The sequence below is a fragment of the Triticum aestivum genome, chromosome 2A, assembly GCF_018294505.1.
Source record: "Triticum aestivum cultivar Chinese Spring chromosome 2A, IWGSC CS RefSeq v2.1, whole genome shotgun sequence".
NCBI classification, from domain to species: Eukaryota; Viridiplantae; Streptophyta; class Magnoliopsida; order Poales; family Poaceae; genus Triticum; species Triticum aestivum.
The window spans coordinates 704,829,233-704,901,321 of NC_057797.1; the positions used below are offsets into that span (position 1 = coordinate 704,829,233).

The window sequence follows — 72,089 nt, forward strand, 5'->3', positions numbered from 1 at the left end:
AACACAGGAAGGCACTGAAAAGAGAGCTTGATGAGATCAAGAAGAGGAAAGCTGAGGAAGCCTTACACCGGTTCCCCCGCACATCAAGTGTGCCTTCATCCACGGGGCCATCATCTGAAAACTCGGAGATAGGATCTGGAACAGCAAGCACACAGACCCAGGTCAGGAACCCACCCCGTTCTATCACAAAGGGTCATCCAAGAGAGATAAGGTACAAGTCAGGATTGGAGATCCAAGCAAAACACAAGAAAACAAAGAAAGGGGCGGGCAATCCATGAGCAAAAATTGGGGCGATGTGACATGGTCCTTGTGGACATTTTGTTTTGTACCCTAGATGATGAGAATTTTTTTTAAAAAAAAATGGGAGAATGACTCTTGAGGGGCATCAGAAATGGAAGGAAAATTCATTGAATGGATAAATGCATTTGCCATGTTATGGGTACTTAATCTGCCATGTTATGTGTAGTTAATCTGCCATGTTATGTGTAGTTGGTCTGCCATGCTATTTTATACTAAATATGCCATGCTATTTTATACTAAATATGACATGCTATTTTATACTAAATATGATATGCTAGTTGTACTGGATCTGCCATTTTAGTTGTACTGTATCTGCCATGTTAATTATGCTGGATCTTCCATGTTGTTTGTACTGTATCTGCCATGTTAGCTGTACTGAAAATATGCCATGGTATTTGTAATGACTCTGCATGGCATATATTTCCATGACAATACGACGCGGTTTAGAGACACATAGTGTGTTGTGTGCAAATGTATGGGAAACAAGTTGGAAAAAGTGTAACGTGCATAAACCGCAGCAAAGGTTGTGGCTACATGATCAACCTACCCATGCTAGCCGGTGCAGTTAGCGATGAAAAAGAAGAAGCAAAACAGCCAAAATGAAAAACGACGATGACTTTCACTACCCATGTCTGATGAACTACATTTGCCATCTTTTTTAAAACATCATAGACGCATTCGAAACAGCAAATCGGTGCTAGAAACGATGAAACCATTGTAATAAGGATAAACATAAAAACATATCTGCTGTAACGCCTAAAATAGGTTCACGTCCACACATATATTACAGAAACTATTCAAATGTCGCTCACACACCACCACTACATAGTTAGGCTACGCGGGGTTGCAGTCATAACATAGCACACAAACATAGTTTTCAACGAGAAACAAAGAGATAGTACCTTACATTCCTCGGCAACAGAATGTAAGGTATGCGTCCGGTGTGTAACGCCACGTGATCACTAGTACTTCTTGATGACTTTCTTGACAGCTTCCTCCACGAACTCGCGTGCTCCGGACCGCGAAAGCCACAGTCCGTCCTGTACGAGGAAAAGAGTCAGGTGAACACGCAAAAAGGACAGTCATAACAAAGATAGACTTCAATTCAGATGTGACAACGAAAGAGGGGTTGGATTGATGTAAATGGCACATAAAGGAAGGAAGAAATTATGTGTTCCCTTGCTTCGCAGTCACCACATACTCGGTCGGGAAATGCCTGATCTGGACCTTTGGATGTTCGTAGTGACGGTTCCATGTCTCTTTGAGGTTGTTAATGAAGAATTCGACATGCGTAGTAAAGTCTGCATCAGCTTCCGAACGGATTGAATCAAGCACTTCAAAACGTTGGTTCTTCAGGTCAAGACAGATCGCATAGTGGTGACCACAGTTGTCGTGTAGGTCATGTGGTGCAAGCTCCTGGAACATGGGGAACATGACCTGCATTTAAAAGTGAAGAAATGAGAAGCAGAGTTCACATAAAGAACAGCAGAGGGACAAAAAAATTAGAATCACGTAGAATGTTTGGTTATGGGTGGGGGTAGTTGAAAGAAAGTTGCCGTCCATGTATAAACAAAATGTGTTGTGTATTTTACTATCAAGTTGCCACATAGTTTGCACGGGATGCAAAAATCAAGAAGTCAGTGTGCACGGCAGCTGTTGCCACATGAAAACATCTGCCACATAAACACAAGTGCAGATGATGGCAAAAAATCACACCATGTGAAAAAACATTGCAGACAGGGAAGGAGTACTCACATATTTCTTTAGTGTGAGCTTGAATTTACCGTGTTGAGCAAAATTCTTCCTCAGGATTTTGTGGTGGAAGTCACCATCCCATATTTTGCAGGTCACACTGTAATGCATGATTATCTTGTCGGCACACACATCGGTGTGATTGTTGATGTAGTCGATCTCGCATGCAACTACATTCGTCGATATTTTACCGTTTGGCCTCACGGACTTGGCAAGATCACCCAGCTCGACGTACGTCGCTCCGCATTGAATGACTTTGGTTCTGTCCAAACATAAGTTGTATGAAAATGATATGACATGGAATAATCATGCCTACTAAGTAAAAAAATATGAAAGAACTAAAACATAAGCGGATCATGTATAGAAAGTACGAAGAAGATGAATGGTAAAAAGGAGCAAAGCAAAATGAGAGATTATGGGGTGTGGTCATTTACGCTTTCAGCTCCTTCATGTGCTTGCTGCTGGCCCTCGCATTTCCAAACCGCTTGACGATATCGTACAGCTGGGTCTGTTCCTTAGTGGCCCTGAATTCGGGCTCGTAGTATTCCGCGGGAGGTGGGTGAAGTACCCTCTGCTGCCTCACAGAACCAGGAGTGGCACTCCTAATGGTATCCGCAGATACCGTATCTGCAGGCACGTTGGAACTTGATTGCCCTTGCCCTCGTGAGGACCTCCTCTGCAATGCTACCTCCTCAATCATGCGGTAAGCTTCGTCAAGTGACGGTGAAATCTCCTCAGGGGTGGCTGCAATGATAAAAAAGTGGGTTAGGATACCTAGAAAATCAAAAACAGATGGATTGTGAGAAGATAGGGTGCATGATGTGAGATGTAGGTAGAAAAAGTGGGGCAGTTGCCATGTGTGGTCCAACTACAGTGGCCATGTCATAGCAACTACAATTGCCATGTAGTTGCACTGTAGTTGCCATCTAGTTGGACTGTAGTTGCCATGTCACAGCAACTACATTTGCCATGTTGTGTCAACTCCACTTGCCATGTGATTGTCGTATGAAAAAATGCAGCATGGAAACAAAAAATGCAGGCGACATGGTGTGGCAAATCCAGTTGCCATGTGTAATGCACTATATCTGCCATGTGACAACAACTACAGTTGCCATGTTGAATCAATTTCAGTTGCCACGTGGTTGCCCAAATGTCAAATGCAGCATGGCAGCAAAAAAATATAGGTGACATGGTGCATCAAATCTAGTTGTCATGTCATCACATGTCAGTTGTCATCACAAGTGAGAACCCCCAAAATATATGATTGGGACAAAAGTCAAACTACAAAGATGTATACAAGAAAAATCATAAGGACATGACAAGTGTACCTTGCACAATCGGCTCTGCGAACTTGACAGCCTTCATGCCCTCGACCATTGGCTGCGCCATCATTGCGGGCATGCCTCCTGGGAAAGCAAAGGCAACTGGCATAGGATCTTGCACCACCGGTTGATCTTGACTGATGCCAAGGCTGAAGCTCGGTGGGGTAAAGGCCATTGGGTGCCTCTCATTCCTACTGGTCGGACCACGAATGACTTGCGGGGCAGAATCCAAGGGTGAAAGATCGACAAACATATCTGAATCGGCCGCTACAGAATGATCGGCCTTATTTGCAGGGCGGGGCGTGTTGTCAGCTGTATCAGCCGCAACTTTCATGACAATCTTCTTGTTTGGGCTGTAGGGGACACCGACATTGACTGGGAGCCTGGAAGTGCGCAGATTTATGCTGGGGATTTCCACTGCGGGTAAAGGCGCAGTCTGCTCCGGTTTTTCACCTGCGTCACTCGTGCCCGGCTTGACACCTGCATCAGTTGTGCTCCGGTCTTCCGGTTTCTCCATCACATTGCTTTTGGCAGGTGGCCGGAACAGTGTGGACGCAGGAACATAACCAGACTCGTCTCTCCTACTCCTAGCTACAGCCGGTGCGTTGGGTATGTCTGTTGGTTGCTTGCGGGGGCTACGACGCCTAGGTGGAAGACCAGCACGCGAAACAGTCGCCTTAGCAGTATCTGCACCGACAGGAGCTGGAGCTGTTGTGCCAGGACTCTCACCTGTAGATGGCATATCCTTGTGAACTGCCGCCTCAGCCGCTTCTGTCGTGGACACAGGAGTGCCACCACGCACGCGCTTGGAATCAGTGTCAGATGAGCGGGAATCTTCCTTGCTTAGGTTCGTCTCGGGAGCGTCCACTTCAACGCTTGCTGATGGGGTGGCATGGCTCACAGCAGCATCCTTCATTGCCAGAAGAGTTGGCAATATTTCAGCTGTCCTGGCAGATACCGACTCGTCACTCCCCGATGTACGGGTGCCTGTTGTTCTAGCCTGCACATCTGCAGCCAGCGGAGATGGTCGGCCACTTGCATTAGAGTTGGTGGGAGCGGTCAATGGTGCAGCAGCAGTATTGTCGCCTGGTGCCTCATGTACATCTGAGTTGCCCCCTGTTGACAACTTTGAATGCAGGCGTTCGAGCGGGTCCTTACTGATATGCTTGGCCCCGCGCGTAGTAGTCTTTTTCACCCTGCAAAAAAAATAAAGCACATGAAAAAGGTATTAAACATGAACAAAAATATGTTTGCCTTGGTAGAAATCTTAAAAAATGAAAAACAAGTGGAAAAGCTGGTAGTTGCCATGTAAGGGGAACGTGAGTTGCCATGTGTCATAATTAGCAGTTGCCATCCAGCAGCAGTTGCCATGTTAGCCAAATTGAAGAATGATAAAAATGTTTGATCTGTCATGAATGCAATTTCAAACCTAGGTGTGGGATGAGCTCACAAGCCAACGGTAAAGATGGCAGTTGCCATTAGGTACATTAAAGTTACCATTTAGCCTAGATTCCAGTTGCCATGTAAAAAACAATAGGAGTTGCCATACACTTAAAAAGGAAGGAAAATCATTTGGAGAACAGCAGTTGCCACGTGGGGGGTGATGACAGAAGACAACGTGACAAGCTAAATGGATGCATTGGAAAATCAAGAAAATATAGCGCTATGTCAATGAAAGCGGATGAAAAAACCTACTTCTTGACTGTCTTCCTCATGTCTGGCAACACGACAGGATCCCCGGTGTTGGTCGTCGTCGTGCGAGGATATGACCTGGTGGAAGGGGTGTCACCGGCAATGGGGGCGCCTTTGTTTAACCGAGCAGAAACACGAGTTGGCGTTGGCGCCTGTTTCTTCGTAATTGCTCGTCCACCAGCTGTCGGCTCGCTGCATGTATGAGATGGAGGAAAAAAAGGTGGCAATTGTCAGATAGCAAACTCGTTTCTGCGCTTGACAAAAACAAGTGCAAAAAAAAAGATGAGTCTGTTCAAAGAAAATAGACAAAGCAAAAAACTAAAATAAAAGTTGAACCTCTTCCTGGCAGCTACGGGGTCGGTCCTAGACCTCTTGCCAGCAGAACCCTGCCCAACACCCTCTGGAGCCCTCCCCCTCTTTGATGGCAAAACCCCCTCGCCTCTCGCAGTTGTGTGTTGTTTGACTTTCTCCGGTTGGGGGACATCTGTTGCATCCTTGCCCTTGTTACCACCTGCGCGAACTTCAGCATGATCATCATCATCGGTGTCCTCTTGCACATTCTCCATGACATCGTCGTCATCCTTGCTGAGACCAGCATCTCCACCTAGTTCATCTTGTGTGTCAGCAGGCTCTTGGGAACTGTTGTAGTCATACCGGCCACGGCAACCGGTTGGCCGGTGTGTATGTTCTGGGACAAATGAAGTGAACTGCCTCGCAATCGCGTCGCTGTCAGAGCCACTGAGGGACGTCCATCCCTCAACCAACTTCCCGAGCAAGCCGGTTATTCCAGATGCAAACTGCCCTATTAGATGCTCAACAGGTGCCCTCGCCTGTGCACGAAACAAAGAAGCATCAATGACCACCCGTATTACAATCACTTGCATGACATCAAAAAATACTCCACGGCAAACCATAGATGTAGATCTTTTGATTACCTCGGCAGGGCAAGACGGAGCTGAGTGCACATCCATCCACTTTCCAAAGTTTTGAGGCCCCCCAAACACGCTGTAGTCTATAGCATGCTTGGCCATCAGCTGGAAAGAACAAAAAAAGAAAAAAAAAGCTAGGACGTAAGAGAGAGAATGTAAGTTTAAGCACGAATGAAAAGAGTTGCCATGTGGAACGAGACATGGATACAGTACTCAGACAGCCATGGATAACAAAGGTAGTCATCTCTTATGACCCACAGACGGTTGCCTCATGCCAATTTGTAGGCATGCCGTGTGGGCAAAGAAACCAGAACTAACCTGCAGTTTTCCATATGTGGTGTCAGTAGCCTTGTCTGCGGCAAGCACAGCCTTGACAGTGTTGATAGTCCATGCAGAAATAGCAAACTTGTGCGCAGGCGGCGGGCCTCCTGTCCCAGTGAAATCCACGGTGGACAGGTCAAGACAGTCGACGTACATGAGCTGATGCAAAACAATTTTAAAAAGAAATAAATATCAGTTGCCATCATGGGTACTGTGTGGAGGAAAACAGGATAATATATGTTCCCATGATAATCAAGTTGAGGTGCATGAAAGAAGAGAAGAAAAAGAAGAAGATGCCATCTACATGTGCTAATTGCCATCATAGTGTGATAGCAGTTGCCATGTTGTTATGATGGCAGTTGCCATCATAGTATGATGACAGTTGCCATACTAATATGATGGGAGTTGCCATATTGTCATTATGCCAGTTGCCATATTGTCATTATGGCAGTTGCCATCTTGATATGATCAGGTTGCCATCTTGTTATGATCAGGTTGCCATGCATGAATAAAAGTGTGTTAAAAAAAACAGTGTTCATAGAAATACCATTAAATGCAGTCGACAACCCTTTTGGTACATCTTGCTTGAGAATGCATCGTGCAGGAAGTCGGCAATAAACTTACACCAATTCATGTTCTTCACATTTCCCAGATCCGCCTGCACCACAACAAATTTCAGGACAAAAAAAGGTTGCCACATCAGAAATCAAATGGAAAAAAACATCAGAAAACGCTGGCAGTCACTAGCTTTACACATGACATCGAAGCCAAAAAGATCAAAGGAAAATAAAGTACTAAAGATGGATCATTCACCAGGATGGGGAAGCATTTGTTGCTTGGGCGAAGAGAGGTGGTCGGCGCGAAAACAGCTGAGATGAGGTACATGAGTAGCTTCATCTTGAAAACATCTCCATGCATCGTCATGGCCTGTAGCGAATCTGCCATTGCAGACGTGTTCGGCATGGATTCAGACCCAGGAAACAAATGAGGGAACAGCGCTTCCTCGATCTCATTGTTGACCTCGTACGGGACTTTCATATGTACACGAGGCACACCCAAAGTGCAGAACACGGATTCCTCGTTCAACGGTAGTCTTCCACGTCCCGGAATCACGAATTCCTTGGAGGCGGGGTCATAGATCTCACCAAGCCAGTCGCATACAGGGTTGACAAGGTTCGTGCACCGGACATCCATCATAGACTGCATACCCATCTCAGCAGCAGCCCCCTTCCAATCGTCGGTGAATTTGTCAGTCAACGCAGTCAGTCGTTCTTGGGAGGCTCTGTTGCGAATACGTTTCTTCTTCTGCAAAAAACAGACAAAAAGTGATCAGTTGTTGCCATGTTTTTGCAAAAAATGATCAGTTGTTGCCATGTTTTGCAATGTCATGAAATTTTAGTTCGTGTCAGACGACTGCAAGCTCGAGGTGTCAACCAGTAACATAAAGCAGGAGGAATGGGGGTGTGTGAACATTTACCTCATCACCCTCTTTCTCCGTCCAGTTGCCTGATTACGCTGTGGTGGATCCATGAAATCATCATCATCATCTTGATGATCGCCACGAGCCATTCTGCTGAGATAGGAACAGACCAAATTGTCATGGTGGAAATGTAAATGCAAGAGGTAAGCAGTTGCCACCTAACAGAAAATGTCAACTAGTGAATGCAGAAAAAATAACATGAACACACACGCACCCCTCCTATGATTGTCGGAAACATAAACGTGGCAAGTAAGCACGTTGGTTGCATTATCAAGTAGAAAAAAATGTACATATGGTAAATGCACTTGAAAACAAAAAATGTTGAAGTTGCCATGTTAGCCCAAGATAGTACGATAGAAAGTCACAGAATCCTTCACATCAGAAAAACTAAGATGTGGCAGCTCACACACTATCCTAAAAATACACCAATCAAATGCCACTTGTTCAGCGGCAGAAATGTGCTAGGGTGAAATTGTCGTGATGAAATGCAACACATACTACAACAAATCGATGAAACTGTTGGAAATATGCCCTAGAGGCAATAATAAAAGCATTATTATTATATTTCCTTGTTCATGTTAATTGTATTTATTCATGCTATAATTGTGTTATTCGGAAATCGTAATACATGTGTGAATAATAGACACCAACATGTCCCTAGTAAGCCTCTAGTTGACTAGCTCATTGATCAACAGATAGTCATGGTTTCCTGACTATGGACATTGGATGTCATTGATAACGAGATCACATCATTAGGAGAATGATGTGATGGACAAGACCCAATCCTAAACATAGCATAAGATCGTATAGTTCGTTTGCTAGAGTTTTCCAATGTCAAGTATCTTTTCCTTAGACCATGAGATCGTGTAACTCCCGGATACCGTAGGAGTGCTTTGGGTATACCAAACGTCACAACGTAATTGGGTGACTATAAAGGTATACTACGGGTATCTCCGAAAGTGTCTGTTGGGTTGACACGGATCAAGACTGGGATTTGTCACTCCATATGACGGAGAGGTATCACTGGGCCCACTCGGTAATGCATCATCATAATGAGCTCAAAGTGACCAAGTGTCTGGTCACAGGATCATGCATTATGGTACGAGTAAAGTGACTTGCCGAACAAGGTATTGGGATACCGACGATCGGATCTCGGGCAAGTAACATACCGATTGACAAAGGGAATTGTATACGGGGTTGCTTGAATCCTCGACATCGTGGTTCATCCGATGAGATCATCGAGGAACATGTGGGAGCCAACATGGCTATCCAGATCCCACTGTTGGTTATTGGCCGGAGAGCGATCTCGGTCATGTCTACATGTCTCCCGAACCCGTAGGGTCTACACACTTAAGGTTCGGTGACGCTAGGGTTGTAGGGATATGTATATGCAGTAACCCGAATGTTGTTCGGAGTCCCGGATGAGATCCCGGACGTCACGAGGAGTTCCGGAATGGTCCGGAGGTAAAGAATTATATATAGGAAGTACTATTTCAGGCATCGGGACAAGTTTCGGGGTCACCGGTATTGTACCGGGACCACCGGAAGGGTCTCGGGGGTCCACCGGGTGGGGCCACCGGTCCCGGGGGGCCACATGGGCTGTAGGGGGTGCGCCTTGGCCTACATGGGCCAAGGGCACCAGCCCCAAGAGGCCCATGCGCCTAGGGTTTCAAGGAGGGAAGAGTCCTAGGAGGGGAAGGCACCTCCTAGGTGCCTTGGGGAGGAGGGATTCCTCCCCTTGGCCGCACCCCCCTAGGAGATTAGATATCCTAGGGTCGGCGCCCCCCCCCCCTTGGCCGTCCTATATATAGTGGGGGAGATGGAGGACTTCTTACCTTGATCTTTGGTGCCTCCCTCTCCCTCTCCAACACCTCCTACTCCTCCATAGTGCTTGGCGAAGCCCTGCCGGAGTACTGCAGCTCCATCATCACCACGCCATCGTGCTGCTGTTGGAGCCATCTCCCTCAACCTCTCCTTTCCCCTTGCTTGATCAAGAAGGAGGAGACGTGGCTGTTCCGTACGTGTGTTGAACGCGGAGGTGCCGTCCGTTCGGTGCTAGGATCTTCGGTGATTCGAATCACGTCGAGTACGACTCCCTCATCCCTGTTCTTTGAACGCTTCCGCTTGCGATCTACAAGGTATGTAGATGCATCTAATCACTCTTTGCTAGATGAACTCCTAGATGGATCTTGGTGAAACCGTAGGAAAATTCTTGTTTTCTGCAACGTTCTCCAACAGTGGCATCATGAGCTAGGTCTATGCGTAGTTCTTCTTGCGTGAGTAGAACACAATTTGTTGTGGGCATAGATGTTGTCAACTTTCTTGCCGCTACTAGTCTTATCTTGCTTCAACGGTATTGTGGGATGAAGCGGCCCGGACCAACCTTACACGTACGCTTACGTGAGACCGGTTCCACCGACTAACATGCACAAGTTGCATAAGGTGGCTGGCAGGTGTCTGTCTCTCCTACTTTAGTTGGAGCGGATTCGATGAAAAGGGTCCTTATGAAGGGTAAATAGAAGTTGACAAATCACGTTGTGGCTTTCACGTAGGTAAGAAATCGTTCTTGCTAGAACCCTACTTCAGCCATGTAAAACTTGCAACAAACAATTAGAGGATGTCTAACTTGTTTTTGCAGCAAGTGCTTTGTGATATGATATGGCCAAAGTTGTGATGAATGATGAATGATCTATATGTAATGTATGAGATGTTCATGATATTGTAATAGGAATCACGACTTGCATGTCGATGAGTATGACAACCGGCAGGAGCCATAGGAGTTGTCTTTATTTTTGTATGACCTGCGTGTCATTGAGAAACGCCATGTAAATTAATTTACTTTATTGCTAAACGCGTTAGCCATAGTAGTAGAAGTAATAGTTGGCGAGCAACTTCATGGAGACACAATGATGGAGATCATGATGATGGAGATCATGGTGTCATGCCGGTGACAAGATGATCATGGAGCCCCAAGATGGATATCAAAGGAGCTATGTGATATTGGCCATATCATGTCACTATTATTATTTGATTGCATGTGATGTTTATCATATTTTTCATCTTGTTTGCTTAGAACGACGGTAGTAAATAAGATGATCCCTCATAATAATTTCAAGAAAGTGTTCCCCCTAACTGTGCACCGTTGCGACAGTTCGTTGTTTCGAAGCACCACGTGATGATCGGGTGTGATAGATTCTAACATTCACATACAACGGGTGTAAGACAGATTTACACATGCAAACACTTAGGTTGACTTGACGAGCCTAGCATGTGTACAGACATGGCCTTGGAACACAGAAGACCGAAAGGTCGAGCATGAGTCATATAGAAGATACGATCAACATGAAGATGTTCACCGACGTTGACTAGTCCGTCTCACGTGATGATCGGACACGGACTAGTTAACTCGGATCATGTTATACTTAGATGACAGGAGGGATGTCTATCTAAGTGGGAGTTCATTGAATAATTTGATTAGATGAACTTAATTATCATGAACTTAGTCTAAATATTTTACAATATGTCTTGTAGATCAAATGGCCAACGTAGTCCTCAACTTCAACGCGTTCCTAGAGAAAACCAAGCTGAAAGACGATGGCAGCAACTACACGGACTGGGTCCAGAACCTGAGGATCATCCTCATAGCTGCCAAGAAAGATTATGTCCTACAAGCACCGCTAGGTGACGCACCGATTCTCCCTGCAGAACAAGACGTTATGAACGCTTGGCAGGCACGTACCGATGACTACTCCCTCGTTCAGTGCGGCATGCTTTACAGCTTAGAGCCGGGGCTTCAAAAGCGTTTTGAGAGACATGGAGCATATGAGATGTTCAAAGAGCTGAAAATGGTTTTTCAAGCTCATGCCCGGGTCGAGAGATATGAAGTCTCCGACAAGTTCTTCAGTTGTAAGATGGAGGAAAACAGTTCTGTCAGTGAGCACATACTCACTATGTCTGGGTTACATAACCGCTTGACTCAGCTGGGAGTTAATCTCCCGGATGACGCGGTCATTGACAGAATCCTTCAGTCGCTTCCACCGAGCTACAAGAGCTTTGTGATGAACTTCAATATGCAGGGGATGGAAAAGACCATTCCTGAAGTATTTGCAATGCTGAAATCAGCAGAGGTAGAAGTCAAGAAGGAACATCAAGTGTTGATGGTGAATAAAACCACTAAGTTCAAGAAGGGAAAGGGTAAGAAAGCCTTCAAGAAGGACGGCAAGGGAGTTGCCGCGCCCGGCAAGCAAGCTACCGGGAAGAAGCCAAAGAATGGACCCAAGCCCGAGACTGAGTGCTTTTATTGCAAGGAAAGTGGTCACTGGAAGCGGAACTGCCCCAAATACTTAGCGGACAAGAAGGCCGGCAAAACGAAAGGTATATGTGATATACATGTAATTGATGTGTACCTTACCAGTACTCGTAGTAGCTCCTGGGTATTTGATACCGGTGCAGTTGCTCACATTTGTAACTCAAAGCGGGAGCTGCGGAATAAGCAAAGACTGGCGAAGGACAAGGTGACGATGCACGTCGGGAATGGTTCCAAGGTCGATGTGATCGCCGTCGACACGCTACCTCTACATTTACCTACGGGATTAGTTTTGAACCTCAATAATTGTTACTTAGTGCCAAGTTTGAGCATGAACATTGTATCAGGATCTTATTTAATACGAGATGGCTACTCATTTAAATCTGAGAATAATGGTTGTTCTATTTATATGAGAGATATGTTTTATGGTCATGCTCCGATGGTGAATGGTTTATTCTTAATGAATCTCGAGCGTAATGCTACACATATTCATAGTGTGAATACCAAAAGATGTAAGATTGATAATGATAGTCCCACATACTTGTGGCACTGCCGCCTTGGTCACATAGGTGTCAAACGCATGAAGAAGCTCCATGCAGATGGACTTTTAGAGTCTCTTGATTACGAATCATTTGACACGTGCGAACCATGCCTCATGGGTAAAATGACCAAGACTCCGTTCTCAGGAACAATGGAGCGAGCAACCAACTTATTGGAAATCATACATACTGATGTGTGCGGTCCAATGAGCGTTGAGGCTCGCGGTGGCTATCGTTATGTTCTCACCCTCACTGATGACTTGAGTAGGTATGGGTATGTCTACATAATGAAACACAAGTCTGAGACCTTTGAAAAGTTCAAGGAATTTCAAAGTGAGGTTGAGAATCAACGTGACAGGAAAATCAAGTTCCTACGATCAGATCGTGGAGGAGAATACTTGAGTCACGAGTTTGGCACACACTTAAGAAAATGTGGAATAGTTTCACAACTCATGCCGCCTGGAACACCTCAGCGTAATGGTGTGTCTGAATGTCGTAATCGCACTCTATTAGATATGGTGCGATCTATGATGTCTCTTGCCGATTTACCGCTATCTTTTTGGGGGTATGCTTTAGAGACTGTCGCATTCACTTTAAATAGGGCTCCGTCGAAATCCGTTGAGACGACACCGTTTGAATTATCGTTTGGGAAGAAACCTAAGCTGTCATTTCTAAAAGTTTGGGGATGCGATGCTTATGTCAAGAAACTTCAACCTGAAAAGCTCGAACCCAAATCGGAAAAATGCGTCTTCATAGGATACCCTAAAGAAACTATTGGGTATACCTTCTACCTCAGATCCGAAGGCAAGATCTTTGTTGCCAAGAATGGATCCTTTCTAGAGAAGGAGTTTCTCTCGAAATAAGTAAGTGGGAGGAAAGTAGAACTTGATGAAGTATTACCTCTTGAACCGGAAAATGGCGCAGCTTAAGAAAATGTTCCTGAGGTGCCTGCACCGACTAGAGAGGAAGTTAATGATGATGATCAAGATACTTCTGATCAAGCTCCTACTGAAATTCGAAGGTCCACAAGGACACGTTCCGCACCAGAGTGGTACGGCAACCCTGTCTTGGAAATCATGTTGTTAGACAACGGTGAACCTTCGAACTATGAAGAAGCGATGGCGGGCCCGGATTCCGACAAATGGCTAGAAGCGATGAAATCTGAGATAGGATCCATGTATGAAAACGAAGTATGGACTTTGACTGACTTGCCCGTTGAGCGGCGAGCCATAGAAAATAAATGGATCTTTAAGAAGAAGACAGACGCGGATGGTAATGTGACTATCTATAAAGCTCGCCTTGTCGCTAAGGGTTATCGACAAGTTTAAGGGGTTGACTACGATGAGACTTTCTCACCAGTAGCGAAGCTGAAGTCCGTCTGAATCATGTTAGCAATTGCCGCATTTTATGATTATGAAATATGGCAGATGGACGTCAAAACTGCATTCCTTAATGGTTTCCTTAAGGAAGAATTGTATATGATGCAGCCGGAAGGTTTTGTCGATCCTAAGAATGCTGACAAGGTGTGCAAGCTCCAACGCTCGATTTATGGGCTGGTGCAAGCATCTCGGAGTTGGAACATTCGCTTTGATGAGATGATCAAAGCGTTTGGGTTTACACAGACTTATGGAGAAGCCTGTGTTTACAAGAAAGTGAGTGGGAGCTCTATAGCATTTCTCATATTGTATGTAGATGACATACTTTTGATGGGAAATGATATAGAACTCTTGGACAGCATTAAGGCCTACTTGAATAAAAGTTTTTCAATGAAGGACCTTGGAGAAGCTGCTTATATATTAGGCATCAAGATCTACAGAGATAGATCAAGACACCTCATAGGTCTTTCACAGAGCACATACCTTGATAAGATATTGAAGAAGTTCAATATGGATCAGTCTAAGAAGGGGTTCTTGCCTGTGTTGCAAGGTGTGAAATTGAGCTCAGCTCAATGTCCGACCACGGCAGAAGATATAGAAGAGATGAGTGTCATCCCCTATGCCTCAGCCATAGGTTCTATTATGTATGCCATGCTGTGTACCAGACCTGATGTAAACCTTGCCGTAAGTTTGGTAGGAAGGTACCAAAGTAATCCCGGCAAGGAACACTGGACAGCGGTCAAGAATATCCTGAAGTACCTGAAAAGGACTAAGGAAATGTTTCTCGTTTATGGAGGTGACGAAGAGCTCGTCGTAAAGGGTTACGTCGATGCTAGCTTCGACACAGATCTGGATGACTCAAAGTCACAAACCGGATACGTGTATATTTTGAATGGTGGGGCAGTAAGCTGGTGCAGTTGCAAGCAGAGCGTCGTGGCGGGATCTACATGTGAAGCGGAGTACATGGCAGCCTCGGAGGCAGCACATGAAGCAATTTGGGTGAAGGAGTTCATCACCGACCTAGGAGTCATACCCAATGCGTCGGGGCCAATCAAACTCTTCTGTGACAACACTGGAGCTATTGCACTTGCCAAGGAGCCCAGGTTTCACAAGAAGACAAGGCACATCAAACGTCGCTTCAACTCCATTCGTGAAAATGTTCAAGATGGAGACATAGATATTTGTAAAGTACATACGGACCTGAATGTAGCAGGTCCGTTGACTAAACCTCTCCCTAGAGCAAAACATGATCAACACCAGAATTCCATGGGTGTTCGATTCATCACAATGTAACTAGATTATTGACTCTAGTGCAAGTGGGAGACTGTTGGAAATATGCCCTAGAGGCAATAATAAAAGCATTATTATTATATTTCCTTGTTCATGTTAATTGTCTTTATTCATGCTATAATTGTGTTATCCGGAAATCGTAATACATGTGTGAATAATAGACACCAACATATCCCTAGTAAGCCTCTAGTTGACTAGCTCGTTGATCAACAGATAGTCATGGTTTCCTGACTATGGACATTGGATGTCATTGATAACGAGATCACATCATTAGGAGAATGATGTGATGGACAAGACCCAATCCTAAACATAGCATAAGATCGTATAGTTCGTTTGCTAGAGTTTTCCAATGTCAAGTATCTTTTCCTTAGACCATGAGATCGTGTAACTCCCGGATACCGTAGGAGTGCTTTGGGTATACCAAACGTCACAACGTAACTGGGTGACTATAAAGGTATACTACGGGTATCTCCGAAAGTGTCTGTTGGGTTGACACGGATCAAGACTGGGATTTGTCACTCCATATGACGGAGAGGTATCACTGGGCCCACTCAGTAATGCATCATCATAATGAGCTCAAAGTGACCAAGTGTCTGGTCACGGGATCATGCATTATGGTACGAGTAAAGTGACTTGCCGGTAACAAGATTGAACGAGGTATTGGGATACCGACGATCGGATCTCGGGCAAGTAACATACCGATTGACAAAGGGAATTGTATACGGGGTTGCTTGAATCCTCGACATCGTGGTTCATCCGATGAGATCATCGAGGAACATGTGGGAGCCAACATGGGTATCCAGATCCCGCTGTTGGTTATTGGCCGGAGAGCGATCTCGGTCATGTCTACATGTCTCCCGAACCCGTAGGGTCTACACACTTAAGGTTCGGTGACGCTAGGGTTGTAGGGATATGTATTTGCAGTAACCCGAATGTTGTTCGGAGTCCCGGATGAGATCCCGGATGTCGCGAGGAGTTCCGGAATGGTCCGGAGGTAAAGAATTATATATAGGAAGTACTATTTCGGGCATCGGGACAAGTTTCGGGGTCACCGGTATTGTACCGGGACCACCGGAAGGGTCCCGGGGGTCCACCGGGTGGGGCCACCTGTACCGGGGGGGCACATGGGCTGTAGGGGGTGCGCCTTGGCCTACATGGGCCAAGGGCACCAGCCCCAAGAGGCCCATGCGCCTAGGGTTTCAAGGAGGGAAGAGTCCTAGGAGGGGAAGGCGCCTCCTAGGTGCCTTGGGGAGGAGGGATTCCTCCCCTTGGCCGCACCCCCCTAGGAGATTAGATCTCCTAGGGCCGGCGCCCCCCCCCCCTTGGCCCTCCTATATATAGTGGGGGAGATGGAGGACTTCTTACCTTGATCTTTGGTGCCTCCCTCTCCCTCTCCAACACCTCCTACTCCTCCATAGTGCTTGGCGAAGCCCTGCCGGAGTACTGCAGCTCCATCATCACCACGCCGTCGTGCTGCTGCTGGAGCCATCTCCCTCAACCTCTCCTTTCCCCTTGCTGGATCAAGAAGGAGGAGACGTGGCTGTTCCGTACGTGTGTTGAACGCGGAGGTGCCGTCCGTTCGGTGCTAGGATCTTCGATGATTCGAATCACGTCGAGTACGACTCCCTCATCCCTGTTCTTTGAACGCTTCCACTCGCGATCTACAACGTACGTAGATGCATCTAATCACTCGTTGCTAGATGAACTCCTAGATGGATCTTGGTGAAACCGTAGGAAAATTCTTGTTTTCTGCAACGTTCTCCAACAGAAACCACATCTAATTCAAGAACCTGAAAAATTGCCACAGTGTGATCAGATATCACAAAGTCGTTGTGGCAAAACAAAAAAATGCACCTACAGTACAATGAATTTGCCATATTGTACTGACTGCGGCATGGCAACAGACATGATGTGGTCAGCCAAAAACTTGCCACATGCAAAGCATATGTATGGCATCTGACACAATTGATATGCAAATTTGGTTGCCACATTATGCAGCCAATTTGCCACACTGTCTTATCTGCAGAATGGCAACAGATAGTATGTTCACATTCTATTCGCCACATGAATATACTATCCAAGTGGCAACAGGCACACTTGATGTGCACATTAGTTGCCGTCCAGTGCAGTTGGCTCCTGAAACTGCATTGACTACCGATTTTGGCAACTATCACAGTGTGGTAACTATCACAAATCATTCAGAAAAATTAGATGCCACAATGAAAAAGCATGTTTGTGGCTACTATCACAGTAATTCAGCAAATTTAGTTGCCACATGGAAGAGCGTGTGTGTGGCAACTATCACAGTCATTCAATAAAAATAGTTGCCCCATGCGAAAGCTTATATGTGGCAACTAACACAGTCATTTCAGTAATTTGTTGCCGCAAGGGGAAACACATTTGTGGCAACTATCACATTTGTTCAGGGAGTTAGTTGCCACACAATCATGATAGTTAATGAAACTATCAAGTTCGCCTCATACTACAGTTTCAAAACCCAACTAACTAGATCTAGGGTTCAATGGCAACTACCGCGACTTCAAATTCACCCTCAAAATTCTCCCATGAACTGACTGCAAACACAAATTCGAACCAATGCGCATCAAACAAACCGGGAGACACCTGTCTAATCCATAGGCAAGACTAGTGCGTGCCTCCGAACAGGCATAACCACACCAACGATGCCGCCGCCGCGGCCGCGACGAAACTGCCCAGTGCCACCAAAAACGGCTAGCATACGACTTCGGCGCCAGCGGGAACGCCGACGCATCGCCGAATCGCCTGAATCTCTATGAATCTCGATCGAGGAATCGAACAGGGAGGGAAGGGGGGAAAATGCAGGAAGGGATTGCGAGAGTTGTAGCGAGCATTACCTTCAACCTGCAGGCGCTCTGGCGAAGCCGCTCCGTTCCGGTGAGCCCCACCGACGGTCGCGAACACCGTCAATTCTTCCGCCTCCGTCGTCGCCTTCTCCCCTCGCCTTCTCCTCCAATGGTTTGAAATGCGAGTGGGTTGTGCCAGTAACTGCGGTGCGGGTGAGTAAATGGAACCATGAGGGAGAGGGGGCAGAGGTGTGCGACGTGTTTGACGTCAACCGCGATCGGAGCGTGGCGTGCGGGCGCATAGCAGTTCCACCGCACGCCTCCGAGTGGCAACTGCTGACCGCGGGATGGCAACCAACGTGCGGGCGAACTGACTCGCACACCGCACACGCGCCTCGTCCTACGTGGCGCAGAAAACCGGCCGGTTTGTTCCAAGATTCGTGCACAAAGTTGCCAACGGAGATGCTTGCGTGTGGTCGGGATGGTGAACGCCCACACGTGTGGGCGTTAACATTTCCGTATCAAAAAAATCTACGGTGAGTGAAAATATTGAAATGCGAGAGTAGTTGATATTTAAATATTACAATCTAACTAAAATTTTAAAATAAAATCAAACTTGAATTCAGCTCACACATATGTTCTAGTTATCTTCTTTAACCGCACACATATGTTCAATCAAATCTTTCTTTAGCTGCTCATGAGTTGCTCGATGTCGAATTTGTTAATGCGTTTGGACAAACTCCTCAAACGTGGCTGGATTTTGATGTGGAAGTTGGATAGGATCATCCATGTTTTCAAATTTCATATCTCCATCAGAATCTTCATCCTCATCCTCCATGGTCATGTTGTGCATGATCACACAACATGGCATCACTTCCCACAAGGTCTCTGGCTCTCATATTTTTATAGGTCCTCGAACAACTCCAAAATAGCTTGAAGCACTTCAAATGCCCTCTTCACAACCTTTCTAGCTCCTTCTTGTCTTTAGGCAAAGTGATATCTTTTCTAACCAATTGCCTTAGAGATGGTTTCGACGAAGGTCGCCAACAGAGGATATATATATACCGTCAATCAGATAATAGCCCATGTTGTACTCATGCACATTAACGGTATAATTGCACGGAGGAGCTTGTCCAGTCAACCTAGCAAACAATGGAGACTGCTGCAGCACATTGATGTCATAGTGAGACGTGGTCATGCCAAATAAAGTGTGCCAAATCCAATGGTCATATGACGCAACTGATTCAGAAATGATAGTAGACTTCTTAACATGGCTCTGATATTGTCATTGTGGAGTTTTTGGGCAGTTCTTCCATCTCCAGTGCATGCAGTCAAGAGATCCGAGCATACCTAGCCATCCTCTTACTTCCGAGAGTGACATGAGACTTTCTGTGTTTGCTGTAGTTAGTTCTATCAAGTACTGAGGTCAAAATACCTCGACCATCACAGTAGCAAATCTGACCATGGCGTCTCCGCATGTGCTCACAATATCCAGAGGTGCTCATCCCACGAATCCATGGTCATGTTTGTAAGAGGGGAGCTGAAGACTTGCGACACCTCATGTTTACATGTGTCCGAGCTAAAGAAGTGTGGAAAGCTTTGGATCTTCAGGAAACGATTGCCCAAGCCCTTGTTTCAGACAGGTCTGGTAGTGTCATGCTTGAGAATATCCTCAGAGATCAAAGGTGTAATTCCACCACACTGCAATATCTCGGCTTCCAAGAGTCTATCTTGGTTGGAGCTTGGTACATTTGGTGGCGAAGAAGGGAAGTTGTGAAGGGCGAAGGTGTGGCCATTCCTTCCAAAACAGCACTCGCCATACATGCGATAACGGCCAATTTTGCTGGCTCTAGGAGTGCGATCAGTGTATCTGATGTTAAATGGTCTAAACCTGCTCAAAATCTTTATAAAGTGAACGTGGATGCATGCTTCATGGAAGATGGAAGCGGAGCCACATCGGCGATTCTTCGAAACCACTAGGGTGAGGCTCTTACTGGATCAACAACTCTCTTTATGCATGTGCTTGATGCCGCTGCAGCGGAAGCTTTGGCATTGAAGAATGGCACGGACCAGTGGGGATGCTCAAATGTGGTCTTTGAATCTGATTGTCTTGAGATTATCCAGGCATGCAAGGGGGAAGTTGATATCCTGAGTCCTTATTCTGCTACTCTGAATGAGTGTTTTCATTTAGCTCGAAGTATTTGTTTAGTCTTGTGCCCTCACTATCCAAGGGGAGGATACAAGGTGGCACACAAGCTTGCTAGGAGTTCCTATGATTCTAATTCTGCAATTTCTTGGGAGGGTGATCATCCACAGATTATCCTAGCTGAACTTGTTAGTGATGTAACAATTATTTGATTTGAATAAAGTTTGCCACAAGTTCAAAAGAAAAATCCTTGTGTAGTTACTAGGTTACTATGCTATCCTAGTAACAGCTACGGTCATTCGATGACAGTCACAAGATTATCGATGTTAGTTGTCACACGGTTGCTGCGCCGATTGACTCACCCAGCTTGCTCTCAGCAGTTGACAGCGACAGCAACAAAAAAGTTCACTCTAAAATATAAGTAGGCAAGATCCACCAAGCTCGGCAGCTCAGACCGAATTATATTGAATAACCATTTCAGAAGAGTAGAAAACTTTGGACGTATTTCATCAGTTGGATACACAAAATGCGCAATGAACAGGTTGCTGCTAAAAATTTACATCCTGCGCTTGACGAGTTTATCAGTTACATGCACAAAAAACTACTGCTACTACCATCTTCTACACGGGAACCAGAGTGACATGGTCTGGCTTCTACACGCCAAAGCAAATATATACAGCATATATACGGCTTTGGCCTCAAAACTCAAAAGTTTATCTACCGCACGACCTACTATTGCACATTCAATTGGGAATTCCGGAGCTCTGGAATAGAGTGTACATCCTTATTTGTCAGGTCTAATTGCCCGCCGCCCTCAGCTACCTTCTCTAGGAGAAGCCTCAGCAATGGGATCGTCGAAAGAGTTCCAGCAGACCCAACCATGATGAGCTTCTTCTGCATTATGTTCACCAGAACAAGTTCAAAAATACAATAGCGGAAACGGAATTGTATAAATATGATAGCTGGGTTTACCACGGCAGGGTGACAGTTACGTTCTCTTTTTTGCAAGAAGCAACCATCTAAATAGGTCAAAACAGGGTGTCTACATGTTTTCTTTGTGTTGTGTGGTGTGCCACTTCTACAAAAGCCTATTCAAGATCATTATGTTTCTTCGAATGGTAATCCAAGATCATTATAGTCCAGGTAATATTGTTGACGATGACAATCACTTAAGTACAAGAGAATGATGATCCCAATGGGAAAGTAGAGTACATTCACTGCCACTGACCTTCGCACGTGTCAAGACAACATTGATCCTGTGCCAATCGCCAAGCAAAGAAGAACCACTAGCCCTTGAGTTCCCACTGGATCGTACAAATGATACGATAATACAATCTTTATCCCTCCCCTGTAAAAAGTAGATTTGTTCAGCACTAAAAGACCACAGTACTGATGATTTGTCAGAAAAGTCCCAACCAAAACCAATGAATCAGCAAAAACAAAACAATTGTAACGCAATAATTGTAACATTTTCCGGGATGACGGTAATGCTCTATTGTCCCAGTGAGAAACTGAGCATGAGCACTAAATCCAAGAGTAAGCATGCAACTGATTACTTCAAAATGTTACACATAAGAAACAACTAAAGAGAGATAAGAGTCATAACACAGCCACCATAATGAAATTGATTATTGAAAGATCATTACGGCTGAAGGAATACAGGAGTCAATGACTTGCTCGTGCAAAACAGTATTTTTTTTTTACCTGGTATTTGTCAATTGTATGAACCTCAACCAAAGGATCAACCTGCTGCCGAATGAGATTCACTTGGGCATTATATGGGGTTATTATACCAATCTCGTCTTGAGCTACACCTCTCTTTAGCAATTGTTTCGTTATCTACAGAAAAGACAAGTTTTCACTTTAAAAAAATGCGAGAATAAAAATGACTTTGTATCAGCAGTCTGGATATGCAGCAAAGATAACTTGCTCAAAGTGCATCATATGTCCAACAGTTACATGAAAACAGTTAGATTTCACCCAATGCATTGGTGTTCTTCATAGGTTGAACTTGACTATTGGGCCATTTGCAACACTAAGCATAAAGTTCAAGTTTGTGGACTAGAGCAGTTGCATCTGGTCATTCACCTAGCTTAAAATGTACTTAACTAGATAAATACAAGCATACGTATTCATTCTCAGTGCGGCACATAGACAAGACAACAATAAATTAAAGCAAGACCAAGATATTGGGTATTACTAAATATTCAACATGACACAACACATGTTGTGCCCATGCGCACACAGGCACTCAACTGAAAGCAAATACATGGCAAATGTGCAACATCTCAACTGGTAGCTATAGAGGTCAGTGATTACTTGCTAAAACACAAGAGAAAGGCATGAAATATGGCCCATGGCCATCGCCGTAGACCAGGACATACCCATGAAACAATGTATGCTTCTGTAGGATTGTTCACGGTTCTATGTTCCTTGGCCTCAAGTGCCGGTACTTGATCTGTGTGAATTGGTCACATAGTTAGCACTGAAGGCAGAGTATCACAACGATGTAACTAGTTGAATTTATTGAAAAAACCTGTGTTCGCAAAGATAACAGCCCTATCGGGATTCAAAATCTGCAATTAAAAGAATAGGGCACACCGATTAAAAGGAGGTTGAGAAAGATGATACATGGCAGTGTGACAAACCAAGGTAAGCAAATCCAAGCTTTCAATAACAAGATGTTTCCATATTGAGAATTGAAATTTTCAAGCAGAAGGCAGTGTTACCTCCTTGAACTTGAAGTGAGCCTGTTGTTTGCCAGAAAACTTGAGTTTCGCATTTGCGATTTCTAACGAACCACAACATAACCTATTGCCATAAATCAATGAATTTGAGAGCTCCATAATACCAGATGACATTCGGTACTGCAGGAATGTAGTTTCCAAACATGAGTTTACTGGAACAAAGGAGATCTTAACTAAAAAGAAAATATGTGGCATTGGCAGTAAGAGATAATAGTGAAAAAAGCAGGAGTTCAAACCGACTAACCTGGCACCTTAGTGCTGAAATTGCTTGAGGATGTGCCTCTGACAACCTCCAAAATAAGCTAATGCCCATCCCACTCTCTCGAGCTTCAAAGCTCTGTATGTACAAAATTGCTAGAGTTAATGAAAGGAGTGGCATAAAAAAGCATTATGTAAAAAGGAAAACTGAAGGATTAGTAACCTGAACAAGTGGAGGAAGTTGATAATGATCTCCTACTAGCACAAACTTCGTTGCAAGCATCAGAGGTCCCAGTGAAACCTAGCAAGTAAGATGTGTGTGAGAAGGATGTAACCTCTTCAGTAATCATTTTTACAAGAATATACTGGTTTATCAGCTTGACCGGCTACTATATACAGTTACGAAGTTAGATGAGCATCGTTTTGTGGTTTTTCCTTTTATGGTATTTCCTTGGAGACTAAATTACCAAGCAATCCTGAATTGGGGCCTACCGGTAATGTGATTTGTCCAGCTTCATCCATGATACATGTGTCGAACTTCTTATGTGCTAGTAAGGGATGGTATACTCCCAAACAAGTAACTCCAACAACTTGCACTTGCTCCATTCTTGTTTTGATTGCATCTACTGACTGTACCTCTGTTGCTGTTCCACACACACACACACAAATCAGAGCATGTTTTCTTCAAAAATTTAAAATGCATGTGCACTGACAAATGATATATTCTGACTTGATAAGCAATTGGCTCTGACATCAGGGTGTACAGCTTCATGCCTCCCGATTCGAATAAAATCTACACCCTGCAGAAAGACAATAATCAGAATAAAGCATGTGCGTGTTTTGCTTCATTAAACTCAAATACTTGAGGCAGCATGTAAAAGTTTGCTCGCTGAAACAAATGAGGGTTTTACAATCGAATGGTGCTACATTAATGAAGCTTCAGAACACAAACCTCGGCCTTCAACTTCATAAGCAAATTATCAATAGCTGAATTAGTATATGAAGTTAGCAAAATAGATTCTCCTCTCATCAATAAGGACTTCACAGCATGCACCATTGTATATGTTTTGCCTGTTCCAGGCATTCCTAGAATAAGAGCATAATCTTTTGCTGCTAGAATCTGAAAACAAAATCTGCATTAGTCTTCTATTGAAATCTTGAATATTCACAAAAAGAAACATGAACTAAAAGAGCAAAGATTTACTTTATGCAGTGATCTCTGTTGGTCATTGTTCAAACTCGTTAGTGATTGTATGTATGATAATGCCAGGTCTTGGCTGAACAATCCTCCACTATCAAACCTGGGAGCCTATTAACATCCGAGTTAGGAAATTCCAGACAACAAAGACAATATGGGAAACATGCTATAACATAAAAGTGCTAGTGCCAAACAGACCTCAAGATCAACTACCAACTTCCGTAGTTTAGTGTTTTGCGGCTTCTGAGAAAACAGTTGGACAAGGTTGAATCTGGCAATAGTTTAAATACAAGCTCCAGTTAGATAAGAAAAGAGAACTTTTTTAAGTACCCATCCAAAGTGATAAACATGAACAACAAATAAAAACAAGAGCCAACCGCATGGTTGCAAATGAAGAGCTAAACTCATCCTTGTCTATCCGCCAAAGTTCGCGTTGGAGGTCTCCTTGCTCTAGCAAGGAGCTACTACCTGGAAGTCTCAGACGACGTGACAAAGAGACCTACAACACATTCCATTTGAAATACTTATAAATTTATAATCGATATAACCAAAAACAATGGACAGATAAGGTCTGTGATGGTCTGGTAATACCGTTATATGGGAACGGCTAATGTCCCTTATAGATCCATTTGCAACTGCTATCCTCCCAGATTGAGTGCTAAGCACCTAATGCAAAGTAGCAGAAGACGAGATAGAATTTAGTGTGTGGACAAATTAAACCGACCGACAAGGTTATAATGTCCATGCATCAATCTGATACTACCTTTGTACATTAATGTAAGACATTTTTGCAGTTCAACTTCAAACAAGAAATGACCTCTCTATAGCTATGCTCAAGTATATGAAATTAGACGATAGTTGAACCTGACACACCACCAATCCAGCACCTTATCTTTTCAGTTACCTATTTAATATGATTGCACTAGCTAGTAGCTACATAAGTTTCCAACATGTATCGCATATTCGTATTTGCTATTGATTACAGCTCTTTGGCTAAACTTGTTCTACAAACATATACATGTATTTAATCCTTGTCAACATACAATATGGTGCAAAAATTATTTGAGATGATGGTATGCATAGCGCTGTGCACAGGTTGCCATGAGCATGTTAAACTTGAAGTGACCAATATTACTGAATACAGAAAGTGTACAAGGCTTACCACACAATCACCACATTTGAGGTTGAAATCTAGGCTCTCAGCTTGTGGTTCTGAATGACCAGCTGCTTCAGGCTGCATCTTCTCACGCACAAAATTATATATGTATCTTTTGCTTTTTCCAGATGAATCTACTGAGTGTTCATTTTTCATATCAAGGACGTAAAAGGATGGCGCAGAACTCTTGCTCCCAGAATTGTAATGAAGAGGAAGTAAAATTTCCTTTTTCTTGACCTGAATTTTTCATAAATTGAGTTAAGGGGGGGAAACAAGTTTTGGAGCACATTTGAGAAACTAAAGATTACCTGAGAAGTTCTAGCTTCAAGATCAATCAATCTATCCCAATGTTTAAGAAAGTTATGATGGGCAACTGATAAGTGATTCACCAGGTTATCAAATAGATCACCAAGCCCACTAGTTGCTGTATTTCCTCCATGTACCTGTTGCATCAAAATGGAAGTACTCCCATAAAGATTAGTTGTCACATGTACATTTCCTAATAAATAAAGTAGTTCCATTTTTTTCCTCAGCAAGGACAAATGCTAAGACTATGTAAGAGAAACAATTGTCTAGCAAACCTTGTGATATATGGTGCATGAAGTCAGGTGTCGGCATCCAGTACATGAGGATGGACTCTGGAAAAGAACAGGAATTTAGTTGACTTCTCACTAATGGATCACTATGTACATGTTTCTAGTTCTACCTGTAGCATTGCAGGAAAACTCTGTGAAATTGATGCCTTCAGAATCTCAGAGGCAAGCTCGTTCCGTCGCATCATTAGCCCAATTAAATCGGACCTCTTAACTTTGATACCCTTAATAAATTAATGAAAATGGGTAAGAATGGTACAAAATGTATTTTGAGTATCTTAAGTACAAGATTACCAATGTCTGGTCTGTGTGGAGATAATACAGAAGACCCATATCAATGTCATTATTCAAGTATCTGAAAATGCATGGGAAGACGTGGTATGTATTGAGTAATGGTTATGGAAAGACTGCTGAAGTGCTGAACAAATAAGGATCACAGGATAGATGGATTATACCTCTCTGACATCAATAGCGTGTATAATATCACCTGCGCAGAGTGTTCCATAGCTGACTGCAAGTGGATAAACTCTCGTGAGGGGCAACACAGAAGTAAGTGCTGCATCTATTTTATTTAGGAAGGACGGTTATATTGCTGTTTACGGAGATATTGGTACGCCGACATATGGGAAAGCAATATGTAACAAAATCTTATGCTTAAGGAATGTATTATAATGGTAAAGCCAATACCAAGACTAGCTATCATATTCAAGTACCGAAAAAATGTTGCAACGTAACAAGATCTGACATACAGTGATTGTGGAAATTAAAGAACATCAACTTTGCAAAAGTAAACGCAAGGCTAATCATGAGACTATTGGTTGGTTAGTTTTTCTCACAAGGCCAATATTTATTGGTTCATTTTACATGATTATATAATTGGTTGTTAGACTGAATACAACTATGTACTTGGCAGAAATTTACACACAAATAATGACAAATACCAGTGATGTTGGCATGTACTATGAAGACAGAGAAGCTATGCATGTCAGCATGTGTGGAACAAGCAATTGGGCAACCAGGTTGTGAATAGGCTAGAAAACATACAGAACACAATAATCTCGTCAAGCATTAATAATTCCTAAGAACACTTGCTAAATAGTTGTGCGTTCTTACAGATAAAATAAATTAGGATATCCAGCAGGGTTCTGCAAATAAAACAATTAGACTACCCAAAGACGCCAGAAGTTGGCCTTATGGAGCACTCACATATAAGTGGCACTTGCAGGTAACTTTTTATCCCAACTTTATTACTCCCTCCAATCCATATTCATTGTCGCTGATTTAGTATAAATCAGCGACAATTAATATCGATCGGAGGGAGTAGCAAATATGACCCCATCTCAGCAGTTTGCTACAGATCTAACTGTTCACCTCAGGAGGGTGGGAAGAGGTGAATACACCACTGCCCTATATTGACATCTTTATATGAGTAAAGATATGAAAATATGATTTGCAATAACCATGTGAAATCAAAATCACTCTTACTTTTCCAGAAGACAAAGGTGAATCAAAGTTCACAATCTAAACTGGTACTATCACTGAGTACCAGACCCCTGACCAGTATAGCTTATTGCAACAAGTACCTCGTTTACTAATTAATTACAATGTCGATCATTTACAGAATTCTACTGATAAACACCACATCATGCCGAGAAATATATAATGAGCATCTTCAGTTGGTATCCACCAGGAATATATGGTTACCTGGCCACTAGTGCTTTTACCAGTTTTGAACTCCAGTGGCATTACTTTGTCGTATGAATCACCGCTGCATGAATTTACCCTTGATATGACAGAAGCATCGATAATCCCTTTTAAACCGTACCTTGGGGCCCATGCCATCTCCTCAATATCCATCATCTAAGGCGCATGAGAATTTCATTTCAATAAAGCTATTAATTCTTTAAGAAGAAGCATGAAGAATATGGAACTTTTAGCTTCATGATTAGGCACCATACAAAATACAGGAATGCACCACCATGAAATGAACTTGCTTTATATACCCTACATAAAAGTTGCCTACCTCAGTCACTTCAACAGTTTTCCGTCCTTCAGTATGTCCAAAATCCACGTTGGCGCTTTTTGAACCCTGAAAGTGCAGCATATCATTGGCAAACAGCAGTATATGATCATATCTTCTTCAGGCAATTACAAAACTATCCAAAGAGAAAAGAAAGTACAGATGATTCACTGATAAATTATACAATTAACATAAGATACTGTACCAGGATAGATAAAGAATTACTAATTCTGCACTGAAAATTATAATTGAATTGGCACATATATTAACAAAGGACTTGAGATAGAAATTGTTCCTTTTTTTAAACTTCTGAATGAGTGGAATATGAAAGCAGGTTTAATTTCAACAAAACTCAGATAAGAGTACTTCAGATATGGAATTGCTGTAAAGTTCAGAAATTCTTGTGGCCACATAAAGGACACCAAGAGTAAATAATGTGAAAGTTAGTATGCATGTGTATCTACCTTCATGAAGGTTTTGTACCAATTCAACATTTTAGGGATTGCTTCAATAAGAATTGAATGTGTGCTCCTTTCACTGGCTGCGTAAGAAACTTTGAAAAATTAGTAACATAAATGCAGGGCACAGATAACAATCATTAGGTAACAGAGGAACCAGAAAACAACACTTGGATCAAACATGACTCGGCCCAGATACAACTTATCTAAATATCAATTTTACATATGCTAGTATTTGATAAAAGAGTGCCACGGGCTTTGCAGGACATATAGGACTTAATGCTTTCTAATCCACTAGAAAGACAAACAGTAATGATTAGAATTAATAAAGCCACATTTATATAGAACTAGTCACGTTTATATAGCAGCTAATTTAGCCTCAGTGTTCTAACAAAAAGTATAAGGAAGAATCACTAATCAGCACCCGGTATAACGCAATAATGATATAATCTAACCACATGAACACTCAAGCAATATGATGTTTAGAGTGTTTTCTCATAAAGTAGGAAATTTTGCCCTGGATAGTACCTCCACATGCATACAGACTCTCGAGGTTGTTCAAAAGAACTTCTTTTGCTTGTTGTTCCAAAAACTGCCTTGAAGGAACATCCTCAAGTAGCCCAGCCTAAAGCACAAAAAACAAAACTTCAGGCATCTAAATTGTTACAAGCTTACAATATTAGCTGACCAAAAGAAATTGTGGAATAGTAACCAAAGTCGGCAAGTATTCTTGTATCAAGAAACCTGAAATACTTGATGAAGCAGAGTACCCATCAAAGCGCTTGTGGAATATTCATTGCTTTTTAATCTTTCGTCGAGAACAGATCTCCTTGGACAATGGAAACTTGAAGCAACCTACAATCAACTAGTTATCAAAAATTCTGTAGGAAAATAAGAAACACATATCTACAAATAAATTTTGGGAGTTTTCTAATAGGATGTGATAGAAAGTTGCTCTACAAACTACAAAATCATGGTACCAGAACATAGCAAGTAGTACTCACCCGCGTTCCAGAGATGAGTAATTCTGGATGGACAATAACAAGATTGCTATCATGATCAACAGTGCATTTTCCTTGGTCACTGAATTCTCCAATTACACTTACTGTGTCGCCTGGGACGACAGTGCTATGGAACCTACAGTAGTATGAAAATGGGAATATAAAAAGATTGCTTAGGTATATGTAGTGCATATAATAAAGAACTAAGCTTAAGTGGATGACCTCGCAGGTGCATCTATCCTATGTTGAAGAAGCCAAGGGGATGTTTAATACCAGTTATAACCCCAAGACATAGGGCGATAAACTGATAATCTAGTTTCCGACTACTAGGTTCAAGATATCCATTTCCATACAGTACTATTGTATACTCACCACTCGTCGCACAGATGCACTGAATACTCTTTCCCACAATGCTCATTCAGGAGACGCAGAACCTGCCAGAGAAAAGCAACTTTGCAGAGCACAGAAAGATCATTGGACATAAAAACCATCCACACAAGTAGCGGGACACACCTTAGCAGGATAGCGATCGCATGAACTATCACCTTTGTGTTTTTCTGACACCTAAAAAGTAAGGAAGAACAGAAAACCTTTTGTCACTAGAACAGCTCATCAGCATTGATCAGAGAACAACAGGTGGAAGCAAAAAGGCAAACCTCCAACACGAGGAAACTATCGAAAGATGGGGCTTCACGAGGCTTGTTGGATTCAACATTTAGACTGCTAGCAATAGGAGAACATTTGCTGTCCGTGCTATCACCACCTGTGACTTGAACTCCTTTATTCCCAGCATGAACTGGCAATTCTTCTTCCGTAATGGCATCTTCAACTTGATCTAGAAGATCCAATAGTGCCTAGCAAGAGAACATTTTGACATAATTTCACAGTTCAATTATGTGATGACTTCTTAATTCTGACAGGTAGCAAGATTACAAAACGGATGCTGTATCAAAAGAACATAGTGTAGTCATTTAGCTCACCTTTTTGTGCTGCCCTGCTTCCAACTGGTCAGGTCCTCCATCACAAGTGATACCAGCATTCAACGGCTGCTTGATACATGAAAAGATTAGACAACTGACAGTCACATTTGGCTGACAACCAAGACAAAAATTCAGCAAATATGCGTGTATACCTCGGTGAAGCTATAGGGCAGTGATGGTGGCGTCCGGAATGGGCTCTGGTCTTCCATACCATCACCGCCACCTGGGCCTATACCACACACACTCAGATTGCGTGCTGAAGCAGTACACCTCGACAAGCCCAACGGAGACGAATGCCACTTCTTCATAGCCTCGAGCGAGGAATGTTTCTACGATTGGAATCAACACGCCACAACCACAGGTTAGGAAACCACAAAGACAATGGATTTCATCAATGTACAGCCAGAGGTGGCAGCATCCGTTCCAGCACAGCGTATGTACGTGAGCATGTATGAACTCGCACATAAAGAAAGAAATTTCAGGGTTGATGTACCTCGTTGTTTGAGCACGGATGAAGCGCCATCCCTGGCAACTGCCTGGTGCGCAGACGATCGTTCACCGGCGAGATCTTCCAGGTCACGACCTCCCCGCCGCCATCGTCCTGGCTCTGCTTTATCAGCTGAACCGCGCAAACAACCCGTGGTCAGGCCACGACTAAAGCAGATCAGATCGGAACAATCACAAGAAGACGACGACTCACCATCCCGGGGGAAAACTTGACCCGCTTGGGCGCGAGGGTCTTGGTGACCTCCGGCGAGACCTCGGACAGCTCCTCCTCGGGCGGCGGGGGCGGGGGCGGGGGCGGCATGGGATCGGGGTTCGCCACGGGCTTCTGGCGCTTGGGGTTCTGGGAGGCGGCCTGGGACTGGTGGCGCTCAAAGAAGTGGAGGATGCCGAACTTGGCGGGCGGCTGCGACGGCTGCGAGGGCGGCGGCTTCTTCGAGGCCGCAGCCGCGGCCGCGCGCTTCCGCGGAGCCATGGCTGCGCGGATTTGGGGGTTCCGGGCGGGAGGCCGGGGGCGGCGGGCGGCGGCGGGATTGGGAAACCGGATTTGGGGGAGGAGGGGGGGAGTGGGGCGGACCTGGGGTTGGGCGGGCTGCGGGGGTGGAGGGACGGGAAATTGGAATTCCCGCGCGAAGCGATTTCACCGGCGACAGGGCGGCGCCATTTCGGCCCATCAATTGCTGGGTCTGGCACTAACAAATTTCTTAGGCCCAACATGCTTCACAACCTTCAACTATCTTCAACCTCCTTGTTTGAAAAACAAAAACTATCTTCAACCTCCCGCAGGGTAAATCCTATTTGAACGCCCGTAGGCGAGCCCAGTTGGGTGTTCACTGCGCTGCCGCTGTTTGTTTCACAATGCTACGCGTCATTCCGGACATTGGATCAGCCTTTTGAAGCATGTTCAAGTTTGCAACACCATCCTTGTTGTGAAAACATTGCAACACCACCATTGTTGCGGAGCATCGCCGTCGTCATCCTCACAACAGCATAGTTTGTCTTTTTCGTCACAAGAAGCATCGTCTCATCGTCATTGCAATAGCAGCAGCAACACAGCGTCACGGTGGTCGGCCCCGGTCTTCCAGCGACATCGATGATTGCAACATGGCGGATGTTGCGGTGAGGGGTATGCAATAGTGGTGGTTGGTGCTGCCCTTCCGGCTTGCAACAACTTGTGTGTTGCGGTGGGGTGCGGCAAAGGCAGACGACAACCCCTCCAAGTTGCAGCACTGTCAATGTTGTGGAAGCCTCACCGACGTTGTAGAAGCACAACACCATTGCGCCACCGCCGTTGTGCGTCGTCTCCGTTGCATAGATCGTTGTAGTTGCACCGGCGTTTCGATGTCGTAAAAGACAAACATCCGTCATTGCGGCAATGTGAAGGGGCATCAAGCATCGAGCTTCCGCCCCGTTGCAGCAACTAACAGTGAATCGTCACGTAGCCATGTCTCATAGCAGCGGGTATGCCGCCATCCCTGGAGACACTCTTCTTTGTGCCGAGCGAGTCGCTAGAGAAGGAAGCGAGAAGGGGAAGATCACAGGAGAAATAGGTGGACGAGCGGTTCGCTTGTAGATATAAGGTCTAATGGGAAAAGCAGTGGGTGCGCCAACATGGGCATGTGTCATGCGTGAGACACAGCATACACTAGACAGAAAAACAGTCGGTTGAGTTTAGTGTTTCCCTTTTTATTTTTTTTATTTTTTTTGGTGTCTTATTTTATTTATTTATTTTTGGATTTTTATCTATGTTCTTCCAGGTTTAGTTTTTATCATGCTTTTCTTTCAGTCTTTTGTTTTAGGAAAACGTCTAGCTTCAACCGACGGATCGCACATGAGCATCCACCAGCTCGTCCATGCAACGTGTGTCATGTCTGCGGTTCCTTCGTTTATTTTCTCTCAGCCAACGTGGTCGCTGCTCGCTGCTCTGAACGAAATATGCCCTAGAGGCATTAATAACGTTGTTATTTTATATTTTCTTATTCATGCTAAAATTGTATTGATTGGAAACTTAAATACATATATGGATACATAGACGAAATATTGTGTCCCTAGTAAAGTCTCTACTAGAGTAGCTCGTTGATAAAAAATGGTTAATGTTTCCTTACCATGGACATGTGTTGTCATTTGATAACGGAATCACATCATTAGAAGAATGATGTGATGGACAAGACCCATCTGTTAGCTTAGCATATTGATTGTTCAGTTTATTGTTATTGCTTTCTTAATGTCAAATACATATTTCTTCGACTATGAGATCATGCAACTCCCGGATACCGGAGGAATACCTTGTATGTTATGAAATGTCACAACGTAACTGGGTGATCATAAAGACGCTCTACAGGTATCTCTGAAGGTGTTTGTTGAGTTGGCATAGATCGTGATTAGGATTTGTCACTCCAAGTATCGAAGAGGTATCTCTGGGCCCTCTCGGTAATACACATCATAATAAGCTTGCAAGCAAATGACTAAGGAGTTAGCTACGAGATGATGTATTACGGAACGAGTAAAGAGACTTGCCGGTAACGAGATTGAGCTAGGTATGAAGATAACGACGATAGAATCTTAGGCAAGTAACATACTGATGGACAAAGGGAATTACGTATGTTGTCATAAGGTTCGACCGATAAAGATCTTCGTAGAATATGTAGGAGCCAATGTGGGCATCCAGGTTCCGCTATTGGTTATTGACCGGAGAGGTGTCTCGGTCATGTCTACATAGTTCTCGAACTCGTAGGGTCCGCACGCTTAATGTTCGTTGACGATATAGTGTTATATGAGTTATATGGATTTGGTGACCGAATGTTGTTCGGGGTCCCGGATGAGATCAAGAACATGACAAGGAGCTCCGGAATGGTTCGTGTGTAAAGATTGATATATAGGACGATGGTATTCGAACACCGAAAGAGTTTCGAAATGCACCGACTAATCATTGGGTCACCGGAAGGGGTTTTGGACACCCCTGATAGGTGTATGGGCCTAATGGGCTAAGGGGGGACATACCAACCCACAAGGGGGGTGATGCGCCCCTCTCCTTGGCCGGCCGACCCTAGGGAAAGAAAGGAGGTAGGTCTAGCCCCTCCTGCCTTCCCCTTCTCATGGGAGAAAGGAAAAGAGGGGCGCCTACATCCCTTCCCTTTCCCCGCTTAACTAAAAAGGAAAGTGGGGCGCGGCTTGGGAGAGACCCCAAGTAGGATTCGGCCTACTTGGGGCGCCTCCCTGGCTGCTCCTCCCTCCCCCACCTATATATACTGTTGGAGAACGTAGCAAAAATTTTAAATTTTCTACGCATCACCAAGATCAATCTATGGAGTCATCTAGCAACGAGGGAGAGAGGAGTGCATCTACATACCCTTGTAGATCACGCGCGAAAGCGTTCAAGAGAACGGGATTGATGGAGTCGTACTCGTCGTGATCCAAATCACCGATGACCTAGCGCCGAACGGACGGCACCTCCGCGTTCAACACACGTACGGTTGGGAAGACGTCTCCTCCAACTTGATCCAGCAAGGGGGAAGGAGAGGTTGATGAAGATCCAGCAGCACGACGGCGTGGTGGTGGAAGCAACGGTGATCTCGGTAGGGCTTCGCCAAGCACATGGAGAGGGAGGAGTGTCACGGGAGGGAGAGGGAGAGGCCAGGGGCTAGGGTGCGGCTGCCCTCCCTCCCCCCACTATATATAGGGTCCCTAGGGGGGCGCCGGCCCTAGGAGATCCAATCTCCAAGGGGGGCGGCGGCCAAGGGGGTGGCTTGCCCCCCAAGCCAAGTGGGGCGCCCCCCACCCCTAGGGTTTCCAACCCTAGGCGCAGGGGGAGGCCCAAGGGGGGCGCACCAGCCCACTAGGGGCTGGTTCCCCTCCCACTTCAGCCCATGGGGCCCTCCGGGATAGGTGGCCCCACCCGGTGGACCCCCGGGACCCTTCCGGTGGTCCCGGTACAATACCGATTACCCCCGAAACTTTCCCGATGGCCGAAACTTGACTTCCTATATATAAATCTTCACCTCCGGACCATTCCGGAACTCCTCGTGACGTCCGGGATCTCATCCGGGACTCCGAACAACTTTCGGGTTACCGTATACTAATATCTCAACAACCCTAGCGTCACCGAACCTTAAGTGTGTAGACCCTACGGGTTCGGGAGACACGCAGACATGACCGAGACGACTCTCCGGTCAATAACCAACAGCGGGATCTGGATACCCATGTTGGCTCCCACATGCTCCTCGATGATCTCATCGGATGAACCACGATGTCGAGGATTCAATCAATCCGTATACAATTCCCTTTGTCAATCGGTACGTTACTTGCCCGAGACTCGATCGTCGGTATCCCAATACCTCGTTCAATCTCGTTACCGGCAAGTCACTTTACTCGTACCGTAATGCATGATCCCGTGATCAACCACTTGGTCACATTGAGCTCATTATGATGATGCATTACCGAGTGGGCCCAGAGATACCTCTCCGTCATACGGAGTGACAAATCCCAGTCTCGATTCGTGCCAACCCAACAGACACTTTCGGAGATACCTGTAGTGTACCTTTATAGTCACCCAGTTACGTTGTGACGTTTGGCACACCCAAAGCACTCCTACGGTATCCGGGAGTTGCACAATCTCATGGTCTAAGGAAATGATACTTGACATTCGGAAAAGCTATAGCAAACGAACTACACGATCTTTGAGCTATGCTTAGGATTGGGTCTTGTCCATCACATCATTCTCCTAATGATGTGATCCCGTTATCAATGACATCCAATGTCCATAGTCAGGAAACCATGACTATCTTTTGATCAACGAGCTAGTCAACTAGAGGCTCACTAGGGACGTGTTGTGGTCTATGTATTCACACATGTATTACGATTTCCGGATAACACAATTATAGCATGAACAATAGACAATTATCATGAACAAAGAAATATAATAATAACCATTTTATTATTGCCTCTAGGGCATATTTCCAACAGTCTCCCACTTGCACTAGAGTCAATAGTCTAGTTACATTGTGATGAATCGAACACCCATGCAGTTCTGGTGTTGATCATGTTTTGCTCTAGGGAGAGGTTTAGTCAACGGATCTGCCACATTCAGGTCCGTATGTACTTTACAAATATCTATGTCTCCATTTTGAACACTTTCACGAATGGAGTTGAAGCGACGCTTGATATGCCTGGTCTTCCTGTGAAACCTGGGCTCCTTGGCAAGGGCAATAGCTCCAGTGTTGTCACAGAAGAGAGTCATCGGGCCCGACGCATTGGGTATGACTCCTAGGTCGGTAATGAACTCCTTCACCCAGATTGCCTCTTGTGCTGCCTCCGAGGCTGCCATGTACTCCGCTTCACATGTAGATCCCGCCACAACGCTTTGCTTGCAACTGCACCAGCTTACTGCCCCACCATTCAAAATATACACGTATCCGGTTTGTGACTTAGAGTCATCCAGATCTGTGTCGAAGCTAGCATCGACGTAACCCTTTACGACGAGCTCTTCGTCACCTCCATAAACGAGAAACATATCCTTAGTCCTCTTCAGGTACTTCAGGATATTCTTGACCGCTGTCCAGTGTTCCATGCCGGGATTACTTTGGTACCTTCCTACCAAACTTACGGCAAGGTTTACATCAGGTCTGGTACACAGCATAGCATACATGATAGACCCTATGGCCGAGGCATAGGGGACGACACTCATCTTTTCTCTATCTTCTGCCGTGGTCGGGCATTGAGCCGTGCTCAATCTCGTACCTTGCAATACAGGCAAGAACCCCTTCTTTGACTGATCCATTTTGAACTTCTTCAATATCTTGTCAAGGTACGTACTCTGTGAAAGACCAATGAGGCGTCTCGATCTATCTCTATAGATCTTGATGCCTAATATATAAGCAGCTTCTCCAAGATCCTTCATTGAAAAACACTTGTTCAAGTAGGCCTTTATGCTTTCCAAGAATTCTATATCATTTCCCATCAACAGTATGTCATCCACATACAATATGAGAAATGCTACAGAGCTCCCACTCACTTTCTTGTAAATGCAGGCTTCTCCATAAGTCTGCGTAAACCCAAACGCTTTGATCATCTCATCAAAACGAATGTTCCAACTCCGAGATGCTTGCACCAGCCCATAAATCGAGCGTTGGAGCTTGCACACCTTGTCAGCATTCTTAGGATCGACAAAACCTTCCGGCTGCATCATATACAATTCTTCCTTAAGGAAACCATTAAGGAATGCCGTTTTGACGTCCATTTGCCATATCTCATAATCATAGAATGCGGCAATTGCTAACATGATTCGGACGGACTTCAGCTTCGCTACGGGTGAGAAAGTCTCATCGTAGTCAACCCCTTGAACTTGTCGATAACCCTTAGCGACAAGCCGAGCTTTATAGATGGTTACATTACCATCCGCGTCTGTCTTCTTCTTAAAGATCCATTTATTTTCTATGGCTCGCCGATCATCGGGCAAGTCAGTCAAAGTCCATACTTCGTTTTCATACATGGATCCTATCTCGGATTTCATGGCTTCCAGCCATTTGTCGGAATCCGGGCCCGCCATCGCTTCTTCATAGTTCGAAGGTTCACCGTTGTCTAACAACATGATTTCCAAGACAGGGTTGCCGTACCACTCTGGTGCGGAACGTGTCCTCGTGGACCTACGAAGTTCAGTAGCAACTTGATCTGAAGTTTCATGATCATCATCATTAACTTCCTCTCTAGTCGGTGCAGGCACCTCAGGAACATTTTCTTGAGCTGCGCCACTTACCGGTTCAAGAGGTAATACTTCATCAAGTTCTACTTTCCTCCCACTTATTTCTTTCGAGAGAAACTCTTTCTCTAGAAAGGACCCATTCTTGGCAACAAAGATCTTGCCTTCGGATCTGAGGTAGAAGGTATACCCAATAGTTTCTTTAGGGTATCCTATGAAGACGCATTTTTCCGATTTGGGTTCGAGCTTTTCAGGTTGAAGTTTCTTGACATAAGCATCGCATCCCCAAACTTTTAGAAACGACAGCTTAGGTTTCTTCCCAAACCATAATTCATACGGTGTCGTCTCAACGGATTTCGACGGAGCCCTATTTAAAGTGAATGCGGCAGTCTCTAAAGCATAGCCCCAAAATGACAGCGGTAAATCGGTAAGAGACATCATAGATCGCACCATATCCAATAGAGTGCGATTACGACGTTCGGACACACCATTACGCTGAGGTGTTCCAGGCGGCGTGAGTTGTGAAACTATTCCACATTTCCTTAAGTGTGTGCCAAATTCGTGACTCAAGTATTCTCCCCCACGATCTGATCGCAAGAACTTGATTTTCTGTCACGTTGATTCTCAACCTCACTCTGAAATTCCTTGAACTTTTCAAAGGTCTCAGACTTGTGTTTCATTAAGTAGACATACCCATATCTACTCAAGTCATCAGTGAGGGTGAGAACATAACGATAGCCACCGCGAGCCTCAACACTCATTGGACCGCACACATCAGTATGTATGATTTCCAATAAGTTGGTTGCTCGCTCCATTGTTCCTGAGAACGGAGTCTTGGTCATTTTACCCATGAGGCATGGTTCGCACGTGTCAAATGATTCGTAATCAAGAGACTCCAAAAGTCCATCTGCATGGAGCTTCTTCATGCGTTTGACACCTATGTGACCAAGGCGGCAGTGCCACAAGTATGTGGGACTATCATTATCAACCTTACATCTTTTGGTATTCACACTATGAATATGTGTAACATTACGCTCGAGATTCATTAAGAATAAACCATTCACCAGCGGAGCATGACCATAAAACATATCTCTCATATAAATAGAACAACCATTATTCTCGGATTTAAATGAGTAGCCATCTCGAATTAAACGAGATCCTGATACAATGTTCATGCTCAAAGCTGGCACTAAATAACAATTATTGAGGTTTAAAACTAATCCCGTAGGTAAATGTAGAGGCAGCGTGCCGACGGCGATCACATCGACCTTGGAACCATTCCCGACGCGCATCGTCACCTCGTCCTTCGCCAGTCTCCGCTTATTCCGCAGCTCCTGCTTTGAGTTACAAATGTGAGCAACCGCACCGGTATCAAATACCCAGGAGCTACTACGAGTACTGGTAAGGTACACATCAATTACATGTATATCACATATACCTTTAGTGTTGCCGGCCTTCTTGTCCGCTAAGTATTTGGGGCAGTTCCGCTTCCAGTGACCACTTCCCTTGCAATAAAAACACTCAGTCTCGGGCTTGGGTCCATTCTTTGGCTTCTTCCCGGCAGCTTGCTTACCGGGCGCGGCAACTCCCTTGCCGTCCTTCTTGAAGTTCTTCTTACCCTTGCCTTTCTTGAACTTAGTGGTTTTATTCACCATCAACACTTGATGTTCCTTTTTGATTTCCACCTCTGCTGATTTCAGCATTGAATATACCTCAGGAATGGTCTTTTCCATCCCCTGCATATTGAAGTTCATCACAAAGCTCTTGTAGCTCGGTGGAAGCGACTGAAGGATTCTGTCAATGACCGCGTCATCCGGGAGATTAACTCCCAGCTGAGTCAAGCGGTTATGCAACCCAGACATTTTGAGTATGTGCTCACTGACAGAACTATTTTCCTCCATCTTACAGCTGAAGAACTTGTCGGAGACTTCATATCTCTCGACCCGGGCATGAGCTTGGAAAACCATTTTCAGCTCTTCGAACATCTCATATGCTCCGTGTCTCTCAAAACGCTTTTGGAGCCCCGGTTCTAAGCTGTAAAGCATGCCGCACTGAACGAGGGAGTAATCATCAGCACGTGACTGCCAAGCGTTCATAACGTCTTGGTTCTCTGGGATGGGTGCGTCACCTAGCGGTGCTTCTAGGACATAATCTTTCTTGGCAGCTATGAGGATGATCCTCAGGTTCCGGACCCAGTCCGTATAGTTGCTGCCATCGTCTTTCAGCTTGGTTTTCTCTAGGAACGCGTTGAAGTTGAGGGCAACATTAGCGTGGGCCATTTGATCTACAAGACATAGTGTAAAGATTTTAGACTAAGTTCATGATAATTAAGTTCATCTAATCAAATTACTCAATGAACTCCCACTTAGATAGACATCCCTCTAGTCATCTAAGTGAAACATGATCCGAGTCAACTAGGCCGTGTCCGATCATCACGTGAGACGGACTAGCCAACATCGGTGAACATCTTCATGTTGATCGTATCTTCTATACGACTCATGCTCGACCTTTCGGTCTTCCGTGTTCCGAGGCCATGTCTGTACATGCTAGGCTCGTCAAGTCAACCTAAGTGTATTGCGTGTGTAAATCTGGCTTACACCCGTTGTATTCGAACGTTAGAATCTATCACACCCGATCATCACGTGGTGCTTCGAAACAACGAACCTTCGCAATGGTGCACAGTTAGGGGGAACACTTTCTTGAAATTATTACGAGGGATCATCTTATTTAAGCTACCGTCGTTCTAAGCAAATAAGATGTAAAACATGATAAACATCACATGCAATCAAATAGTGACATGATATGGCCAATATCATTTGCTCCTTTTGATCTCCATCTTCGGGGCTTCATGATCATCGTTGTCACCGGCATGACACCATGATCTCCATCATCGTGTCTTCTTGAAGTTGTCTCGTCATCTATTACTTCTACTACTACGGCTAACGCTTTAGCAATAAAGTAAAGTAATTACATGACGTTTATGTTGACACGCAGGTCATAAATAAATTAAGACAACTCCTATGGCTCCTGCCGGTTGTCATACTCATCGACATGCAAGTCGTGATTCCTATTACAAGAACATGATCAATCTCATACATCACATATATCATTCATCACATCCTTTTGGCCATATCACATCACACGACACATGCTGCAAAAACAAGTTAGACGTCCTCTAATTGTTGTTGCAAGTTTTTACGTGGCTGCTATAGGTTTCTAGCAAGAACGTTTCTTACCTACGCCAAAACCACAACGTGATATGCCAATTTCTATTTACCCTTCATAAGGACCCTTTTCATCGAATCCGATCCGACTAAAGTGGGAGAGACAGACACCCGCCAGCCACCTTATGCAACTAGTGCATGTCAATCGGTGGAACCAGTCTCACGTAAGCGTACGTGTAAGGTCGGTCCGGGCCGCTTCATCCCACGATGCCGCCGAATCAAGATAAGACTAGTAACGGCAAGCAAATTGACAATATCGACGCCCACAACTGCTTTGTGTTCTACTCGTGCATAGAAACTACGCATAGACCTAGCTCATGATGCCACTGTTGGGGAACGTAGCAGAATTTTAAAATTTTCTACGCATCACCAAGATCAATCTATGGAGTCATCTAGCAACGAGGGAGAGAGGAGTGCATCTACATACCCTTGTAGATCGCGCGCGGAAGCGTTCAAGAGAACGGGGTTGATGGAGTCGTACTCGTCGTGATCCAAATCACCGATGACCTAGCGCCGAACGGACGGCACCTCCGCGTTCAACACACGTACGGTTGGGAAGACGTCTCCTCCAACTTGATCCAGCAAGGGGGAAGGAGAGGTTGATGAAGATCCAGCAGCACGATGGCGTGGTGGTGGAAGCAACGGTGATCTCGACAGGGCTTCGCCAAGCACAAGGAGAGGGAGGAGTGTCACGGGAGGGAGAGGGAGAGGCCAGGGGCTAGGGTGTGGCTGCCCTCCCTCCCCCCCACTATATATAGGGTCCCTAGGGGGGCACCGGCCCTAAGAGATCCAATCTCCAAGGGGGGGGCGGCGGCCAAGGGGGTGGCTTGCCCCCCAAGCCAAGTGGGGCGCCCCCACCCCTAGGGTTTCCAACCCTAGGTGCAGGGGGAGGCCCAAGGGGGCACACCAGCCCACTAGGGGCTGGTTCCCCTCCCACTTCAGCCCATGGGGCCCTTCGGGATAGGTGGCCCCACCCGGTGGACCCTCAGGACCCTTCCGGTGGTCCCGGTACAATACCGAGTACCCCCGAAACTTTCCCGATGGCCGAAACTTGACTTCCTATATATAAATCTTCACCTCCGGACCATTCCGGAACTCCTCGTGACGTCCGGGATCTCATCCGGGACTCCGAACAACTTTCGGGTTACCGTATACTAATATCTCAACAACCCTAGCGTCACCGAACCTTAAGTGTGTAGACCCTACAGGTTCGGGAGACATGCAGACATGACCGAGACGACTCTCCGGTCAATAACCAACAGCGGGATCTGGATACCCATGTTGGCTCCCACATGCTCCTCGATGATCTCATCGGATGAACCACGATGTCGAGGATTCAATCAATCCGTATACAATTCCCTTTGTCAATCGGTACGTTACTTGCCCGAGACTCGATCGTCGGTATCCCAATACCTCGTTCAATCTCGTTACCGGCAAGTCACTTTACTCGTACCGTAATGCATGATCCCGTGATCAACCACTTGGTCACATTGAGCTCATTATGATGATGCATTACCGAGTGGGCCCAGAGATACCTCTCCGTCATACGGAGTGACAAATCCCAGTCTCGATTCGTGCCAACCCAACAGACACTTTCGGAGATACCTGTAGTGTACCTTTATAGTCACCCAGTTACGTTGTGACGTTTGGCACACCCAAAGCACTCCTACGGTATCCGGGAGTTGCACAATCTCATGGTCTAAGGAAATGATACTTGACATTCGAAAAAGCTATAGCAAACGAACTACACGATCTTTGAGCTATGCTTAGGATTGGGTCTTGTCCATCACATCATTCTCCTAATGATGTGATCCTGTTATCAATGACATCCAATGTCCATAGTCAGGAAACCATGACTATCTTTTGATCAACGAGCTAGTCAACTAGAGGCTCACTAGGGACGTGTTGTGGTCTATGTATTCACACATGTATTACGATTTCCGGATAACACAATTATAGCATGAACAGTAGACAATTATCATGAACAAAGAAATATAATAATAACCATTTTATTATTGCCCCTAGGGCATATTTCCAACATATACATGGGAGGGGGCGCCACATATAACCACGACAATCTCTTAGCCGTGTGTGGCGCCCCTTCCACTGTTTACACCCTCGGTCACATTTTCATAGTGCTTAGGCGAAGCCTTGCGGAGATAGCATCACCATCGCCGTCACCATGCCGTTGTGCTGCCAGAACTCATCCACTACTTCATCGTCTTGCTGGATCAAGAAGGCGAGGACGTCACCGAGTTGAACGTGTGCTGAACGCGAGGTGTCGTACCTTTGGTACTCGATCGATTGGATCACGAAGAAGTTCGACTGCATCAACCGCGTTAACAAATGCTTCCGCTTACGGTCTATGAGGGTACGTAGACACACTCTCCTATCTTGTTGATATGCATCTCCTTGATAGATCTTGCGTGTGCATAGAAAACAATTTGTTTTCCATGCAACATTTCCCAACAGTGGCATCCGAGCCAGGTCTATGCGTAGATGATATGCACAAGTAGAACACAAAGAGTTGTGGGCGGTGATAGTCATATTGCTTACCACCAACATCTTATTTTGATTTGGCGGTATTATGGGATGAAGCGGCCCGGACCAACCTTACATGTCCACGCACATGAGACCGGTTTCACCGACTGACATGAAACTTGTTTTGCATACAAGGTGGCTGGCGGGTGTCTATTTCTCCTAGTTTAGCTGAATCAAATTTGACTGCGTTCGGTCCTTGAAGAAGGTTAAAGCAACAAACTTGATAAATCACCATTGTGGTTTTTGCGTATCAAGAATGGTTCTTGCTAGAAGCCCGTAGCACCCACGTAAAATTTGCAACAACAAAGTAGAGGACGTCTAACTTGTTTTTGCAGGGCATATTGTGATGTGATATATGTTGATGTATGAGATGGTCATTTTTGTAATGTCAACAACCGGCAGGAGCCTTATGGTTCTCTCTTAATTATTGTATGAAATGCAAGCACCATGTAATTGCTTTACTTTATCGCCATGCGTTAGCAATAGTTGTAGAAGCAAAAGTTGGCGAGACGACCCCAACGCAACGATGGAGATCAAGGTGTGAGCCGGTGACGATGGAGATCATGAAGATACTTTGGAGATGGAGATCTAAAGCACAAGATGATGATGGCCATATCATGTCACATATTTTGATTGCATGTGATCTCTATCCTGTATGCATCTTATTTTGCTTTGTACGATGGTAGCATTATAGGACGATCCCTTCACTAAATTTCAAAATAAAAGTGTTCCTCCCGAGTATGCACCGTTGCCAAAGTTCGTCGTTTCGAAGCACCTCGTGATGATCGGGTGTGATAGACTCTATGTTCACATACAACGGATGTAAGACAGTTTTGCACATGCAGAATACTTGGGTTAAACTTGACGAGCCTATCATGTACAGACATGGTCTCGAAACACTAGAGACCGAAAGGTCGAACATGAGTCATATAGTAGATATGATCAACATAAATGTTCACCATTAATGACTACCCCATCTCACATGATGATCGGACATGGGTTAGTTGATTTGGATCATGTATCACTTAAATAACTTGAGGGATGTTTATTTAAGTGGGAGTTCATTAGTAATTTGGTTAATAAAACTTAATTTATCATGAACGTAGTCTTATAGTTTTGCATATCTATGTTATAGATCAATGGCCCGAGCTACTGTTCCCCTGAATTTTAATGCGTTCCTAGAGAAAGCTAAATTAAAATATGATGGTAGCAACTACACAGAATGGGTCCGCAACTTGAGGATTATCCTCATTGTTGCACAGAAGAATTATGCCCTTGATGCACCGCTAGGTGACAGGCCTCCTGTAGGAGCTACTACAGATGTTATGAACATCTGGCAGGCTCGATCTGATGACTACTCAATAGTTCAGTGTGTCATGCTTTACGGCTTAGAACCGGGACTTCAAAAACATTTTGAATGTCATGGAGCAATATGTGAGATGTTCCAAGAGTTGAAGTTAATATTTCAAGCAAATGCCCGGGTTGAGAGATATGAAGCCTCCAACAAGTTCTATAGATGCAAGATGGCGGAGAACAGTCCTGTTAGTGAACACATACTCAAAATGTCTAGATATCATAACCACTTGACTCAGCTGGGAGTTGATCTTCCAGTTGATACTGTTATTGACAGAGTTCTTCAATCACTGTCACCAAGCTACAAAGGCTTCACGATGAACTATATTATGCAAGGGATGAATAAAATGATTCATGAGCTCTTCACAATGCTTAAAGCCGGGGAGGTAGAAATCAAGAAGGAGCATCAAGTATTGATGGTTAACAAGACCACTAGTTTCAAGAAAAAAAGCAAGGGAAAGAAATGGAACTTCAAGAAGAATGGAAATCAAGTTGCCACTCCCAGAAAGAAGCCCAAAGCTGGACCCAGGCCTAAAACTGAGTGCTTCTACTGCAAAGGGAATGGTCACTGGAAGCAGGACTGCCCCAAATATTTGACGGATAAGAAGGATGGCAAAGTGAACAAAGGTATATTTGATATACATGTTATTGATGTGTACCTTACTAATGCTCGTACTAGCACCTGGGTATTTGATACTGGTTCTGTTGCTCATATTTGTAACTCGAAACAGGAGCTGCGGAATAAACGAATATTGACTAAGGACGAGGTGACGATGCGCGTTAGGAATGGTTCCAAAGTCGATGTGATCGCTGTCGGCACGCTACCTCTACATCGCTTTAGACCTCAATAATTGTTATTTGGTGCCCACGTTGAGCATGAACATCATATCTGGATCTTGTTTATTGCGGGACAGTTATTCATTTAAATCGGAGAATAATGGTTGTTCTATTTATGTGAGTAATATCTTTTTGAAGGAAATATGCCCTAGAGGCAATAATAAAGTTATTATTCATTTCCTTATTTCATGATAAATGTTTATTATTCATGCTAGAATTGTATTAACCGGAAACATACTACATGTGTGAATACGTAGAAAAACATAGTGTCACTAGTATGCCTCTACTTGACTAGCTCATTGATCAAAGATGGTTAAGTTTCCAAACCATAGACATGAGTTGTAATTTAATCAATGGGATCACATCATTAGGAGAATGATGTGATTGACTTGACCCATTCCGTTAGCTTAGCACTTGATCATTTTTTTACTTCTATTGCTTTCTTCATGACTTATACATGTTCTTATGACTATGAGATTATGCAACTCCCGAATACCGGAGGAACACTTTGTGTGCTACTGCTACCTCTTGAGCACTGCGTTGGTTTTCCCTTGAAGAGGAAAGGGTGATGCATCAAATGTTGGGGAATGTAGTAATTTCAAAAATAATCCTACGCACACGCAAGATCATGGTGATGCATAGCAACGAGAGGGGAGAGTGTTGTCCACGTACCCTCATAGACCGAAAGCGGAAGCGTTAGCACAACGCGGTTGATGTAGTCGTACGTCTTCACGATCCGATCGATCAAGTACCGAACGCATGGCACCTTCGAGTTCTGCACATGTTCAACTCGATGACGTCCCTCGAACTCTGATCCAGCCGAGTGTTGAGGGAGAGTTTCGTCAGCACGACGGCGTGGTGACAATGATGATGTTCTACCGATGCAGGGCTTCGCCTAAGCACCGCTACGATATGATCGAGGTGGATTGTGATGGAGGGGGGCACCGCACACGGCTAAGAGATCAAGAGATCAATTGTTGTGTCTTTGGGGTGCCCCATGCCCCTATATATAAAGGAGTGGAGGAGGGGGAGGGCCGGCCCTCTCTATGGCGTGCCCTAGGGAGTCCTATTCCCATCGGGAGTAGGATTCCCCTTTTCCTAGTAGAACTAGGAGACCTTCCATGTAGTAGGAGTAGGAGAGAAGGAAAGGGAAGGGAAAAGGAGAAGGAAGGAAGGGGGCGCCCCCCTCCCTAGTCCAATTCAGACCAGCCCATGGGGAGGGGTGCGGCCACCCTTTTAGGCCTTTATCTCCTTTCCCGTATGGCCCATTAAGGCCCAATACGAATTCCCGTAACTCCCCGGTACTCCCGAAAATACCTGAATCACTCGGAACCTTTCTGATGTCCGAATATAGTCGTCCAATATATCGATCTTTACGTCTCGACCATGTCGAGACTCCTCGTCATGTCCCCGATCTCATCCGGGACTCCAAACTCCTTCGGTACATCAAAACACATAAACTCATAATATAACCGTCATCGAACTTTAAGCGTGCGGACCCTACGGGTTCGAGAACTATGTAGACATGACCGAGACACGTCTCCCGTCAATAACCAATAGCGGAACCTGGATGCTCATATTGGCTCCTACATATTCTACGAAGATCTTTATCGGTCAAACCGCATAACAACATACGTTGTTCCCTTTGTCATCGGTATGTTACTTGCCCGAGATTCGATCGTCGGTATCTCAATACCTAGTTCAATCTCGTTACTGGCAAGTCTATTTACTCGTTCCGTAACACATCATCCCGCAACTAACTCATTAGTTGCAATGCTTGCAAGGCTTATAGTGATGTGCATTACCGAGTGGGCCCAGAGATACCTCTCCGACAATCGGAGTGACAAATCCTAATCTCGAAATATGCCAACCCAACAAGTACCTTCGGAGACACCTGTAGAGCACCTTTATAATCACCCAGTTACGTTGTGACATTTGGTAGCACACAAAGTGTTCCTCCGGTAAACGGGAGTTGCATAATCTCATAGTCATAGGAACATGTATAAGTCATGAAGAAAGCAATAGCAACAAACTAAACGATCAAGTGCTAAGCTAACGGAATGGGTCAAGTCAATCACATCACTCTCCTAATGACGTGGTCCCGTTAATCAAATGATAACTCATGTCTATGGTTAGGAAACATAACCATCTTTGATCAATGAGCTAGTCAAGTAGAGGCATACTAGTGACACTCTGTTTGTCTATGTATTCACATATGTATTATGTTTCCGGTTAATACAATTCTAGCATGAATAATAAACATTTATCATGATATAAGGAAATAAATAATAACTTTAGTATTGCCTCTAGGGCATATTTCCTTCAGTATCCCACTTGCACTAGAGTCAATAATCTAGTTCACATCGCCATGTGATTTAATACCAATAGTTCACATCACCATGTGATTAACACCCATAGTTTACATCGACATGTGACCAACACCCAAAGGGTTTACTAGAGTCAATAATCCAGTTCACATTGCTATGTGATTAACACCCAAAGAGTACTAAGGTGTGATCATGTTTTGCTTGTGAGAGAAGTTTAGTCAAGGGTCTGCCACATTCAGATCCGTAAGTATTTTGCAAATTTCTATGTCAACAATGCTCTGCACGGAGCTACTCTAGCTAATTGCTCCCACTTTCAATATGTATCCATATTGAGATTTAGAGCCATCTGGATCAGTGTCAAAATTTGCATCGACGTAACCCTTTACGACGAACCCTTTTTGTCACCTCCATAATCGAGAAACATATCCTTATTCCACTAAGGATAATTTTGACCGTTGTCCAATGATCTACTCCTAGATCACTATTGTACTCCCTTGCCAAAAATAGTGTAGGGTATACAATAGATCTGGTACACAACATATTTTATAGAACCTATGGCTGAGGCATAGGGAATGACTTTCATTCTCTTTCTATCTTCTGCGGTGGTCGGGCTTTGAGTCTTACTCAATTTCACACCTTGTAACACAGGCAAGAACTCTTTCTTTGACCGTTCCATTTTGAACTACTTCAAAATCTTGTCAAGGTATGTACTCATTGAAAAAACTTATCAAGCATCTTGATCTATCTCTATAGATCTTGATGCTTAATATGTAAGCAGCTTCACTGGGGTCTTTCTTTGAAAAACTCCTTTCGAACACTGCTTTATGCTTTGCAGAATAATTCTACATTATCTCCGATCAACAATATGTCATTCACATATACTTATCAGAAATGTTGTAGTGCTCCCACTCACTTTCTTGTAAATACATGCTTCACCGCAAGTCTGTATAAAACTATATGCTTTGATCAACTTATCAAAGCGTATATTCCAACTCCGAGATGCTTGCACCAGTCCATAGATGGATCGCTGGAGCTTGCATATTTTGTTAGCTCCCTTTGGATCGACAAAACCTTCCGGTTGCATCATATACAACTCTTCTTCCAGAAATCCATTCAGGAATGCAGTTTTGACATCCATTTGCCAAATTTCATAATCATAAAATGCGGCAATTGCTAACATGATTTGGACAGACTTAAGCATCGCTACGGGTGAGAAGGTCTCATCGTAGTCAATCCCTTGAACTTGTCAAAAACCTTTTGCAACAAGTCGAGTGTCGGTGTCAAAACCGGCGGATCTCGGGTAGGGGGTCCCGAACTGTGCATCTAGGATCGATGGTAATAGGAGGCATGAGACACGATGTTTACCCAATTTCGGGCCCTCTTGATGGAGGTAAAACCCTACGTCCTGCTTGATTGATATTGATGATATGAGTATTACAAGAGTTGATCTACCACGAGATCGAAGAGGCTAAATCCTAGAAGCTAGCCTATGGTATGATTGTTGTATATATTCTCTATCGACTAGCCTGGCCCTGGTTTATATAATGCACCAGAGGCCTAGGTTAACAAGAGTCCTAGCCGAATACGCCGGTGGGGAGAAGTCCTTGTCTTGATCGCCAAGTCTTGTGGAATCTTCCTTGTATGCGGCAGCTGTCCGAACTGGCCCATGAGTATATGGCCACGGGGGTCCTCGGCCCAATCTATCAGATTGGGAGATGACATGTTGAGTACCCCCTAGTCTAGGACACGTCAGTAGCCCCCTGAACCGGTCTTCAAGTTAGGGACGCTCCTCGATTCTTCCGAACTGTTCTTCATCTTCAGTCGTCGGTCTTGAAAACTAGTTCAACAAATCTTCTTTATCTTCGATCTCGAGGATCGCCGAAGTGCATTCGACGGGTTTACACGTCGGGTACCCGAGGAGCCCCTTTAAGTTTCTGGCCTTTATCTATGCCTTGTTATTTTTATGCCACACCTCGGGTTTGAAGTTGTTCCCGGGAGGCAGTGTCCTCTTGCGTCCGAGCTCCAACGCTGGACTGCATTAGAGGTATCTTTTGCAGCCGAGCACCAATGCCGGACTGCTTTCCAAGATCCAATGCCGGAATGTATCCGAGCTCCAACGCCGAACTGTGTCCAAGCTCCAACGCCGGACTATATCTGAGGTGTCATATCACCTTGGTTCAAAAAAGTTGAAGGAGTTTAGCCGAGCTTAATGCCGGAAATGCCCTCTATGGAGCCAGCCACTAGCGCCCGAGCTTTATGCCGGACTGCTTCCGAGGTGGTGCACCACCCCGGCTATGGGCCGATTTTTTTTCAATATTTTTTATTGGTGCAATTTATTCTTTGCCGAGATATATAGCCAGTAACCCTCAAGGTGTGTATCGGTCTAAAACCCGAGATGCACATGAAGGATGATGTAAGACCGCTGATCCCAGTGGCCGCTGAGACTCGGGTTGATTTGCAGAATCGACCTGAGGATCAAGTCCTAGCTCAGCAGAATACTTCGGGACACTAAAAGCGGCGTGCTCAGTCCTCGAGACTCAGGTTGGGTGCGGCCGACCAACCTGAGGATCAAAATCTCCTCGGAAACTATATTGCACATAAAATTTTCTGCATTGGACAAGCAATGCAGTAGCCCCCGAGACACTGGTCGGGTGGCAATACCAGATCAGGGGATCGATGTGCCCCTTTAATATTTGTAAATAATAAGCCCGAAGCCCAGTAGCCCCCGAGCCTTAATGCGGGCACAGGTGGCCGAATTAAGGATCAATATCCATAGTAAAATCACAAATTATGTGTAATGACTCTATGTATCCAAGTACTTTACGTCATTAATGCTCGGATCCGCATTGTACAAAACTTTGTTGACCGACCATCGGCTTCCACCTCCTCGGCCAGTAGCCGAGGAGTGTTTGTCCTACTTTATAAAGCCTTTATGAGGGCGAAGATTTACAACAAACAAGGCAATCTGGCCATACGGTTTTATAAACAAAGGTACGCAGAGAGATATGTTATATTACTGTTTAACAGAAGAAATGTCTTCCAAAGAAAATAGTCCCGCTATCGGTTCCTTTCTTTGGGTTGTCATGCTAAGCATGATCATTAATCCTCAGCTCTAATGTAAGAGCAAAATATCGAGGATTTAGTTTGGGAGGCCAGTTAATAGCCCCTGGTAGTGTTCGGCGACAGTCGGGGTCAAGCCGTAAACACTTTGGCCAATGTTATGAACGGCCCGTCTTTTAACATAGTCATCGGATTGCTGACCAGTTTACGCTTATTGTGACAGTCAGTTTTCGGCTTTCTCCACTGAGGTGCTTAACCATGTGAGCTGGAAGCACAATCGCAGTGGTTCCCCCTTTGCACGCCTAGCCGAACAAAACGGAACGTAGGAAGCAAGTGCAGGAGCCGAGCAACCCAACTATTAACCGAAGACACAATTCGAAACCGATGCATATATAGCAATATCTGAGAATGCTTTTGCCGAATCCCTAAAGGTGCCCGACGTTGCATTGCGAGACTAATGCTGGAAAAGCACAAATAGTTTAAAAGTGCCAAAAAGCTTGGAAAACCAAGAAACGTCAGTAAAAGCATGACGTCCGAACAAGATCAAGTGTTCGGTGCCAATCCGAAAATTGGTCTTAAAAAAGGAAGTGCTTCTGTCGTGCTTTAACATGATACATCCTATCTCAAGACTTTGAGCGGGTCAGCCTACAGCTTCAACCTCCTATCCCGAGGGCGGAGTACTTCTCATTAGGCCAGTTTAGCAAACTAAACTCTAGCGGCTTTGAGAGAGAAATTAGGCTCCCCGGCTAGTGACCGCACACTCGCGTCGAAAAAAGGAGTGATAAATAATAATAATAAAACTTTGCAACGACTAAGAAGAAGAACACTTATTATAAAACGGCTCAAATAAACTTAAGAGCCCCCAAGTGACTTGGGTAGAAGAATGATTGCATGTACCGAAGTACTTATATCATATCTATGTTCAACCGAACTTTAAATGCGTCTTAACTGACCATCGGCTTCTCCCTCTTCGGTCAAGGACCGAAAAGTGTTATGTACTCCATCTGTCGAGAGTATCGACAGTGTTTCCAATAACCAGGCAATCAGGTCATAAGGATGTAACAGACAAAGCGCGCTCAGGGAACTTATACTATATTACCACGAAGTGTAAGAAGCATCTTCAAAGAAAATAGTACCCCCACCGATACCTTTCTTTGGTGCTCATTGTTATTATGAGACTTGTGCAATAGATTTTTTGTACTCGTGAGTTCCATTGTGTGCCGACCATCATTGAAAACTATAAGAGCGCTAGCTTTCGGCTTCACCCAGTCTGAGGTCCGGCTCGGGCGACCCGATCGTGACAATCGCAGAGGTGCTCCCTTTACTCCCTAGCCGAACAATCGGGAACGTAGGGGTAAACACAGGAGCGAGGCAACCCAGCTTGCAAATCGCTTAAGTCAATATGGTGCATATTGTGGCGTAATACACGAGCAAGTAATGAAGCCGTACAAGTATAATCATATGCAACAGGAAAAGCTTCATAAAGGAAGCCCCCAAGTAAACGGGGTATTTGAATTTATGCGTCACAAACAAAGTTTGGACAAGAAATTTTTTACAAGCAACTTTTTTCCAAAAAAGTATAATGCTTGGTTGAACCGAGCACAAGTTAGAAATTAAATTTTTGAGTATGAAAGCGACTTAGCTTGTTAATGTGTTCAGTATTGATGACGCGGTCCGAGCTTGATGCGGGGCAAGGTTCCATCCCCCAAGCTGGTCCCAAGGTGGCGGAGCGGAGAGCTCAACACGCCGAAGTGGTGACATAGCACGGTCGATGCAGACCGACAGAGTGACGCCGAAGTCCCCGGATCATTTTCCTGTGCACAAAAATAGTGCAAACGGGAGATAATAGTAATGATGATAATTAAAAAAAATCGTTGCATAATAAATAATTTATGCAAAGTGAGTAATAAAAGAAATATGGCCTGGCGCCGAAGTCAATGTCCATGCAGGGTGTCGGCGTGATGCGGTAAAGGCATGGCAAAGCCTGAATTCACAGGTTGGTCCAAGCTCCGGATGCGGCGTTCGCCGGACTATGTACGGAAACTGACTGAACCACCATGCGACTGTCATTAATGTGGCCACCATTTGATAGACCTGTGTACATATGATGGACAAACCAGAGTAATAATTCCTTGGGAAAAATGAACCCAAACAAGCAAAAAATACTGGGATTAATGGCACCTGGTTTATTTGTTGTAGCAATCCGAAGGAAGGTGATTCCCAAAATTGGGACTCGCTCGGCACACTCATTGCCTGATGGGCGATAAAACGACGGCATGACAATGCTGGTAAAGGTTGGCTCGCCGAGGCAAAGCCCTCGGCCCAACTAACGTGACGGAGCTGGTTGGCTAGTGACGCCGAAGTGTCCGGAGTAGGTTGGTGAAGAGATGGCGAAGCCCCCGGTCCATCCAAGATGTCGAAGCCTCGATGTCAGCCAATGAGTCGAAGTAGGTCGGCGTGATGGACACTAGCTTGAAGAAGCAATAGTGCGGCCCTGTCGATGCAGGTCGTGACGTGGTCGATGCCGGCTTGATGAAGCGACCGTGCGGTGATGCCGGTATGCCGCTACGTGTAATCCGTGGGGCAGTGATGTTGGTGATGATTTATCATTCGTGATGCCGGACTCTTGTTCGGCTTGCTGAGATGATGATCCGAAGAAGTTGAGCTCGGCTCAACAAAGTAACGCCGCGTCTAGCGCAGGTCGGCAGCCGTGGAGTAATATTGCTGGACTGGTTTGACACCAGCATGATGTTGAAGATCATGTTCAAAAGATCTTAAAGTTAGTGGGATGTGTTCGGGAACAAAACACAATACCCCATACAAAACTTCCTTCAAAAGGGATGTCCGAAACCCCGTCCATAAAAAAGATGAACTCGGGTCGGATTCGTTTTCGCGCAGAAAACAGATCCGAAAAGTGATGCACTAATCGGAAGGTTCCCGGAGTTTGTACGGTCGGATCGAGCTAAAATTTTGAGAGGTGGTAGATATAGGAATTCCGCAGCCGATCAACGGTTGGATCTTCCAAAGGACGTCCGAGCTAGAAGCTGGACACCACGCCCTAAACTCATCCAAATTCCCGTCCAGATTTGACAGGGCTCCGGTATATCGTGGATTGCCAGAGATTCCTCCATCGGAACTCGACGAAATTTTCCAGAGTTGTTGTAGACTCAATTCCGCACAATTCCACCAAAGCGATCGTCAAAGCGATACTCGAGGAGGTGGTGGCGGCAGATACGAGTTTGCTATCCAGAAAAACAACACGGTTGCTTGAGGGCAATGTTGACGTTGAGCCCCCGAGCTCCATGGATGATTCCTCCATGATCTTGATAGAGATCGGAGTTGATGTTTGATGAAGGCCTTCGTCCGAACATGGTGATCCGAACATGAGGCGCAGTTCTTGGTCGAACCAAGGTGACCAGTCGAGCTGGTGACGAAGATGCCAAAGTCGCAGTTGATCTGCAGGCGAGCCATCGATCCTTTTGTCGATCACACAGCGGAACTCTCAATGAAAGCACCAATGTCGGTGTCAAAACCAGTGGATCTCGGGTAGGGGGTCCCGAACTGTGCGTCTATGATCAATAGTAACAGGAGGCATGGGACACGATGTTTACCTAGGTTCGAGCCCTCTTGATGGAGGTAAAACCCTATGTCCTGCTTGATTGATATTGATGATATGAATATTACAAGACTTGATCTACCACGAGATCGAAGAGGCTAAACCCTAGAAGCTAGCCTATGGTATGATTGTTGTATATATTCTCTATCGACTAGCCTAGCCCTGGTTTATATAATGCACCAGAGGCCTAGGTTAACAAGAGTCCTAACCGAATATGCCGGTGGGGAGAAGTCCTTGTCTTGATCGCTAAGTCTTGTGGAATCTTCCTTGTATGCGGCAGCTGTCCGAACTGGCCCATGAGTATACGGCCACGGGGGTCCTCGGCCTAATCTATCAGATCGGGAGATGACGTGTTGAGTACCCCCTAGTCCAGGACACCATCATCAAGCTTTATAGACAGTAACATTACCGTCAGTGTCAATCTTCTTCTTGAAGATCCATTTATTCTCAATTGCTTACCGATCACCGGGCAAGTCAACCAAAGTCCATACTTTGTTCTCATACATGGATCCCATCTCAGATTTCATGGCCTCAAGCCATTTTGCGGAATCTGGGCTCATCATCGCTTCCTCATAGTTCGTAGGCTCATCATGGTCAAGTAACATGACCTCCAGAACAGGATTACCGTACCACTCTGGTGCGGATATCACTCTGGTTTACCTACGAGGTTTCGGTAGTAACTTGATCTGAAGTTACATGATCATCATCATTAGCTTCCTCACTAATTGGTGTAGTAGTCACGGGAACAGATTTCTATGATGAACTACTTTCCAATAAGGGAGCAGGTACAGTTACCTCATCAAGTTCTACTTTCCTCCCACTCATTTCTTTCGAGAGAAACTCCTTCTCTAGAAAGGATCCATTCTCAGCAATGAATATCTTGCCTTCGGATCTGTGATAGAAGGTGTACCCAACATTTTCTTTTGGGTATCCTATGAAGACGCACTTCTCCGATTTGGGTTTGAGCTTGTCAGGTTGAAACTTTTTCACATAAGCATTGCAACCTCAAACTTTAAGAAATGACAGCTTAGGTTTCTTGCCAAGCCATAGTTCATACGGTGTCATCTCAACGGATTTAGATGGTGCCTTATTTAACGTGAATGTAGATGTCTCTAATGCATAACCCCAAAACGATAGTGGTAAATTGGTAAGAGACATCATAGATCGCACCATATCTAATAAAGTATAGTTATGATGTTCGGACACACCATTACACTGTGGTGTTCTAGGTGGCGTGAGTAGTGAAACTATTTCACATTGTTTTAACTGAAGGCCAAACTCGTAACTCAAATATTTTACTTCTGCGATCATATCGTAGAAACTTTTATTTTTGTTACGATGATTCTCCACTTCACTCTGAAATCTTTGAACTTTTCAAATGTTTCAGACTTGTGTTTCATCAAGTAGATATACTCATATCTACTCAAATCATCTGTGAAGATCAGAAAATAATGATACCTGTCGCGAGCCTCAATATTCATCGGACCACATACATCAGTATGTATGATTTCCAACAAATCTGTTGCTCGCTCCATTGTTCTGGAGAACGGAGTCTTAGTCATCTTGCCCATGAGGCATGGTTCGCAAGCATCAACTGATTCATAATCAAGTGATTCCAAAAGCCCATCAGCATGGATTTTCTTCATGCGCTTTACACCAATATAACCTAAACGGCAGTGCCACAAATAAGTTGCACTATCATTATTAACTTTGCATCTTTTGGCTTCAATATTATGAAAATGTGTATCACCACGATCGAGATCCAACAAACCATTTTCATTGGGTGTATGACCATAGAAGGTTTTATTCATGTAAACAGAACAACAATTATTCTCTAACTTACATGAATAACCGTATTGCAATAAACATGATCCAATCATATTCATACTCAACGCAAACACTAAATAACATTTATTTTAGGTTTAACACTAATCCCGAAAGTATAGGGAGTGTGCGATGATGATCATATCAATCTTGGAACCATTTCTAATACACATCGTCACTTCACCCTTAACTAGTCTATGTTCATTCTGCAACTCCCGTTTCGAGTTACTATTCTTAGTAACTGAACTAGTATCAAATACTAAGGGGTTGCTATAAACATTAGTAAAGTACACATCAATAACATGTATATCAAATATATCTATGTTCACTTTGCCATCCTTCTTATCCGCCAATTACTTGGGGTAGTTCCGCTTCTAGTGACCAGTCCCTTTGCAGTAGAAGCACTCAGTTTCAGGTTTAGGTCCAGACTTGGGTTTTTTCACTTGAGCAGCAACTTGCTTGCCGTTATTCTTGAAGTTCCCCTTTATTCCCTTTGTCCCTTTACTTGAAACTAGTGGTTTTGTTTACCATCAACACTTGATGCTTTTCTTGATTTCTACCTTCGTTGATTTCAGCATCACGAAGAGCTTGGGAATCGTTTCCGTTATCCCTTGCATATTATAGTTCATCATGAAGTTCTACTAACTTGGTGATGGTGACTAGAGAATTCTGTCAATCACTATTTTATCTGGAAGATTAACTCCCACTTGATTCAAGTGATTGTAGTACCCAGACAATCTAAGCACATGCTCACTGCTTGAGCTATTCTCCTCCATCTTTTAGCTATAGAACTTGTTGGCGACTTCATATTTCTCAACTCGGGTATTTGCTTGAAATATTAACTTCAACTCCTGGAACATCTCATATCGTCCGTGATGTTCAAAATGTCTTTGAAGTCCTGATTCTAAGCCGTTTAAGCATAGTGCACTAAACTATCAAGTAGTCATCATATTGAGCTAACCAAACGTTCATAACATCTGCATCTGCTCCTGCAATAGGTTTGTCACCTAGCGGTGCATCAAGGACATAATTCTTCTGTGCAGCAATGAGGATAAATCTCAGATCACAGATCCAATCCGCATCATTGCTACTAACATCTTTCAACTTAGTTTTCTCTAGGAACATATCAAAAATAAAACAGGGGAGCTAAACGCGAGCTATTGATCTACAACATAGATATGCTAATACTACCAGGACTAAGTTCATGATAAATTTAAGTTCAATTAATCATATTACTTAAGAACTCCCACTTAGATAGACATCCCTCTAATCCTCTAAGTGATCACGTGATCCATATCAACTAAACCATGTCCGATCATCACGTGAGATGGAGTAGTTTCAATGGTGAACATCACTATGTTGATCATATCTACTATATGATTCACGCTCGACCTTTCGGTCTTAGTGTTCCGAGGCCATATCTGTTATATGCTAGGCTCATCAAATTTAACCTGAGTATTCCGCGTGTGCAACTGTTTTGCACCTGTTGTATTTGAACGTAGAGCCTATCACACCCAATCATCACGTGGTGTCTCAGCACGAAGAACTTTCGCAACAGTGCATACTCAAGGAGAACACTTGTATCTTGATAATTAGTGATAGATCATCTTATAAAGCTACCGCCGAACTAAGCAAAATAAGATGTATAAAAGATAAACATCACATGCAATCAAAATATGTGACATGATATGGCCATCATCATCTTGTGCCTTTGATCTCCATCTCCAAAGCATCGTCATGATTTCCATGGTCACCGGCATAACACCATGATCTCCATCATCTTGATCTATATCAATGTGTCGTCACATGGTCGTCTCGCCAACTATTGCTCTTGCAACTATTGCTATCGCATAGCGATAAAGTAAAGCAATTATTTGGTGCTTGCATCTTATGCAATAAAGAGACAACCATAAGGCTTCTGCCAGTTGCCGATAACTTCAACAAAACATGATCATCTTATACAACAACTTATATCTCATCACGTCTTCACCATATCACATCACAACATGCCCTGCAAAAACAAGTTAGACATCCTCTACTTTGTTGTTTGCAAGTTTTACGTGGCTACTACGGGCTGAGCAAGAACTATTCTTACCTACGCATCAATACCACAATGATAGTTTGTCAAGTTAGTGTTGTTTTAACCTTCTCAAGGACCGGGCGTAGCCACACTCAGTTCAACTAAAGTTGGAGAAACTGACACCCGCTAGTCACCTGTGTGCATAGCACGACGGTAAAACCAGTCTCGCGTAAGCATACGCGTAATGTTGGTCCGGGCCGCTTCATCCAACAATACCGCCGAACCAAAGTATGACATGCTGGTAAGTAGTATGACTTATATCACACACAACTCACTTGTGTTCTACTCGTGCAAATTACATCACCGCATAAAAACTTGGCTCGGATGCCACTGTTGGGGGACGTAGTAATTTCAAAAAAATTCCTACGCACGCGCAAGATCATGGTGATGCATAGCAACGAGAGGGGAGAGTGTTGTCCACGTACCCTCATAGACTGAAAGCGGAAGCGTTAGCACAACGCGGTTGATGTAGTCGTACGTCTTCACGATCCGACTGATCAAGTACCGAACGCACGGCACCTCCGAGTTCTGCACACGTTCAACTCGATGACGTCCCTCGAACTCCGATCCAGCCGAGTGTTGAGGGAGAGTTTTGTCAGCCCGACGGTGTGGTGACGATGATGATGTTCTACCGACGCAGGGCTTCGCCTAAGCACCGCTACGATATGATCGAGGTGGATTATGGTGGAGGGGGGCACCGCACACGGCTAAGAGATCAAGAGATCAATTGTTGTGTCTTTGGGGTGCCCCCTGCCCTTGTATATAAAGGAGTGGAGGAGAGGGAGGGCCGGCCCTCTCTATGGCGCGCCCTAGGGGAGTCCTACTCCCACCGGGAGTAGGATTCCCCTTTTCCTAGTAGAACTAGGAGCACTTCCATGTAGTAGGAGTAGGAGGAAAGGAAAGGGAAGGGAAAAGGAGAAGGAAGGAAGGGGGCGCCCCCCTCCCTAGTCCAATTCGGACCAGCCCATGGGGAGGGGTGCGGCCACCCTTTTAGGCCTTTCTCTCCTTTCCCGTATGGTCCATTAAGGCCCAATACGAATTCCCGTAACTCTGTGGTACTCCCAAAAATACCCGAATCACTCGGAACCTTTCCGATGTCCGAATATAGTCGTCCAATATATCGATCTTTACGTCTCGACCATTTGGAGACTCCTCGTCATGTCCCCGATCTCATCCGGGACTCTGAACTCCTTCGGTACATCAAAACACATAAACTCAAATATAACCGTCATCAAACTTAAAGCGTGCAGACCCTACGGGTTCGAGAACTATGTAGACATGACCGAGACACGTCTCCTGTCAATAACCAATAGCGGAACCTGGATGCTCATATTGGCTCCTACATATTCTACGAAGATCTTTATCGGTCAAACCGCATAACAACATACGTTGTTCCCTTTGTCATCGGTATGTTACTTGCCCGAGATTCGATCGTCGGTATCTGAATACCTAGTTCAATCTCGTTATCGGCAAGTCTCTTTACTCGTTCCGTAACACATCATCCCGCAACTAACTCATTAGTTGCAATGCTTGCAAGGCTTATAGTCATGTGCATTACCGAGTGGGCCCAGATATACCTCTCCGACAATCGGAGTGACAAATCCTAATCTCGAAATACGCCTACCCAACAAGTACCTCCGGAGACACCTGTAGAGCACCTTTATAATCACCCAGTTACGTTGTGATGTTTGGTAGCACACAAAGTGTTCCTCCGGTAAACGGGAGTTGCATAATCTCATAGTCATAGGAACATGTATAAGTCATGAAGAAAGCAATAGCAACAAACTAAACGATCAAGTGCTAAGCTAACGGAATGAGTCAAGTCAATCACATCACTCTCCTAATGATGTGATCCCGTTAATCAAATGACAACTCATGTCTATGGTTAGGAAACATAACCATCTTTGATCAACGAGCTAGTCAAGTAGAGGCATACTAGTGACACTCTGTTTGTCTATGTATTCACACATGTATTATGTTTCTAGTTAATACAATTCTAGCATGAATAATAAACATTTATCATGATATAAGGAAATACATAATAACTTTATTATTTCCTCTAGGGCATATTTCCTTCAGCAAAGTAGCGTAAGTATTTCCCTCAGTTTTTGAGAATCAAGGTATCAATCCAGTAGGAGGCTACACGCGAGTCCCTCGCACCTGCACAAAAAAATAACTCTTCGCAACCAATGCGATAAGGGGTTGTCAATCCCTTCACGGTCACTTACGAGAGTGAGATCTGATAGATATGATAAGATAATATTTTTGGTATTCTTGTGATAAAGATGCAAAGTAAAATAAAAGCAAAGGAAATAACTAAGTATTGGAAGATTAATATGATGAAGATAGACCCGGGGGCCATATGTTTCAGTAGTGGCTTCTCTTAAGAGCATAAGTATTTTGCGGTGGGTGAACGAATTACTGTTGAGCAATTGACATAATTGAGCATATTTATGAGAATATCTAGGTATGATCATGTATATAGGCATCACGTCCAAGACAAGTAGACCGACTCCTGCCTGCATCTACTACTATTACTCCACTCATTGACCGCTATCCAGCATGCATCTAGAGTATTAAGTTCATGAAAACAGAGTAACGCCTTAAGCAAGATGACATGATGTAGAGGGATAAATTCATGCAATATGATAAAAAACCATCTTGTTATCCTCGATGGCAACAATACAATACGTGCCTTGCTGCCCCTACTGTCACTAGGAAAGGACACCGCAAGATTGAACCCAAAGCTAAGCACTTCTCCCATTGCAAGAAAGATCAATCTAGTAGGCCAAACCAAACTGATAATTCGAAGAGAGTTGCAAAGATAACAAATCATACATAAAAGAATTTAGAGAAGATTCAAATATTCTTCATAGATAATCTTGATCATAAACCCACAATTCATCGTTCTCAACAAACACACCGTAAAAAGAAGATTACATCGAATAGATCTCCACAAGAGAGGGGGATAACATTGTATTGAGATCCAAAAAGAGAGAAGAAGCCATCTAGCTAATAACTATGGACCCGAAAGTCTGAGGTAAACTACTCACACTTCATCGGAGAGGCTATGGTGTTGATGTAGAAGCCCTTCATGATGGATGCCCCCTCCGGCGGAGCTCCGGAACAGGCCCCAAGATGGGATCTCATGGATACAGGAAGTTACGGCGGTGGAATTAGGGTTTTGGCTCCGTATCTGATTGTTTGGGGGTACGTAGGTATATATAGGAGTAAGGAGTACGCCGGTGGAGCAACAGGGGGCCGACGAGGGTGGAGGGCGCGCCTGGGGGGGGGGGTAGGTGCGCCCCCTACCTCGTGGCCTCCTCCTTTATTTCTTGACGTAGGGTCCAAGTCTCCTGGATCATGTTCGGTGAGAAAGTCACGTTCCCGAAGGTTTCATTCCGTTTGGACTCCGTTTGATATTCCTTTTCTTCCAAACCCTAAAATAGGCAAAAAAACAGCAATTCTGGGTTGGGCCTCCGGTTAATAGGTTAGTCCCAAAAATAATATAAAAGTGGATAATAAAGCCCAATAATGTCCAAAACAGTAGATAATATAGCATGGAGCAATCAAAAATTATAGATACATTGGAGACGTATCAAGCATCCCAAAGCTTAATTCCTGCTCGTCCTCGAGTAGGTAAATGATAAAAAAGATAATTTTTGATGTGAAGTGCTACTTGGCATAATTTTAATGTAATTCTTCTTAATTGTGGTATGAATATTCAGATCCGAAAGATTCAAGATAAAAGTTTAATGTTGACATAAAAATAATAATACTTCAAGCATACTAACAAAGTAATCATGTCTTCTCAAAATATCATGGCCAAAGAAAGTTATCCCTACAAGATCATATAGTCTGGCTATGCTCTATCTTCATCACACAAAGTATTTAATTCATGCACAACCCCGATGACAAGCCAAGCAATTGTTTCATACTTTTGACATTCTCAAACTTCTTCAATATTCACGCAATACATGAGTGTGAGCCATGGATATACACTACAAAAAAATACACTTCCGTGATGATACGTGTTTGTCACAGTAGGTCGCTTTTTTTGTCATGCATGTACATCCATGACAAATTTATGACAGAATCAAGATAGTCATACCTGTGCTGTCGTAGAAGTGTTCCATGACATTACCAAAATTATCATCATGGAAGTATCCACTTCCATGATGATAAATCGCGCGTCACAGAAGTGCTTTCGTCAAGGGTGACCGACACGTGGCATCCACCGCAACGGAATGCCGTTAAGATATCGGGTCGGGTTTTGGATCCGATAACCTGTTAACAGCCCCGACCAATGGGGATTTTCCACGTGTAAAATCATCATTGGTTGGAGGTAACACATGTCAGCTCATCATTGGGACAAATGTCAACCACTCATTGGAATGAAGGCGGCTATGATACGTCGACACGTGGCACGGCCCAACAGAGGCCCATTCCTGTGAAAAGGCCGGCCCGTTTGACTTGGTCAAAAGCTGTCGGGCCGGCCCATGAAAAGCCTGTTAACGACCTGTTCGAATATAGCCCATTTACAGCCCGCTAACCCAAGGCCCGTTACACCCTATCCGAATTAGGCCCAGTAGCGTCATCTGGGCCATCCAATATGATTCCAGCCCGTTTTCACTTCTGGCCCATGTATGGCCCATGACGTCTTTCGGCCCATATGAGGCCCTATGTAACTCTTGGCCTACTAACGGCTCGTGGAGAAACTGGACCGTAATGAACAGTGTATCACTTTACACCCATTAACGGCCCGTGGTGAAACTGGCCCGTAATGAACAGTGTATCACTTTATACCCATTAACGGCCCGTTATTCCGTTGGGCCGTTTCCAGCCCATGTTATCTTTCGGCCTTCTCAGAGCCCATTTATTCTTGGGCTCATTTCCAGCATTCATTTACTTATGGCCCGTTACTGTCATTTTCTGCTTGTGGGCCAAATTCAGCCCGTGGTTACAGTCGACCCGTTTGTGGTCAGTTAATATGTTGGGCCGATTTCATAACGTCATCAAATACAGGCTATTAACGATGGCCCGTTATGGTCGGTCCATGAACGGACGATTCCAACTCTAGCCCGTTTACGACCATAATGCGGTCTGTTTGGCCCATGTTTGGCCAATCGATTATACGGCCCATTGATAATACGGCCCGCAGAAGGCCCATTGTTTCTATGACCCGTAGAAGGCCCATTGTTTCTACGGCCCGTAGAAGGCCCACTGTTTCTATGGCCAGTAGGAGGCCCAATGTCACTACAGTAAATATTAGCCCATGGTTATTGTGGCCTAGTTTTAAAAAATAGGTTATTGCAGCCACTAGCTAACCGCGGAAAAAGAACTACAATGACTACAAGCAAACAAATAAACAATACAACAAGGAAATAAATAAGCAAGCAACTAACGCTAGGCTATCACGACTATTACACATATTACATCCACTGGGCATCAAAGTTCGCCACCAGTGCAAATATAGGGAACAAAGCAGCATATCATATACACTGGTTGTCAAAGTTGGTGACCAGCGCAAATAAACGCCGCAGCAAAACAAATCCAGAACTGAAACCACTTCAGAAGATCTCAAGAAACAATATCCTGGGTACCCATAATGCTGGCAATATGCTTAGCAAGATTATCAACTTTCTCTTGTTTGGCGCTTAAATCCTCTAGCGCTTGCTGTTGCACCAGAAAATATGCATCTGAATTCTGCAGGGACTTCCTCAGTCCTTCAGCTTCCTGTCACAACACATCTGATCGATGTCTTTCAACTTGAAGTTGAGACTCAAGAAGACGAACTGATTCAGGCAGCGAGTTCGAAGAGCTTGTGCCAGCAGTAGTGGCCAGTAACTCGAACACCACATCAAGACAGGACTTTTGGGTCCCCTCACTGTCGTCAAGATAGTTTTTAGCAGCTTTCTTGGAGACCAACAGGGATGTCTCACTATCTTGAACCTTATCTGCATTACTTCCTTTACCATTGGATAACGCGGTACTGTTCTCCAATATTTTGTCCGCATTCTAAAAGAGAAACAAGCAGACACATCACATGTTTACCATGTTGTATATGAAACTCATTTTGGTAAATGAGTTCAGTAGTAAAGTGGACAGGATAACAGCATGAAACAAGCATATATCTATGTACCATGGTCACTTTATGGTCTATACCATTCTAGTTTTTGTTGCCAAATCAAGATAGAGACATAGTTCAAATAATAATATTTGTTCAAGACAAAGCAGACTAGACAGAATATAAGTGTGGGTAACTATAGATCAATAACAACACTTGTAATGTGCATGACATGAGAACATAATTGTTTATTCAATTGAAACTGAAATCAACATAGAGCAGGTTACAACAACAGACCAGTTAAAGAAACAGGTTTAAAACATACCTGTTGCGCCATTGGAGTTTCAATTCCATCCTTCAAATTTGAAAATAGTTGGTATGAGTAAATACAGTCATGCAAGAGCAAAGGAGTATGAACCATAGCTACAAAACCTGACCTGAGAACAAATCTTCTTCTCCTTTAAGCATTGAGTTGGGATTCGGAGTGGTGGTCCTCGTGCTTTGGGCACTGCAGTTCCCTTACTAACTGCTCGTGTTTGGGTGCTCTGTGGTGGAGACGGTGCTGTGTCAACTGGAACTGGGTTACTATCTGCCGGGGTTGGGGTTAGAAGGGGTGTAGTTGGTTCTCTGTCCAACTGGGTAGGGGTACAATCTGCGAGAGTCTGGGTTATGTGTGGTGGATCTGGTCCTTGGGCAAGTACAACCGTGGTTCTATCTGCATCAACCGGTAGCACTATCTTTTCTGAACACTGTGTTGTTACTCCCTTAGATACTACAATCACGCTCTCCAATTCAAATGGCTGATAAACAAGAAAAGTAATTGAAAGTATATACATTATATGATAGACAGGTGCAATGGATAGTGGGGAATAAAAGAGGGCATGAAATAATTCATATTTATGTTGTCTAATCAAACAGGATAGCATGACACAATTTCACATATATGATGGCTAACTAAACAGGATAGCATGACACAATTTCACATTATGATGGCTAACTAAAAAAGATGGAAAGACATAGTTCAAAATATGAGACTTTGTAAACAGGATGACATGACATAACTATATAATGTGTTTATTAAATAGGTTGGCATGCCATAATTCACATACATTCACGGATAGAATGCCATAATTAAAAATATGATGACTGTAAACACTAAACAGGATGAGATGATATAACTATATGATGTCTTTATTAAATGGGTTGCCATGCCATAATTCAGATAGATGATGTGTATGTACTATGTAAACATGATGACATGATATAATTCAAATGTATGATTTATATAGTAATCAAGTAAGCAGATGGCAATCCATATATGATGTAAAAACTAAGCAATGCAAGACAACATGCATGACATGGGTAATATAACCCTGCCAAGTTTGACCATAGACCTCAGGGGGAAAATAGGACTGGTCATCAGTCTCTAAATCCTCCTCTGAGGAGCTCTCTGTAACCAGCAAGATGTCTGCTTCAGCAGGTAGCATTGTCTGCTCTGAATACCTTGTTTTCACTCCGGATACTTCCATCACCGCTTCAAATGGCTGATGCACAGGAAGAGTAGTTGAATATACAAAAGTTGTCGCCAAATGGAACACGTAATACAAAAAAATGATAGCATGATATAATTCACATACATGATGATTGGCTAAACAACATGGCATTGCATAATTCACATATATAATGCCTTTGCAACAAGATAGCATTGTATAGTTCACATATATAATGTCTTGCAACAAGATGGCAATTCATAATTCACATATATGGTAATTAGACACTGAACAGGTGGCATTCACACAAAGCATGTCTAAACTAATCAAATGAGATAGCAATGCGAGACACCATACACACGATATGAGCAACATAACCCCGCCAAGTTAGAGCATACACCTCGGGGGGGGGGGGGAATAGGACTGGTCATCTGTCTCTGAATCCTCCTCTGAGGAGCTATCCGTAACTAGCGAGATATGCGCTTCGTCAGATATCATAGTCTGCTCTGAAGACCTTGTTTTCACTCCAGAATTTGCCATCACCGTGTCAAATGGCTGATGCACACGAAGAGCAGTTGAATGTAATAACATTGTTGACAAATGTAATATGTAACGAAAAAAAGGATGGCCTGATATAATTTACATATAAGATGACTGGCTAAGTAGGATGACATTGCAAAATTCACATATATGATGCCTGGCTAAACAAGATGGCGTTGCATAATTCACATAAACGATGAATAAACTAAACAGATGGCATTCGCACAAAGGATGTCTAAACTAAGCAGATGACATATTTGATGTATAAAGTAAGCAATGCAAGACACCATATGCATGATATAACCAACATCAGCATGCCAAGTTAGAGCGAAGACCTCAGGGGGTAAATAAGAGTTGTCTTCTCCTTCTGAATCCCCCTCAGAACAGATATCTTCCTCTCGATTACAATCCGAAATGCGTGGAGGGGGGCTGCCTTTGCGCCTACCATGGAGCGATGTCTGCATGAAATTTTATTGCCACACAAGGCTTGTCTCTTTTTCTCTACATGTTCAGTTCCATTGTTTACAATAACTATCATGCATAGGAATAAAACATAGTGAGATTATGTAGGGAGTGCATGCAGAAATCCAGAGTGATGGTAGCAACCTGTGGATAGACCCAAAACCAATAATAGCAGGCAAATAATGGCTTCAGTTAAAAAATACAGATAATGGCTTCTTTACTGTTTGTTTCCCACCCAACATGAAACTCATAGTAGACACCGGAGATTAACCAGATAGTAGATAGATACTATTGGTAGCGGCCCCGATATGTACCCCACAACCATTTAAAAACTCAAGTTTGACCATTAGTTTGGAGCTGACTCAGAGTCTAATCGGTGAACATGACGATAAAGTAGCATGTAATATTAAGCGATGCATAACGTAAGCAGACACGAAAGAGTGCGACCTCTCTTGCGGACCCGTGTAGTCCTCGAGGTCATCTGCTCGGTTGATGATGGTAGTGCAGTTTTCATGGCTGCCAGCGGCGGGGAAGAAGATCTGAGGCGGCGAAAGACAGTTTGGAGGCCGGATCCCTGCTGTGCTGGACCCTTCTGTCGTTGGAGCAGCTGAGCTGGGGTGGACGATGGCGCAACTGGAGCGGGACAAACCACACAAGGTTTTCTTTGACAACTATCTGTAAGAGAAGTAATTCTGTAAGGGCTCATTTGAATTGGAGGATTACAACAATGCAGGGATAGGAAATAGACAGGAATAGGATAGGAATGCACGTGCAAAATAGAGAATTTAAAAACACAGGATTTCTGCCAATCTGGGTGTTTGATTCACAACAATTGGAAGATCACAGGATGCAAAGAAGCATGGTGAGATTAAGTCAAACCACAAGAAAATGTACGGTTATAATGCTATTATGCTACTATCTCTTAGTCTTGTGCTTCATGAATAGGAATTTGAAAAGGAGGACAAGTGAAAATTAAAATTCCTACGTTTTTTCTTTCAAGGAGACACTAAAGGAACAAATCCGTGTGCTCAGTGGACAATATATATAACATGTAGAGTAAAAAAGGGATGCAACAAGTGTACAACCTCTTTGGCGAAGCCATGTCGATCTCAGCGTGATTGGGTTGGCCGGTGAGGATGCTCTGGCTGACTTGGCTGTCGGAGGAGGGGAAGAAGATCTTAGGCGTCTGGAGATGGAGCCTGAGGTACTGCTCCGCTGTGATGGAGGGTTTCGTCGTTGGAGCAGCTCCGGTGAGTTGTACGACGCCGAGGCTGAAGTAGGATAAGAGAGACAACGAACAACGTTAACCTGAGTGGAATTCTAATAGCATCTCCAATACATGACGTAAAATTCATGACCACAAAGTGCTAGATGTAAAATACATCAGTTGCTCATCTCTGAACTTAACTGTCGAAACTGAATTTAACTGTCGAAACTAAACTTAACTGTCGAAACTGAACTTAACTGTCGAAACTGAATTTTGCTGTCGAAACTGAATTTTGCTGTCGAAACTGGACGCAATAGCAAGGTGAGGCTACACGTCGGTCGACTGACTTTTTCATCTCTGGTCAGTCGATTTTGCAGCCGTTGGATACGAAATCAAGGGCCTGCGGTTCATCTTCAACCTCCACCCCCTGAGCCGGCCAAACAGCAGCCCCCCGCCGCCCCGCCCGCCCCGAAAACACTCCCCACCGCTGGTCCGCCACCGCCCCGGCCATCCCTCTAGCCCCCCTGTGCCGAGCTTTTTCTCCGGTGATCCCCACGCCACCGCCGGCGACCACCGCCCCATCCTGAACCCTAAGATAGATAGTGGGGTACCTCTCCGACGAGCCCTCCTCCCCGCTGCGGCTGGTTCTTCCTTCACCCCGGCGGCATCAGAGTGAAGTGTAGCTAAATCGGAGCAGCATCGCAAGCAAGAGCAAGAGCGAGAGAAGCAGCGCGAGCAAGAGCAATACCAAGAGCAGACCAGGCAGGGGACCGAAAGCAAGAGCAGAGCAACAGCGCGAGCAAGAGCAAAAGCAGCAACAGGTCCTACTGATGTGGACGTCGCCACTGAGGGAGCGACACCGTGGAGGAAGTGGCCGGCAACACCGCCGTGGATGGAGCCGCGCCGTGTCGGCTCGGGACTGAGCGTCAGCAGCATCGTGAGATCGAATCAAGAAGAAAATGTGGCGATTAGTGTACAACCTCTTTGGTGGCGCCGATTAGGCCGCAACTTCATCCGAGGAAATGGTGATGATGATGCTCTTCCGATGGTGCAGGTGAAGACGGTGGTGTGGGAATGGAGGTGGCGTGAAAGACGAGGGGAACGTCGGTGCAGCTCCTTGGAGGTGGAGGACGGGGTGGCTGAACCGGCGGGACGATGAGATCGACGACGGATCCTCATCCGGTACGGTGGATGAGGGACGTCGAGGTGTTGCTGTGGACGACGTCGTCGGGGAAGAGGCTTCGGCTGGGTGGTGGACGGAGCAGGGTGTGGGGTTTCGTCGCGGGTTTTCGCGGCCTCGGTGTACGAATGGGTGGGGGGATGGGATGGCAGTGGGGAACCATGGCTTAGAGACGCGCTTGTCCAAAATGTGGGGTAAGTTACGAAAGTACCCCCACCGATTTGAGGCGGTTCTTTCGGTTCAGGGGTACCACGAGCATTTCGCGTGTCAGGATTTCACAGGAGGTGGGAGTTTTCACGCGCGTTGTAATTTCGGAATAGCAAGGCATGGGTTGAGATGGAGGGAGTGGTCGGAGCACAACGAGACAACGATATATCTTAAATATTTTGGGCTAACAAGGCGCGGGTTGAAATTTCCGGACAAGCCTAACGTGTACTGTACCAAATCAATGCGCCCTGCAAATGTCATTCAAAACTTTGAATTCATGTTATGTTCAATTAAAATATTTCGCTACGTGTATAATGCATGCAACCTACTACTCAAATGAATGTTTTAGTGCATTCCAAACGTATATACTACCGCTTCAATATGAACTAAATTTGAATTCGTTTCTCTATTTGAATAAGATCTACAGTAATGATTGTTGTGCAGTCAAAGCATTTGAATCCGTTTCTCTGTTTTAATAAGATCTACAATCATCATTATTGTCAAGTTAAACCATCGTTTGTGTATTATCTTCACAACACACCACATGATTAGTCTCGAGTTACATATGAACTATGTGTACTGCTATGTGTACTATATGAACTCGAACTAGATTTTTTGAATCCACTTTATTTTGATTTCAAATCACATTACATTTCTAGATCTAGCTAGATCTTCATAATCTAAACCATGTCTCATATGTATAATGTGTTTATCATATTATGTATGGTGCCCCACCCCCTACGCCTACAAGTATTTAGATGTGAGTTGCAAACACCACACATTACCACAAATTCAAATAAAATGTGAGAATGTTCGATATATAGTATTGTTTAGATTGTTCGATATTTAGTTGTAAGCTGCAAACACCACACATTATCACAAATTCAAATAAAATGTGAGATTGTTTGATGTATAGTATGGTTTAGATTGTTCGGCATTTAGCTGTGAGTTGCAAACACCATGCATTATCAGATTATGGTATAACATGTGCACAACACGTGTATCACCGCTATATTCACGCATGCAATGTTTAAAACACTATGATCTCCTATTCAAATATATGAATCCGCTTTCATATCAAATTATGATCTTTGTTAGTCTCTTACACCCACACAATCCTCTAACCTTTGTAGCTACCACTAACTTTCTCTCGTGCATGCACACGCCCTCCTCGCCCCCTCCCTCGGCATTCTATCCACCGGGCACATTCATTTTTTTCTTTAGGTCGTTCTCCCAGAGTCTCCACAACTCCTTTCCAACACACACCGATCGATAAACCTCTCCAGCGATGCCTGCCTACAACATACAAACACACCTTCAATCTCCTCCTTTATGTGTCCTTGCCTTGTGTCTCTCATACGGTCAGACACACATGTAAACTCTCGCCCCTCTTTTCATCGCTCTCTCACAACCGCACACTCCTCCCCCTATCTAGCTAGTAGTTGGGCCTCTCGCACCACCTCCTAGCTCCATTCTCTCTGTCTATCCGTCTCGCTGGGCCTTATTAGCCTCTAACAAATGGACGTACGCCGACCGATCTCTCGCTATACATATAGCTAGCTAGGTCCTTATAACTCATTTTTACCCACACGTCAATCGATCTACCTCATTAGTTGTGTCTCTCCCTTCCTCCAACAAACTACAATTGATCTACCGATCTAGTTAGGTTTGCTTACCAAACACATGGTTCCCCTTCATCATCCATGGATGCGTCCCGATAGATCTATCACGCACATGCACACACAGAAACACATCCCCACTCTTATTGATAACATTGCAGTTCCACCCTCAGTTTGTCTAGTACGCCTCTCCCACCATCTTCGAGAAGCAACTCCATCACCCATCCAGCACTCTACCCTTCTCCCTCCCTCTATCTCTCCTCTATCTCTCTCCCATCATATTTCCCGTCCTTTAGTTATGTATGGATGTCGACCGATCTCCCTCAAGACATAGCTGGGTCTCTCCTTCTCAACACATATACGAGTCATTCTACCTCTATAGTTAGGCCTCTGCCTACCCCTCCCACCACCCCCTCCCCCCCACACACACCGATACATCGAGCGCTCTAGTCATGTCTCCCTGCCACACACAATCTTGATGTGTACCCTCTAACGTTCCGGTAGGCCAGTCGCCCTATATCTTTGACTTGTACACACACACAATTTCGATGGCTCTCTTCATCGACCTCGCACCCACCCACTTGATCCTCTCTTCGACTCTATCGATAGCTATGACCCCTCCCTCTCTTCT

At 44.4% G+C, this 72,089-nt stretch overlaps 1 protein-coding gene across 2 annotated transcripts; it reads right to left on the bottom strand.

Moving 5' to 3' along the window:
- Positions 1 to 20,756: 20,756 nt before the first annotated feature.
- On the bottom strand, positions 20,757 to 31,686 carry LOC123190382 (DNA replication ATP-dependent helicase/nuclease JHS1). 2 transcript variants are annotated; one of them, XM_044603008.1, is made up of 34 exons: positions 31,327 to 31,686; positions 31,120 to 31,245; positions 30,779 to 30,955; positions 30,627 to 30,692; positions 30,303 to 30,500; positions 30,160 to 30,210; positions 30,019 to 30,080; positions 29,650 to 29,782; positions 29,390 to 29,500; positions 29,174 to 29,270; positions 28,652 to 28,728; positions 28,191 to 28,256; positions 27,872 to 28,027; positions 26,623 to 26,678; positions 26,462 to 26,522; positions 26,281 to 26,391; positions 26,156 to 26,212; positions 25,883 to 26,017; positions 25,581 to 25,811; positions 25,010 to 25,084; positions 24,796 to 24,917; positions 24,617 to 24,689; positions 24,425 to 24,529; positions 24,173 to 24,340; positions 23,951 to 24,020; positions 23,713 to 23,858; positions 23,444 to 23,521; positions 23,267 to 23,359; positions 23,005 to 23,142; positions 22,812 to 22,851; positions 22,660 to 22,733; positions 21,980 to 22,114; positions 21,504 to 21,623; positions 20,757 to 21,169 (listed from the first exon to the last, which is right to left on the bottom strand). In XM_044603008.1, the coding sequence occupies exons 1-34, from the start codon at positions 31,603 to 31,605 to the stop codon at positions 21,008 to 21,010; spliced, it is 3,849 nt and encodes a 1,282-aa protein (XP_044458943.1). In that variant the 5' UTR covers positions 31,606 to 31,686; the 3' UTR covers positions 20,757 to 21,007. The 2 variants fall into 2 exon arrangements, with proteins under 2 accessions (XP_044458943.1, XP_044458942.1); XM_044603007.1 differs by having other exon boundaries at positions 23,713 to 23,864; positions 31,327 to 31,685.
- Between the last annotated feature and the right edge of the window lie 40,403 nt (positions 31,687 to 72,089).

What these genes read in the sequence shown, in the direction of transcription:
- LOC123190382 (XM_044603007.1), bottom strand. Translation starts at nt 31,605, where the DNA reads ATGGCTCCGCGGAAGCGCGCGGCCGCGGCTGCGGCCTCGAAGAAGCCG. An exon ending in TACTCATCTCTGGAACGCGG is followed by an intron (nt 29,501 to 29,649) that starts GTGAGTACTACT and finishes AGTTGATTGTAG; the next exon opens with GTTGCTTCAAGTTTCCATTG. An exon ending in TTTCAGCACTAAGGTGCCAG is followed by an intron (nt 23,143 to 23,266) that starts GTTAGTCGGTTT and finishes ACATTCCTGCAG; the next exon opens with TACCGAATGTCATCTGGTAT.